The sequence below is a fragment of the Coregonus clupeaformis genome, unplaced genomic scaffold (assembly GCF_020615455.1).
Source record: "Coregonus clupeaformis isolate EN_2021a unplaced genomic scaffold, ASM2061545v1 scaf1171, whole genome shotgun sequence".
NCBI lineage: Eukaryota > Metazoa > Chordata > Actinopteri > Salmoniformes > Salmonidae > Coregonus > Coregonus clupeaformis.
Genome location: NW_025534625.1, coordinates 72232 through 144320, shown reverse-complemented (window position 1 = coordinate 144320; position 72089 = coordinate 72232). Strand labels below are relative to the sequence as shown.

The 72089-nt window shown below is 44.5% G+C and overlaps 2 protein-coding genes across 2 annotated transcripts; one reads left to right on the top strand and one right to left on the bottom strand.

Annotated features, from left to right (window-relative positions):
* The first annotated feature begins 5786 nt into the window (after positions 1-5786).
* On the top strand, positions 5787-8315 carry LOC121531519 (leucine-rich repeat-containing protein 10B-like). The gene has a single exon (XM_041836771.2). It carries the CDS (start codon positions 6287-6289, stop codon positions 7520-7522), a length of 1236 nt encoding a protein of 411 aa, XP_041692705.1. The 5' UTR covers positions 5787-6286; the 3' UTR covers positions 7523-8315.
* Positions 8316-26612: 18297 nt separating this feature from the next.
* Positions 26613-52002, bottom strand: ppp1r32 (protein phosphatase 1, regulatory subunit 32). Its single transcript, XM_041836492.2, has 12 exons — positions 51919-52002; positions 51383-51470; positions 50810-50927; positions 48774-48918; positions 48506-48566; positions 47921-48018; positions 42556-42621; positions 42282-42368; positions 29075-29146; positions 28861-28955; positions 28303-28404; positions 26613-26781 (listed from the first exon to the last, which is right to left on the bottom strand). The coding sequence occupies exons 2-12, from the start codon at positions 51468-51470 to the stop codon at positions 26763-26765; spliced, it is 951 nt and encodes a 316-aa protein (XP_041692426.1). The 5' UTR covers positions 51919-52002; the 3' UTR covers positions 26613-26762.
* Between the last annotated feature and the right edge of the window lie 20087 nt (positions 52003-72089).

The following is a 72089-nucleotide window of genomic DNA, read 5'->3' as shown; positions in this document are numbered from 1 at the left end:
GAGGCATAACGCAATCACAGGTGTTATTTGAGAGGGCTAAGACAACAACTGGTAATGGCGATGAAAGTTTGGGCTGAGGCTAAACAGATAAACAGGATGGGGTACCGTGTAAAGGAACAGTCCAGCAGGCATTAGCTGTGTAGCTGAGTGATCATAAGGTCCAGTGAACAGCACAAAGTAAATCCGGGAGCAGATCGTAGGCTGCTAAATCACAGGCGAGCAGGAGGCACGGCTGTTGATTGCGCGTGCTAACGGGCCCGGGGCTAGCAGATGGATCTTCATGGTCGTCGCGACAGGAAGCCTGTTGAAACCACATCAGACGATTACGTCAGCAGACCAGTCGTGATGGATCGGCGGGGTTGTTGTCGACACTAGGAGGTCCCGTCCGGTTGACAGAGAGGTAGATCGCCAGGAGATGGGCCTGGCTCGAGGCTAGCTCAAGGCTAACTGGTATGTCGGGAAGTGGTGATTAGCCAACAACAGCCATTCGGATGCAGCTAGCTAGTTGCGATGGTCCGGTGTTAAGGTCCAGTGATTCAGTGATTCCGGCAGAAAATCCGAAATGCTCTGGGTCGATAGCACGCTGTGCAGACTGGCCGATAATTGTCCAAGCTAGAGCTGGCTGGTAGGTAGTGCAGGCCACGGACAGTGGAGAAGACTGCTAACGGTGGCTAATAGCTAATAGCTAGTTAGCTGGCTAGTTGGCTAGTTTCAGCCGTGGGTTCTTGATAAAAGGTATGAAGAAATAATAGAATCCGTTCCACATTGGGTGAGGCGGGTTGCAGGAAAGTATATTTAGTTAAAGGATGGAAAGTGAGATAGAGAAATATATACGAATAAAAGACAAAAAAAAAAAAAAACTGGCTATTTACACGAGGACACAACACAATACACGACCGCACTGCTACGCCATCTTGGTTAGGCTAGCTATTACAACTAATAACCGATGTTAGTTAGTTAGGCTAGCTATTACAACTAATAACCGATGTTAGTTAGTTAGGCTAGATATTACAACTAATAACCGATGTTAGTTAGTTAGGCTAGCTATTACAACTAATAACCGATGTTAGTTAGTAAGCCTAGCTATTACAACTAATAACCGATGTTAGTTAGTAAGGCTAGCTATTACAACTAATAACCGATGTTAGTTAGGCTAGCTATTACAACTAATAACCGATGTTAGTTAGTAAGCCTAGCTATTACAACTAATAACCAATGTTAGTTAGTAAGGCTAGCTATTACAACTAATAACCGATGTTAGTTAGGCTAGCTATTACAACTAATAACCGATGTTAGTTAGTAAGCCTAGCTATTACAACTAATAACCGATGTTAGTTAGTAAGGCTAGCTATTACAACTAATAACCAATGTTAGTTAGGCTACCTATTACAACTAATAACCGATGTTAGTTAGTAAGCCTAGCTATTACAACTAATAACCAATGTTAGTTAGTAAGGCTAGCTATTACAACTAATAACCGATGTTAGTTAGGCTAGCTATTACAACTAATAACCGATGTTAGTTAGGCTAGCTATTACAACTAATAACCGATGTTAGTTAGTAAGGCTAGCTATTACAACTAATAACCGATGTTAGTTAGGCTAGCTATTACAACTAATAACCGATGTTAGTTAGGCTAGCTATTACAACTAATAACCGATGTTAGTTAGGCTAGCTATTACAACTAATAACCAATGTTAGTTAGGCTAGCTATTACAACTAATAACCGATGTTAGTTAGGCTAGCTATTACAACTAATAACCGATGTTAGTTAGGCTAGCTATTACAACTAATAACCGATGTTAGTTAGTAAGGCTAGCTATTACAACTAATAACCAATGTTAGTTAGTTAGGCTAGCTATTACAACTAATAACCAATGTTAGTTAGTTAGGCTAGCTATTACAACTAATAACCGATGTTAGTTAGTAAGGCTAGCTATTACAACTAATAACCGATGTTAGTTAGTTAGGCTAGCTATTACAACTAATAACCGATGTTAGTTAGTTAGGCTAGCTATTACAACTAATAACCGATGTTAGTTAGGCTAGCTATTACAACTAATAACCAATGTTAGTTAGGCTAGCTATTACAACTAATAACCGATGTTAGTTAGGCTAGCTATTACAACTAATAACCGATGTTAGTTAGTTAGGCTAGCTATTACAACTAATAACCGATGTTAGTTAGGCTAGCTATTACAACTAATAACCGATGTTAGTTAGGCTAGCTATTACAACTAATAACCGATGTTAGTTAGGCTAGCTATTACAGCTAATAACCGATGTTAGTTAGTTAGGCTAGCTATTACAACTAATAACCGATGTTAGTTAGTTAGGCTAGCTATTACAACTAATAACCGATGTTAGTTAGTTAGGCTAGCTATTACAACTAATAACCGATGTTAGTTAGTTAGGCTAGCTATTACAACTAATAACCGATGTTAGTTAGTAAGGCTAGCTATTACAACTAATAACCGATGTTAGTTAGTTAGGCTAGCTATTACAACTAATAACCGATGTTAGTTAGGCTAGCTATTACAACTAATAACCGATGTTAGTTAGGCTAGCTATTACAATGAATAATCGATGTTAGTTAGGCTAGCTATTACAACTAATAACCGATGTTAGTTAGGCTAGCTATTACAACCAATAACCGATGTTAGTTAGGCTAGCTATTACAACTAATAACCGATGTTAGTTAGGCTAGCTATTACAACTAATAACCGATGTTAGTTAGGCTAGCTATTACAACTAATAACCGATGTTAGTTAGGCTAGCTATTACAACTAATAACCGATGTTAGTTAGTTAGGCTAGCTATTACAACTAATAACCGATGTTAGTTAGTAAGGCTAGCTATTACAACTAATAACCGATGTTAGTTAGTTAGGCTAGCTATTACAACTAATAACCGATGTTAGTTAGTTAGGCTAGCTATTACAACTAATAAAATAATAATAATAATAATTGGTCATTTAGCAGACGCTCTTATCCAGAGCGACTTACAGGAGCAATTAGGGTTAAGTGCCTTGCTCAAGGGCACATCGACAGATTTTTCACCTAGTCGGCTCGGGGATTAGAACCAGCGACCTTTCGGTTACTGGCACAACGCTCTTAACCACTAAGCTACCTGCCGCCCTACCTAATAACCGATGTTAGTTAGTAAGGCTAGCTATTACAACTAATAACCGATGTTAGTTAGTTAGGCTAGCTATTACAACTAATAACCGATGTTAGTTAGTTAGGCTAGCTATTACAACTAATAACCGATGTTAGTTAGTAAGGCTAGCTATTACAACTAATAACTGATGTTAGTTAGTAAGCCTAGCTATTACAACTAATAACCGATGTTAGTTAGTTAGGCTAGCTATTACAACTAATAACCGATGTTAGTTAGTTAGGCTAGCTATTACAACTAATAACCGATGTTAGTTAGTAAGGCTAGCTATTACAACTAATAACCGATGTTAGTTAGTTAGGCTAGCTATTACAACTAATAACCGATGTTAGTTAGTTAGGCTAGCTATTACAACTAATAACCGATGTTAGTTAGTAAGGCTAGCTATTACAACTAATAACCAATGTTAGTTAGGCTAGCTATTACAACTAATAGCATATGTTAATTAGTTAGGCTAGCTATTAAAATAATATCCTATGTTAGTTAGTTAATTAGTTAGGCTAGCTATTACAACTAATAGTCTATGTTAGTTAGTTAGGCTAGCTATTACAACTAATAGCCTATGTTTGTTAGTTAGTTAGGCTAGCTATTAGTTAGGCTAGCTATTACAACTAATAGCCTATGTTAGTTAGTTAGGCTAGCTATTACAACTAATAGCCTATGTTAGTTAGTTAGGATAGCTATTACAACTAATTGCCTATTTTAGTTAGTTAGTTAGGCTAGCTATTACAACTAATAACCTATGTTAGTTAGTTAGTTAGGCTACATTAAAATGCTGAAACCTGACCGTAGCTGCTCATCTAGAATGATTCAAAGGTTTACAAAAATACCTTTGTTTGTAGATGCATTGGCTTGTATTAAATTACATCATCTCTGTGTGTGTGTCATGTGTGATGCATGCACCTAAATAAATACAGCTGGCCGTGCGCCCATGCACACAATCATATTACCAGTTTGCCATTTTGAATGCAACTCCCTATTTATAATTGGCCAGTATGAAATGTAGGCTATTATGTAAATCCTGTGCCAATTAAAGACTGTATCTAGGAATATTTTATAGCCTGCCTATGTGCCGATCTTTAACTCTTAATTCTACTAGATCACATCATGTGGTCCCTCTCTTCACTCTTTTCTCCTATTTGTCCCCTTTCTTTCTCTTCAATCACTCTCTCTGCTCCCTCGATCCCTCTTTTCCATCTCTATCCTCTCTGCTTCCCTTCCCTATTTCCTCTCCCGCTCTCTCATCCATCTCCTCTGCTCCCTCTCTCTCCCTCTCCCTCTCCCTCTCTCTCTCTCTCTCTCGTTCTCTCTCTCATCTGTCTCTCTCCGCGGCCCCCTCTTTCCCTCTCCCTCTCTAACCATGTGATTTACGTGTTTGACAATGCTCTCTCATGTCCCTCTGTTTCGGTTGCTAGGGAGGGGAGACAGTCCTAGGCAACGTTGTACGCAAACCTCCAGCCGAGACGCGAGAAACAGGATAACGTACACTAGTTTGAACCATCAAGAGGCGACGGTGAAGAGTGGACCGAGCGACCGCGCGCAACCGATAGTTTTCATAGTAGCCACATTGAAAATTCTCCATTTTGTATACAGGCGACGGTCTAGTGACTTTGGGAAGCAAGATGACGACATTAACGATGCCCGGAATGCGATAAGTGCGCAACCGTCATCACCAAAGTGGACTTCCCTTTTGCTCTTTCACTTTGCCGCTGGCCAGGTCAACACATCACATCACCACACAGCTGCGTAGCCGCCTGCGCGTCGAGCTGGCCTCCGACTCGCTCTCTCGACGGACTGACCAGACAGTCAAACCACCGCGAAGACTCCAAGAGAGGATCCACTGGTTTTTTGGGGGGTGATTGTTGTTCTGCGGAACAGTGGAACAGGTGACACTGACATCTGCTCCATCTGTCGAGCTGAATTCAAGCTCATATGGAAACTAATATGAAATGTCTAGAGCCCTGAGGTAGTCGTCTGTTAACACACGGCAGAGAACATATCTGCTGAAAACTTCCATGGAGTAAAGTAGCCGACAGTAAGACGCGGACAGCATCCAACTGAATATATGATACCCAAATGGCAAGTCTGCGTCGGTTGGAAGTTTGTGGAGCCATTTTATCTGTTCTGGGAAGACATTTATACTCCTATTCACATTGGTCGACTGCTCGGCTGACTCCAAACAGACACGAAGGGACTATGTTTTATCATAAAAATTCAGCTTTATATTGTTGAGTTAAATTATTATTATTATTATTATTATTATTATTATTATTATTATTATTATTATTATTATTATTATTATTATTATTATTATTATCACCACTACTCAGCTGCTTTTGGTTGTTGATAATAATAAGCTTCCAATTGGCTTATTCATCCCCTCCTCTCCCCTTGAACTATTCCCCAGGTCGTTGCTGTAAATGAGAATGTGTTCTCAGTCAACTTACCTGGTAAAATAAGTGTAAAAATTAAAAAATTAAAATGACAAATCCGTCAATATTATTGTAATGTATAGATGTCAGTTGACACCTCATCTAATGTGGGGCGGTCAGACAGGGCCACTCCTAGTACCATGTGTGGGTCTGTGGCTGCTGAGCTAGCAGAGAGAAATCACTGGCCTATTAGGGTACACAATGCCCCCTGTTGCTGCGGGTCCTGCCACTGGCTCCTTTCTCCACCACTTCAGAGAAGTATCCTCCGACCGGGCTGACCAGCACCAGCCTCAGTTCAGAGTAGTATCCTCCGACCGGGCTGACCAGCACCAGAACCAGCGACAGCCTCAAACCCAGCCTCAGCCTCAGCCTCAGCCCCAGCCCCAGCCTCAGCCTCAGCCCCAGCCTCAGCCCCAACCCCAGCCTCAGTTCAGAGTAGTATCCTCCGACCGGGCTGACCAGCACCAAACCCAGCCTCAGCCTCAGCCTCAGCCTCAGCCCCAGCCCCAGACTCAGCCTCAGCCTCAGCCCCAGCCAGACCAGCCCCAGCCTCAGCCCCAACCCCAGTCTCAGACAAGGCTTCAGCCTCATCGCCTGATTCCATCCTGACTCAGGCAGTATCCAACGGCAGGCTGCCGGGCCACGGGCGTAGCAACGGGCGTAGCAACGGACACGGCATGGGCAACTCCTCCAGAAAGGAGGAGGAGGACGAGGAAGAGGAGGAGAAGGATGGGGAGAAGGAGAAAGTAATGGCGGAGGAGAAGAGGAGGAGGAGGAAGAAGAAGAAAGAGGAGGAGATGGAGGACGATGAGCTGCCCTTAGGGGTGGAGGAGATGCTGGCGAGCGGAGATCCCGTCTTGGACCTGAGCTATAAGAAGTTCCGGAGGTTACCCGGTGTGGTCTGTGGGCTACGCCACCTGGAGAAGCTGTACGTGTGTGGGAACAGCCTACGGACCCTCCCGGAGAACATCGTCCAACTGAAGGGCCTCCGCATCCTGGCTCTGGACTTCAACAAGATGGAGGACGTCCCGTTGGCTATCTGTCAGCTCCGCAACCTGACGCGTCTCTACCTGGGCTCCAACCGCCTGATATCCCTCCCTCCGGAGCTACGCAACCTTCAGAGCCTCCGCTGCCTCTGGATGGAGAGCAACTACTTCACGTGCTTCCCCCGCCAGCTCTACGACTTACCCCACCTCAGGTCCCTGCAGATGGGGGACAATAGGCTACGGACCCTGCCTCCGGACCTGTGGCGCATGGAGGCCCTGCGGGGACTGTGGCTCTACGGAAACCGCTTCACCGAGTTCCCCCGGGTCTTACTCCGCATGGTGGATCTGGAGATCTTAGACCTGGACAAGAACAAGATCGAGGTGTTCCCTAACCTGAGCCGGCTCCCCGCCCTCCGCCTCTTCTCCTACGACCACAACCCCGTGGAGGGGCCTCCCGGCGTGGGAGAGGAGGTGTTGCTGGTTGGGGAGGGGGCCCAGGAAGAGCTCCAGGATCGGGCGGACAGGAAGGCTAAGAAGGAGCAGGAGGCGAGGGACGCGGAGGAGGCGGTGCTGGCCGGGGACGGGCCTGTGATCCAGGGCATTCTAAAGACGGCCAAACAGAACAGTGCGTCGCACGCCGGGCACAAGTACAATGAGGTGGTAACCGTGGCGATGCCCCTAACCGAGGAGGAGAGGAGGAAGAAGGAGATGGAGGCGGAGTTAGAGAGGGCGTTGAACGATTACGGGGCGGGGCTTGAGTATGACCTAGAGGGGATAGAATATGAGAAGGAGGAGCTTATATGCGAGGGGGAAGGGTTTGAGGGGTATGATGGTGGGGATTTGGAGTACGAACGAGGAGATATGGACTATGAGTATGAGGAGGGGGAGGAGCTAGAGGAACCAGGAAGACAAGGGGGCCGGCATTGATGACTGACTGATTGACTCCTCCTCCTGCAAAGGCTCAGACTCCTCCCCTCCTAAATCTAGACTTGTTTGACATTGCGGCAGACATTGCAGGCGACTGACTGATCTACAAGTCACCTTGCATCATAAATAACTACTTAGAATTATTTGTAGATCAGTCAGTCACAATTGACCTTCAATGCATCACGGATTTGATGCTCTCGGACACAGCCTCTCACTCCTCCCTTCTTAAGACGTTGACCCTTCCTCTTCCTCTTCCGAAGACTCTGAATACTTGACAGCTTCCTGATTTGCACTAGGTGGGGAATTTGAGAACTAAGTGGACAAGATATGGGCAAAATGCCCAGGAATTAGCTATCAAGTGAATTAAAATATTTTTCTTCTGCCTTCCTTGGCTAGGCTAGACATTTTTATGAGAACGCTCCAGCTGTCATGACAACGCCCAACCAGAAGGTTGTTTAAACTTTAGTAAATCCTGTGTGAAATGAATGAATGAGTGAATGAATGAATGAATGACTAGCCTCCTGAACCTGTTACTTTGTCTTTCTCTCTGTAGTTAGCAGTAGGACAGGGCTGAGACACTAAATGACTCATTAGATGTTTTTCTAACTGACCTGAAGATAGATTCATGCACTGGCACATTGCGGAGATGATGGATGGATGGCAGGCAGCGGCGTCTTTGCCAACTCGGCAAATTGGCAAGTCAGAGCAGGACTCAGGTGATGCTGTGTGTGTGTGTGTCAATGTGTGTGGTGTGTGTGTGCTTGGAGTGTGTGTGTGTGTGTGTGTATTTGAGTGTTTGTGTGTGAATGCGGACACGCAAGTGTGTGTATATGTGTGCGTGTGTGAACGTGTACACGTTTGAGTGTGTGTGTGCTTGGAGTGTGTGTGTGTGTGTGTGAACGCGTACACGTTTGAGTGTGTGTTTTGAAGTGGGGGTATACATGTACCTATTACCTTGTAATGTGATACAGTTTGTTTTGTCAATTCCATTATGTGTGCAAAGGAAATCTAATCTTGCCTCATTAAATAATGATTGAGTTTATCAGGTTGGAGTGAATCATTCATACACAGGGAGACCAGGGCCGTATCCACTAAGCTTCTCAGGAATCTGTTACAACTCCCAGCTCAGAGGGGGTTTTAGGATGATGTTCAGACAATATCTGAGCCAAGAGGTAAATCTACTGTGCATCAAATGTTGCAATGATAAAACGTTTGATATAATATTCCCCTGACACGATCACCTCTCTTATATTATTGCCTAATATGTCGAGGACCGAGTTTGGGAAACACTGATGTAGGTCATTAAATAATCTAAAGAAAAATGGGTTTATTTATTAGCCTAGTGGTTATTAGTATTTAGGCATGTCATGTGAAATAGGCCTCATTGTCAAAAGCGCAAAGAGATACTGTTGCTATTAGGTCTAGAATATTAATGGATTGATCATATCAAAACAGAAATATGAAAACATTATTTTATTTCCAAAGCAATTTCATGTGGCACAGGAACCCCTGACTTGCTGCATTTTTCTATTATCAAGACACCTGCTGGTAACTGGGCCCGCATTCACACAGTCTGAGAGTAGTGATCTAGGATCAGTTTAGCCTTTTAGATCATAATTAATACGATAAAATGGACGGGGGGGGACCTGATCCTAGATCAACATGCCTTTTGAAAAGAGATCTAGGGTGTCACGCGAAGGGTAACATCAATAATTAAGCCGTTCAAAATTGCACTAGTTAGAAGCAAATATTAAGCTTAATTGGTGTAATATACAAGACAGTAAAAATGTATTGAAGACCACTAACTTTTCCCTCATTGTCTTTGTAAATGTGTCCATTACTTGTTGATGTTTCTCATCCATTTTGTCTTGTTTGCGGACAGTGGCTGTGTTCTTTGTAAGTACACAATCCAACAGCATCATTTGTACAGTATTCATTACCCAATCCTTAACAAGACCTTCACCTCCCTCCTTCCCTCTGCCAGTGGCGGGGAGTGTTATCAGTACTCTCCTGAGCATGTTTGTGCCAAGAGGGAGAGAGAGAGTTGGAGAGAGAGAGAGATAGATGTGAGGGGGATAGAGGGAAGAGAGAAAGAGTGAGAGAGAGAGGGGTGGGGGATAGAGGGAAGAGAGAAGAGAGAGAGAGAGAGAGAGAGAGAGAGAAGTGGAGAGAGGGGGAGAGAAAGAGAGAGAGGAGAAAGAGAGAGAGCGGGAGAGGAGGGGGGTGGGGAGAGCGAGAGAAAGGGAGAGCGAGGAGGAGAGGAGAGAGGGGTGAATAGTTGCCTGGGGTACTTCTCCATAAAAGGCATGTGGAGGAGAGACGTTTTAAACACGAGATGGAATGTCACCAAGAAAACAAGGGAGAGAAGAGAGAGAGAGACCACTATGCAGGTACAGTTAGGATGCGTCACAAATGGCATCCTGTCATGCCTTATGGGCGCTGGTCTAAAGTAGTGCACTATCTAGGGAATAGGATGCCATTTGGGAAGCAGTTAGAGAAAACACAACTCTACACTCAGAGGAGAGGGTCATAGGTCAGCTGGCATCAGAGAGGAGAGGGTCATAGGTCAGCTGGCATCAGAGAGGAGAGGGTCATAGGTCAGCTGATATCAGAGAGGAGAGAGGAGAGGGTCATAGGTCAGCTGGCATCAGAGATGAGAGGGTCATAGGTCAGCTGGCATCAGAGAGGAGAGGGTCATAGGTCAGCTGGCATCAGAGATGAGAGGGTCATAGGTCAGCTGGCATCAGAGAGGAGAGGGTCATAGGTTAGCTGGCATCAGAGATGAGAGGGTCATAGGTCAGCTGGCATCAGAGAGGAGAGGGTCATAGGTCAGCTGATATCAGAGAGGAGAGAGGAGAGGGTCATAGGTCAGCTGGCATCAGAGAGGAGAGGGTTATAGGTCAGCTGGCATCAGAGAGGAGAGAGGAGAGGGTCATTGGCCATCTGGCATCAGAGATGAGAGGGTCATAGGCCAGCTGACATCAAAGAGGAGAGGGTCATAGGTCAGCTGGCATCAGAGAGGAGAGAGGGTCATAGGTCAGCTGGCATCAGAGATGAGAGGGTCATAGGTCAGCTGGCATCAGAGAGGAGAGGGTCATAGGTCAGCTGATATCAGAGAGGAGAGAGGAGAGGGTCATAGGTCAGCTGGCATCAGAGAGGAGAGGGTTATAGGTCAGCTGGCATCAGAGAGGAGAGGGTCATAGGTCAGCTGGCATCAGAGAGGAGAGGGTCATAGGTCAGCTGGCATCAGAGAGGAGAGGGTCATAGGTCAGCTGGCATCAGAGATGAGAGGGTCATAGGTCAGCTGGCATCAGAGAGGAGAGGGTAATAGGTCAGATGGCATCAGAGAGGAGAGAGGAGAGGGTCATTGGCCAGCTGGCATCAGAGATGAGAGGGTCATAGGCCAGCTGACATCAAAGAGGAGAGGGTCATAGGTCAGCTGGCATCAGAGAGGCGAGGGTCATAGGTCAGCTGGCATCAGAGAGGAGAGGGTCATAGGTCAGCTGGCATCAGAGAGGAGAGGGGTCATAGGTCAGCTGGCATCAGAGAGGAGAGGTTCATAAGTCAGCTGCCATCAGAGAGGAGAGAGGCGAGGGTCATTGGCCAGCTGGCATCAGAGATGAGAGGGTCATAGGCCAGCTGACATCAAAGAGGAGAGGGTCATAGGTCAGCTGGCATCAGAGAGGAGAGAGGAGAGGGTCATATGTCAGCTGGCATCAGAGAGAGTAGAGGGTCATATGTCAGCTGGCATCAGAGAGGAGAGAGGGTCATTGGTCAGCTGGCATCAGAGAGGAGAGGGTCATAAGTCAGCTGGCATCAGAGAGGAGAGAGGGTCATAGGTCAGCTGGCATCAGAGAGGAGAGAGGGTCATAGGTCAGCTGGCATCAGAGAGGAGAGAGGGTCATTGGTCAGCTGGCATCAGAGAGGAGAGGGTCATAGGTCAGCTGACATCAGAGACGAGAGGGTCATAGGTCAGCTGACATCAGAGACGAGAGGGTCATAGGTCAGCTGGCATCAGAGAGGAGAGGGTCATAGGTCAGCTGGCATCAGAGAGGAGAGGGTCATAGGTAAGCTGGCACCAGAGAGGAATGGGTCATAGGTCAGCTGGCATCAGAGAGGAGAGGGTCATAGGTCAGCTGGCATCAGAGAGAGAGGGTCATAGGTCAGCTGGCATCAGAGGAGAGAGGAGAGGGCCATAGGTCAGCTGGCATCAGAGAGAGAAGGTCATAGGTCAGCTGGCATCAAATGACATTATGAAGGGCAGCTCAGAACAGCTGAAGATGGATTTTAAAGAACTGATTGGGTCTCTACTTGACACCAACAAACTGGCCCTCTGCCCTCCCTAAATCGTGGCATTGAACGGTCCAGCAGACTTTTAGCCCTCCATAACTGGCTACGAGACTATTGCAGCTCTGTGGGTGTAACATTTATTGACAATTTTGATACCTTCTGTCAACAAAGCTCGTATTATAAGGAGGATGGGATCCACCCAAATCATTTGGGTTCCTGGATCCTTTCACAGCATTATAAGGCTGTGTTGAGACAATGACTTATCAATGACCCAAGTCCAGCTAATTTAATCCCTACCATTGTGTCTCTGAGTTGTCATAATGATTCAGCAAATGTACATTATCCTAGGGGCGTTGGAAGACACAATGTAAATAACCTAATTTATGTCCCTCTTACTGCCCGGAATGCCTCTGCTGATCCTACAGCTATTGTATGCAGTACTCATATGCCTATGAACCAGAGTAATACTGTTAGCACTGAGGTGGTGTGCCCTAGTAGGAAGTCCACTGTGTGCAGCTCACCCTGCAGTAACATAAATAACATGAGTATGTCTACCTCTGCTAAGCATCTCAGTAAAGCAAGAAAAATGATCAAGCATCCCAGAAAAGTGTTAAAAATAGCCCATGTTAACATAAGTAGCTTAAGAAGGAAGGTTCATGAAATCAATAATTTGCTAGTAACAGATGACATTCATATTCTGACTATCTCTGAAACTCACCTAGATAATACCTTTGATGATACAGTGGTAGCAATACAAGGTTATAACATTTACAGAAAATACAGAAATGCCAACGGGGGCAGTGTTGCGGTCTATATTCCGAACCACATTCCTGTAAAGCTTAGAGAGGATCTCATATTAAATACTGTTGAAGTAATATGGCTACAGGTTCATCTGCCTTACCTAAAGCCCATTCTGGTGGGAAGCTGCTGTAGACCAGCAAGTGCTAACAGTCAGTATCTGGATAATATGTGTGAAATGCTTGATAATATATGTTATATCAATAGAGAGGTATACTTTCTTGGTGATTTAAATATTGACTGGCTTTCATCAGGCTGCCCACTCAAGAGAAAGCTTAAAACTGTAACCAGTGCCTGCAACCTGGTTCAGGTTATCAGTCAACCTACCAGGGTAGTTAGAAACAGTACAGGAATTAAATCATCAACATGTATTGATCATATCTTAACTAATGCTGCAGAGATTTGTTTGAAAACAGTATCCAAATCCATTGGATGTAGTGATCACAATATAGTAGCCATATCTAGGAAAACCAAAGTTCCAAAGGCTGGGCCTAATATAGTGTATAAGAGGTCATACAATAAGTTTTGTAGTGATTCCTATGTTGTTGATGTGAATAATATTTGTTGGTCTGTGGTGTGTAATGACGAGCAACCAGACGCTGCACTTGTCACATTTATGAAATTGCTTATCCCAGTTACTAATAAGCATGCACCCATTAAGAAAATGACTGAAAAAACAGTTAAATCCCCATGGATTGATGAGGAATTGATAAATTGTATGGTTGACAGGGATGAGGCAAAAGAGATGGCAAATAGGTCTGGCTGTACAACTGATTGGAAAACACATTGCAAATTGAGAAATCATGTGACTAAACTGAATAAAAAGAAGAAGAAACTACACTATGAAACAAAGATAAATGAAATAAAGAATGATAGTAAAAAGCTTTGGAGCACCTTAAATGAATATTTGGGCAAAAAGGCAAACTCAGCTCCATCATTCATTGAATCAGATGGTTAATTCATCACAAAACACACTGATATTGCCAACTACTTTCATGATTTTTTCATTGGCAAGATTAGCAAACTTAGGCATGACATGCCAGCAACAAACGCTGACACTACACATCCAAGTATATCTGACCAAATTATGAAAGACAAACATTGTAATTTTGAATTCCGTAAAGAAAGTATGGAAGCGGTGAAAAAAGTATTATTGTCGATCAACAATGACAAGCCACCGGGGTCTGACAACTTGGATGGAAAATTACTGAGGATAATAGCGGACGATATGGTCACTCCTATTTGCCATATCTTCAATTTGAGCCTACTAGAAAGTGTGTGCCCCCAGGCCTGGAGGGCCACAAATGAGACACAAATGACTGATGATTGGCTGAAAGAAATGGATGATAAAAATATTGTGGGGGCTGTTTTGTTAGACTTCAGCGCTGCTTTTGACATTATCGATCATAGTCTGTTGCTGGAAAAACGTATGTGTTATGGCTTTACACCCCCTGCTATATTGTGGATAAAGAGTTACAGTGGGGAAAAAAAGTATTTAGTCAGCCACCAATTGTGCAAGTTCTCCCACTTAAAAAGATGAGAGAGGCCTGTCATTTTCATCATAGGTACACGTCGACTATGACAGACAAATTGAAAAAAAAAATCTCAGAAAATCACATTGTAGGATTTGTAATGAATTTATTTGCAAATTATGGTGGAAAATAAGTATTTGGTCACCTACAAACAAGCAAGATTTCTGGCTCTCACAGACCTGTAACTTCTTCTTTAAGAGGCTCCTCTGTCCTCCACTCGTTACCTGTATTAATGGCACCTGTTTGAACTTGTTATCAGTATAAAAGACACCTGTCCACAACCTCAAACAGTCACACTCCAAACTCCACTATGGCCAAGACCAAAGAGCTGTCAAAGGACACCAGAAACAAAATTGTAGACCTGCACCAGGCTGGGAAGACTGAATCTGCAATAGGTAAGCAGCTTGGTTTGAAGAAATCAACTGTGGGAGCAATTATTAGGAAATGGAAGACATACAAGACCACTGATAATCTCCCTCGATCTGGGGCTCCACGCAAGATCTCACCCCGTGGGGTCAAAATGATCACAAGAACAGTGAGCAAAAATCCCAGAACCACACGGGGGGACCTAGTGAATGACCTGCAGAGAGCTGGGACCAAAGTAACAAAGCCTACCATCAGTAACACACTACGCCGCCAGGGACTCAAATCCTGCAGTGCCAGACGTGTCCCCCCTGCTTAAGCCAGTACATGTCCAGGCCCGTCTGAAGTTTGCTAGAGTGCATTTGGATGATCCAGAAGAGGATTGGGAGACTGTCATATGGTCAGATGAAACCAAAATAGAACTTTTTGGTAAAAACTCAACTCGTCGTGTTTGGAGGACAAAGAATGCTGAGTTGCATCCAAAGAACACCATACCTACTGTGAAGCATGGGGGTGGAAACATCATGCTTTGGGGCTGTTTTTCTGCAAAGGGACCAGGACGACTGATCCGTGTAAAGGAAAGAATGAATGGGGCCATGTATCGTGTGATTTTGAGTGAAAACCTCCTTCCATCAGCAAGGGCATTGAAGATGAAACGTGGCTGGGTCTTTCAGCATGACAATGATCCCAAACACACCGCCCGGGCAATGAAGGAGTGGCTTTGTAAGAAGCATTTCAAGGTCCTGGAGTTGCCTAGCCAGTCTCCAGATCTCAACCCCATAGAAAATCTTTGGAGGGAGTTGAAAGTCTGTGTTGCCCAGCGACAGCCCCAAAACATCACTGCTCTAGAGGAGATCTGCATGGAGGAATGGGCAAAGATACCAGCAACAGTGTGTGAAAACCTTGTGAAGACTTACAGAAAACGTTTGACCTGTGTCATTGCCAACAAAGGGTATATAACAAAGTATTGAGAAACTTTTGTTATACTTATTTTCCACCATAATTTGCAAATAAATTCATTAAAAATCCTACAATGTGATTTTCTGGATTGTCTTTTCTCATTTTGTCTGTCATAGTTGACGTGTACCTATGATGAAAATTACAGGCCTCTCTCATCTTTTTAAGTGGGAGAACTTGCACAATTGGTGGCTGACTAAATACTTTTTTTCCCTACTGTACCTGTCTAACAAAACACAGAGGGTGTTCTTTAATGGAAGCCTCTCTAACAAAATCCAGGTAGAATCAGGAATTCCCCAGGGCAGCTGTCTAGGCCACTTACTTGTTTCAATCTTTACTAATGACATGCCAATGGCTTTGAGTAAAGCCAGTGTGTCTATGTATGCGGATGACTCAACACTATACACGTCAGCTACCACAGCGACTGAAATGACTGCAACACTTAACAAAGAGCTGCAGTTAGTTTCAGAATGGGTGGCAAGGAATAAATTAGTCCTAAATATAAAAAAAACTAAAAGCATCGTATTTGGGACAAATCATTTACTAAACCCTAAACCTCAACTAAATCTTGTAATAAATAATGTGGAAATTCCAAATCAAATTAAATCAAATTTTATTGGCCACATGCGCTGAATACAACAGGTGCAGACATTACAGTGAAATGCTTACTTACAGCCCTTAACCAACAGTGCATTTATTTTTAACATGAAGTAAAAATAAAACAACAACAAAAAAGTGTTGAGAAAAAAGGAAGCTTGGCCCCAGTGATGTACTGGGCCGTACGCACTACCCTCTGTAGTGCCTTACGGTCGGAGGCCAAGCAGTTGCCATACCAGGCGGTGATGCAACCAGTCAGGATGCTCTCGATGGTGCAGCTGTAGAATTTTTTGAGGATCTGAGGACCCATGCCAAATCTTTTCAGTCTCCTGAGGGGGAATAGGCTTTGTCGTGCCCTCTTCACAACTGTCTTGGTGTGTTTGGACCATGATAGTTTGTTGGTGATGTGGACACCAAGGAACTTGAAGCTCTCAACCTGTTCCACTACAGCCCCGTCGATGAGAATGGGGGCGTGCTCAGTCCTCTTTTTTTTCCTGTAGTCCACAATCATCTCCTTTATCTTGGTCACGTTGAGGGAGAGGTTGTTATCCTGGCACCACATGGCCAGGTCTCTGACCTCCTCCCTATAGGCTGTCTCATCGTTGTCGGTGATCAGGCTTACCACTGTTGTGTCGTCTGCAAACTTAATGATGGTGTTGGAGTCGTGCCTGGCCATGCCGTCATGGGTGAACAGGGAGTACAGGAGGGGACTGAGCACGCACCCCTGAGGGGCCCCCGTGTTGAGGATCATTGTGGCAGATGTGTTGTTACCTACCCTTACCACCTGGGGGCAGCCCGTCAGGAAGTCCAGGATCCAGTTGCAGAGGGAGGTGTTTAGTCCCAGGATCCTTAGCTTAGTGATGAGCTTTGAGGGCACTATGGTGTTGAATGCTGAGCTGTAGTCAATGAATAGCATTCTCACGTAGGTGTTCCTCTTGTCCAGGTGGGAAAGGGCAGTGTGGAGTGCAATAGAGATTGCATCATCTGTGGATCTGTTGGGGCGGTATGCAAATTGGAGTGGGTCTAGGGTTTCTGGGATAATGGTGTTGATGTGAGCCATGACCAGCCTTTCAAAGCACTTCATGGCTACAGACGTCAGTGCTACGGGTCGGTAGTCATTTAGGCAGGTTATCTTAGAGTCCTTGGGCACGGGGACTATGGTGGTCTGTTTGAAACATGTTGGTATTACAAACTCAGTCAGGGACATGTTGAAAATGTCAGTGAAGACACTTGCCAGTTGGTCACCACATGCTCGGAGTACACGTCCTGGTAATCCGTCTGGCCCTGCGGCCTTGTGAATGTTGACCTGCTTAAAAGTCTTACTCACATCGGCTACGGAGAGCGTGATCACATAGTCATCCGGAACAGCTGATGCTCTCATGCATGCTTCAGTGTTGCTTGCCTCGAAGCGAGCATAGAAGTGGTTTAGCTCGTCTGGAAGTCTTGTGTCACTGGGCAGCTCGCGGCTGTGCTTCCCTTTGTAGTCTGTAATAGTTTTCAAGCCCTGCCACATCCGACGAGCGTCAGAGCCGGTGTAGTACGATTCAATCTTAGTCCTGTATTGACTCTTTGCCTGTTTGATGGTTCGTTGGAGGGCATAGCGGGATTTCTTATAAGCGTCCGGGTTAGAGTCCCGCTCCTTGAAAGCGCCAGCTCTACCCTTTAGCTCAGTGCGGATGTTGCCTGTAATCCATGGCTTCTGGTTGGGGTATGTACGTACGGTCACTGTGGGGACGACATCATCGATGCACTTATTGATGAAGCCAGTGACTGATGTGGTGTACTCCTCAATGCTATCTGAAGAATCCCGGAACATTGAGCAAGTTGAGGAGACTAAATTGTCTCTCTGTCCTGTCTCTGTACTGTCTCTCTGTCCTGTCTCTCTGTCCTGTCTCTGTGTCCTGTCTCTGTCCTGTCTCTCTGTCCTGTCTCTCTGTTCTGTCTCTGTGTCCTGTCTCTCTGTCCGGTGTCTCTGTTCTGTGTCCTGTGTCTGTGTCCTGTCTCTCTGTCCTGTGTCTGTGTCCTGTCTCTCTGTCCTGTGTCTCTGTCCTGTGTCTGTGTCCTGTGTCTGTGTCCTGTCTCACTGTCCTGTGTCTCTGTCCTGTATCTGTGTCCTGTCTCTCTGTCCCTCTGTCCTGTGTCTGTGTCCTGTGTCTGTGTCCTGTCTCTGTGTCCTGTGTCTCTGTCCTGTGTCGCTGTCCTGTCTCTCTGTCCTGTCTCTGTGTCCTGTCTCTCTATCCTGTCTCTGTGTCCTCTCTCTGTCCTGTCTCTGTGTCCTGTGTCTCTGTCCTGTGTCTCTGTCCTGTCTGCGTCCTGTCTCTCTGTCCTGTCTATCTGTCCTGTGTCTCTGTCCTGTCTCTGTGTCCTGTGTCTCTGTCCTGTGTCTCTGTCCTGTGTCTCTGTCTCTCCTAGCCTCTGTTCATGATCCTTGTATCATCTCCATGAGGCTCATGTCTGCAGTGTGCTATCCTCTGTCCTGTCTCTTCTTTCCTGCGTCTCATTGAAAGAGTCAAATAGTCATCCATCTGTTGAAATATGTATGGAGAGAATCATGTGTCAATCAGTCACTGTTGTTTCTATAGAGATGTTACTGTGACTGGCTGCATATTGCAAAGCAACATTTCTGCCTATTAGGCTGAATATCCTAATATCCATCTACTATGTCCTTGTGAAGACCTCAATATTATCTGTAAAGATTACATCTCAGATTACGTCTCAGATTACATCTCAGATGATGTCTCAGATTACGTCTCAGATTTGTAAAAATAATATCATAATAATAATATAAACCACTTAGCAGACACTGGTATCCTGAACAATGTACAGTACATTTAGCCATTTGAGTGAGATTATATGATCCTTGGCATCTTACTCAACTGAGCCACACAGGACCTTTTGAAAGACTACCTGCTGTTGGCTACCAACTGTTGTTGAAGTGTCACGGTCCTTTACAGACGGGACGGACCAAGGCGCAGCGTGATATGCGTACATGTTTATTTTTCCGAATAAACACAATGACAAAACAACAAACGACACGTGAAGTCCAAGGTACACAAAACAAACATACCTAACACGGAACAAGATCCCACAACCCACTAGTGCCAATAGGCTACCTAAGTATGGTCCCCAATCAGAGACAACGAGCGACAGCTGCCTCTGATTGGGAACCACACCGGCCAACATAGATCTAGACGATCTAGATCTAAACATAGAAAAAGCAACATAGAACATACCACACAGAAAATACACACCCTGACTCAACAAATACGAGTCCCCAGAGTCAGGGCGTGACAGTACCCCACCCCCAAAGGTGCGAACTTTGACCGCACAACATAAACATAACAGAGTAGGGGCCGGGTGGGCATTCCGCCTTGGAGGCGGATCCGGCTCAGGGCGTGACGACCACTTACTCTCCGCCTCCCTGTTGCGCCCCTGGTCTGGTCTGGACCTCGGCGCGCTGCTTCCCCTCTCCTTCCTCCCACGAAGTACCAAGCTCTGTCTGGACCCTGGTGTGGGAGACCCCGAACTTGGAGAGGGGCTGACGTCTGGGTCTGGACTGGAGCCGCTGACCGGAGCTCGACCAGGCACCGGTGGAGCGGACTGCTCTGGCTCCGGAGTGGAGCAGCTGACCGGAGCTGGATCAGGCACCGGTGGAGCGGACTGCTCTGGCTCCGGAGTGGAGCCGCTGACCGGAGCTGGACTGGACCCCGGTGAAGCGGATTGCTCTGGCTCCGGAGTGGAGGAGCTGACCGGAGCTGAACTGGGCACCGGTGGAGTGGACTGCTCTGGCTCCGGAGTGGAGCAGCTGACCGGTGCCGGACCAGGCACCGGTGGAACATGCACGGGCCGTGCCGGACTGGACACACGCACCACTGGCTTGGTGCGGGGAGCAGGAACGGACCGGACCGGGCTGGCGACGCGCACAACTGGCTTGGTGCGGGGAGCAGGAACGGGCCGTGCCGGACTGGCGACATGCACCACTGGCCTGGTGCGGGGAGCAGGAACAGGCCGGGCCGGGCTGGCGACACGCACCACTGGCTTGGTGCGAGGGGCAGGAACAGGCCGGACCGGGCTGGCGACGCGCACCACTGGCTTGGTGCGAGGGGCAGGAACAGGCCGGGCTGGGCTGGCGACGTGCACCACTAGCTTGGTGCGAGGAGCAGGAACAGGCCGGACCGGGCTGGCGACGCACACCACAGGCTTGGTGCGAGGGGCAGGAAGAGGCCGGTCCGGGCTGGCGACGTGCACCACTAGCTTGGTGCGAGGGGCAGGAACAGGCCGGACCGGGCTGGCGACGCGCACCACTGGCTTGGTGCGAGGGGCAGGAACAGGCCGGGCTGGGCTGGCGACGTGCACCACTAGCTTGGTGCGAGGAGCAGGAACAGGCCGGACCGGGCTGGCGACGCACACCACAGGCTTGGTGCGAGGGGCAGGAACAGGCCGGACCGGGCTGGCGACGCGCACCACTGGCTTGGTGTTAGGAGCAGGAACAGGCCGGGCCGGGCTGGCGACGCGCACCACTAGCTTGGTGCGAGGGGCAGGAACAGGCCGGACCGGGCTGGCGACGCGCACCACTGGCTTGGTGTTAGGAGCAGGAACAGGCCGGGCCGGGCTGGCGACGCGCACCACTAGCTTGGTGCGAGGGGCAGGAACAGGCCGGGCCGCGCTGGCGACGCGCACCACAGGCTTGGTGCGAGGGGCAGGAACAGGCCGGGCCGGGCTGGCGACGCGCACCACAGGCTTGGTGCGAGGGGTAGGAACAGGCCGGGCTGGCCTGGCGACGCGCACCACTGGCTTGGTGCGAGGGGCAGGAACAGGCCAGGCCGGGCCGGGCTGGCGACGCGCACCACTGGCTTGGTGCGAGGAGCAGGAACAGGCCGGTCCGGGCTGGCGACGCGTACCACTGGCTTGGGGCGAGGGGCAGGAACGGGTCGGGCCGTACTGGGAACACGCACCACTGGCATAGTGCGGGAAGCAGGAACGGGCCGGACCGGACTGGCGACATGCACCACTTGCTTGGTGCGAGGAGCGGGACTGGGTTCCCTTATTAACCCCCGCTCCTTCTGCTGCCTAACCAGCTCCTCTCGCCGTGCCTCTACACTTTCCTTCTCCCTTATAGCCTCCTGTAGCGCCTCCCTCTGACCGAATAACTCCTGCTCCCTCTGAACCAATAGCCCCCGTAACATGGTGGCCTCCTCTCCTAACCTGCAGATCCGCCCTGTCGCGGCCTCCTGCTGCCTCGTCGTCCACACCGTGTGCCCCCCTCCAAAATGTTGTTGGGGTTGCCTCTCGGGTCTCCGTCGTCGGCACTGTTGGCGCCATTTCTCCTCTCCTACCTGGGCATCCTCCTTCATCGCCTTCCGGTAACGGACGGCCTCCTCCTCCGTAATTCTCCCCCAACCGAGGAGGACATCTACTAATGTAACCTCCTGTTGAATTCCCAGCGTTTTCTCCTGAACACACTGCTTGGTCCTCGTTTGGTGGGATCTTCTGTCACGGTCCTTTACAGATGGGACGGACCAAGGCACAGAGTGATATGCGTACATGTTTATTTTTCCGAATAAACACAATGACAAAACAACAAACGACACGTGAAGTCCAAGGTACACAAAACAAACATACCTAACACGGAACAAGATCCCACAACCCACTAGTGCCAATAGGCTACCTAAGTATGGTCCCCAATCAGAGACAACGAGCTACAGCTGCCTCTGATTGGGAACCACACCGGCCAACATAGATCTACACGATCTAGATCTAAACATAGAAAATGCAACATAGAACATACTACACAGAAAATACACACCCTGACTCAACAAATACGAGTCCCCAGAGTCAGGGCGTGACATGAAGTTACGTTTTAGCCTCCGTAGTGTCCTAGTGTAGTGGGACTAAGCCTCCGTAGTGTCCTAGTGTAGTGGGACTAAGCCTCCGTAGTGTCCTAGTGTAGTGGGACTAAGCCTCCGTAGTGTCCTAGTGTAGAGGGACTAAGCCTCCGTAGTGTCCTAGTGTAGTGGGACTAAGCCTCCGTAGTGTCCTAGTGTAGAGGGACTAAGCCTCCGTAGTGTCCTAGTGTAGTGGGACTAAGCCTCCGTAGTGTCCTAGTGTAGTGGGACTAAGCCTCCGTAGTGTCCTAGTGTAGTGGGACTAAGCCTCCGTAGTGTCCTAGTTGCTGTGTCTGTTACTGTGTCTGTTGCTGTGTCTGTTGCTGTGTCTGTTACTGTGTCTGTTACTGTGTCTGTTACTGTGTCTGTTACTGTGTATGTTGCTGTGTCTGTCACTGTGTCTGTTACTGTGTATGTTGCTGTGTCTGTTACTGTGTATGTTACTGTGTCTGTTACTGTGTCTGTTGCTGTGTCTGTTACTGTGTATGTTGCTGTGTCTGTCACTGTGTCTGTCACTGTGTCTGTTACTGTGTATGTTGCTGTGTCTGTTACTGTGTCTGTTACTTTGTCTGTTGCTGTGTCTGTTGCTGTGTCTGTTACTGTGTCTGTTACTGTGTCTGTTAATGTGTCTGTTGCTGTGTATGTTGCTGTGTCTGTTACTGTGTCTGTTACTGTGTATGTTACTGTGTTTGTTGCTGTGTCTGTTACTGTGTCTGTTACTGTGTCTGTTACTGTGTCTGTTGCTGTGTCTGTTGCTGTGTCTGTTACTGTGTCTGTTACTGTGTCTGTTACTTTGTATGTTGCTGTGTCTATCTGTCTGTCGGTTAATGTGTCTGTTACTGTGTCTGTTGCTGTGTCTGTTACTGTGTCTGTTACTGTGGCTGTTAATGTGTCTGTTGCTGTGTATGTTGCTGTGTCTGTTACTGTGTCTGTTACTGTGTATGTTGCTGTGTCTGTTACTGTGTCTGTTACTGTGTATGTTGCTGTGTCTGTTGCTGTGTCTGTTACTGTGTCTGTTACTGTGTCTATTACTGTGTATGTTGCTGTGTCTGTTACTGTGTCTGTTGCTGTGTCTGTTACTGTGTCTGTTGCTGTGTCTATCTGTCTGTCGGTTAATGTGTATGTCACTGTGTCTGTTGCTGTGTCTGTTGCTGTGTCTGTTACTGTGTCTGTTGCTGTGTCTGTTACTGTGTCTGTTACTGTGTCTGTTACTGTGTCTGTTACTGTGTCTGTTGCTGTGTCTGTTACTGTGTCTGTCACTGTGTATGTTACTGTGTATGTTGCTGTGTCTGTTACTGTGTCTGTTACTGTGTCTGTTACTGTGTTTGTTACTGTGTCTGTTGCTGTGTCTGTTGCTGTGTATTTTACTGTGTCTGTTACTGTGTCTGTTACTGTGTATGTTGCTGTGTCTATCTGTCTGTCGGTTAATGTGTCTGTTAATGTGTCTGTTACTGTGTCTGTTACTGTGTCTGTCACTCTGTCTGTTACTGTGTATGTTGCTGTGTCTGTTACTGTGTCTGTTACTGTGTTTGTTACTGTGTCTGTTGCTGTGTCTGTTGCTGTGTCTGTTACTGTGTATGTTGCTGTGTCTGTCACTGTGTCTGTTACTGTGTCTGTCACTGTGTCTGTTACTGTGTCTGTTACTGTGTCTGTTACTGTGTCCGTTACTGTGTCTGTTGCTGTGTCTGTTGCTGTGTCTGTTGCTGTGTCTGTTACTGTGTCTGTTACTGTGTATGTTACTGTGTATGTTACTGTGTATGTTGCTGTGTCTATCTGTCTGTCGGTTAATGTGTCTGTTACTGTGTCTGTTAATGTGTCTGTTACTGTGTCTGTTACTGTGTTTGTTACTGTGTCTGTTGCTGTGTCTGTTGCTGTGTCTGTTACTGTGTATGTTGCTGTGTCTGTCACTGTGTCTGTTACTGTGTATGTTGCTGTGTCTGTTACTGTGTCTGTTACTGTGTCTGTTACTGTGTCTGTTACTGTGTCCGTTACTGTGTCTGTTGCTGTGTCTGTTGCTGTGTCTGTTACTGTGTCTGTTACTGTGTATGTTGCTGTGTCTGTTTCTGTGTCTGTTACTGTGTCTGTTACTGTGTATGTTGCTGTGTCTGTTTCTGTGTCTGTTACTGTGTCTGTTACTGTGTCTGTTAATGTGTATGTTGCTGTGTATGTTGCTGTGTCTGTTACTGTGTCTGTTACTGTGTCTGTTACTGTGTATGTTGCTGTGTCTGTTACTGTGTCTGTTGCTGTGTCTGTTGCTGTGTCTGTTGCTGTGTCTGTTACTGTGTCTGTTACTGTGTATGTTACTGTGTATGTTGCTGTGTCTATCTGTCTGTCGGTTAATGTGTCTGTTACTGTGTCTGTTGCTGTGTCTGTTACTGTGTATGTTGCTGTGTCTGTCACCGTGTCTGTTACTGTGTCTGTGTCTGTGTCTGTTGCTGTGTCTGTTACTGTGTCTGTTACTGTGTCTGTTACTATGTATGTTACTTTGTATGTTACTGTGTCTGTTATGTCGGCGAGCGACTGCATGTTGGAAACAAGTGGAAAACAACCAGACACACTGTCTCTATCCAAAACCCTGTTCCCCTTGTAGTGCCCTAACCGTTGTATCCAAAATGGCACCCTGTTCCCCTTGTAGTGCCCTAACCGTAGTATCCAAAATGGCACCCTGTTCCCCTTGTAGTGCCCTAACCGTAGTATCCAAAATGGCACCCTGTTCCCCTTGTAGTGCCCTAACCGTAGTATCCAAAATGGCACCCTGTTCCCCTTGTAGTGCCCTAACCGTAGTATCCAAAATGGCACCCTGTTTCCCTTGTAGTGCCCTAACCGTAGTATCCAAAATGGCACCCTGTTTCCCTTGTAGTGCCCTAACCGTAGTATCCAAAATGGCACCCTGTTCCCCTTGTAGTGCCCTAACCGTAGTATCCAAAATGGCTGCCTGTTATCTACAGTGCATTACTTTTAGTATGGGAAGGAGGGTGCCGTTTCCGATGCAGACGCTGAAAAAGCTGCTGCCATCTGTAGTTTATGTTAGGATTCAAGTGGCACCCTATTCCCTATGAAGGGTAGGACCCTGGTCAGCAGCAGTAGAACACCTCCTGTCATTGGACCACCACCATCAGACTGAAGTCAGATCGACACTGCATGACGCGTCAGTGCAAAGAGTACATCCCTTCTCCCTTCTCCCTGTCCTGTTTCATTCCAACGATGGCGCAGTGCGTCCATTCCTTATATAGAACCCTACAAGCCCTGGTCAAAAGTAGTGTACTTCATAGGGCATACTGTGTCATTTGGGACGAGGGCTCTCTCTTCAGAAAGGAAAAGATTGGACCACACGGGTCCACACTCGGCTATGAACCATGTCATCCAAGTCATGTTTTAGAAGTGTTACGTTTTCTGTGTTTCCCAGACTTTTATTTTCTTTATTTTTGCCATTATTTAACCAAGTGAATCATTCAGAATACAGTATATCATCTTTCACAAATAACGAGAGGAAGCCCTAGTCCCGTACACAGATCATTTTTAGTCCTGTCCTCAAAAACCTATTTCAATGGATTCCATTTCCATTGAGCATGCTTTTTAATCCAGGACTAGAGTTGAGATTAATCTGTGTCTTCCAGGGAAACAGGCCCCCATTGTGTTTTGACACAGTAAGCCTGTATTTATTTAAACTACTGTAGATTTTGAAAGGGGGAAAAAAAAAACGACTGCAATACTGTATCTAATTGTGGAGTCTTGGTTGGTGCTGTTGCCTGTAGGGAGCGAGGCTACGTCGACTGGGGGGGCAAATTATGACACATGCTGCTACACCACTGTGACGCCGATGCGGCATGACCTCACAAAGGGTCAGTGTTCTGCATACTGCCTCTCCATTCCAGGCCTGGATTCAAACAGTATTCAAATCATTCAAATACTCTCCTGGGCGTTTGCTTGAGCCTGCCCGGATTGCCGGATGGGCAGAGTTGAAGATTTTAGGACTGTTCCATTCGATTGATCATCACGGCAGGCAGGCTCAGGCTCAGGCTCAGGCTCAGGCTCAGGCTCAGGCTCAGCACAGCTGATTGAAATATTTGGAATAGTGTTTGAACCCAGGGTTGATCGTGTGAACCATCCCACAGCTCTGACTGGGTGGCTAAACACTGTGACAAACACCAGACCAGGGCCAGTATTCACACAGCATCTCCCTGTTTCATATAATCCTATGAATGATGATCTAAAAAGGGAAAACTGATCCTGGATCAGTACTCCTACTGTGCTGCAGTCCAGTCACTCTGAATGAGTCCTAAATGGCACCCTATTCCCCATATAGTGCACTACTTTACATCAGAGCCCTATACGCCCTGGTCTAAAGTAGTGCACTATGTAGGGAATAGGGTGTGATTTGGCACACACTCCTCTGTCTGAATAGTTATCTAGCTCCCCCCCTCTTCACTCCCTGACCCCCCCCTTCACTCCCTAACCCCCCTTCACTCCCTGACCCCCCTCTTCACTCCCTGACCCCCCCCACTTCACTCCCTGACCCCCCCTCTGACACCCCTCTTCACTCCCTGACCCCCCCCGCCCCCTTCACTTCCACCTCCCACTTGGTTCAGTCCAAAGAACTGTAAAAAAACAGATAACCCAGCTCCAATATGTGTGGATTTACAACAGAGGTAACAGTTGTGTGTTTTAATCCAATTGATAAAAATCAACCGTTTTATTTGGATGGAAATAGCAGCGCCCATGCCATTATCAGCTGAAAACACCATCTCTGTTAGCCAGTTGGAAATATATTAAGGGTATTTAATGGGTGATCTGATGTCTGACTTTGTACCTTGACAGTCAGTGCCTGAGGTTAAACCTGTGAAAGAGACGAAGAGAGGAAGTCAAAAGGAGGCACATTTCTGTCATAACAGAATTTCTAGAATATAGTGGTGTGTTATATACTCTACCTACCTGTCTGTCTCTACCTGTCTGTCTCTCCCTGTCTGTGTCTCTCCCTGTCTGTCTCTCTACCTGTCTGTCTCTTCCTGTCTGTCTCTCCCTGTCTGTCTCTCTACCTGTCTGTCTCTTCCTGTCTGTCTCTCTACCTGTCTGTCTCTCTACCTGTCTGTCTCTCCCTGTCTGTCTCTCTACCTGTCTGTCTCTCCCTGTCTGTCTCTATACCTGTCTGTCTCTACCTGTCTGTCTCTCTCCCTGTCTGTCTCTCTCCCTGTCTTTTGGCACACACACCTCTGTCTGAATAGTTATCTAGCTCCCCCCCTCTTCACCCCCTGACCCCCCCCTTCACTCCCTGACCCCCCCTCTGACACCCCTCTTCACTCCCTGACCCCCCCTCTTCACCCCCCCCCGTCTGTGTCTCCCTGTCTGTCTCTCTACCTGTCTGTCTCTCCCTGTCTGTCTCTCCCTGTCTGTCTCTCTACCTGTCTGTCTCTACCTGTCTGTCTCTCCCTGTCTGTCTCTCTACCTGTCTGTCTCTCTTTGTCTGTCTCTACCTGTCTGTCTCTACCTGTCTGTCTCTCTACCTGTCTGTCTCTCTACCTGTCTGTCTCTCTACCTGTCTGTCTCTACCTGTCTGTCTCTCCCTGTCTGTCTCTCTACCTGTCTGTCTCTCCCTGTCTGTCTCTCTACCTGTCTGTCTCTCTACCTGTCTGTCTCTCTCCCTGTCTGTCTCTACCTGTCTGTGTCTCTCCCTGTCTGTGTCTCTACCTGTCTGTCTCTACCTGTCTGTCTCTACCTGTCTGTCTCTACCTGTCTGTCTCTACCTGTCTGTCTCTCCCTGTCTGTCTCTCTACCTGTCTGTCTCTCTCCCTGTCTGTCTCTACCTGTCTGTCTCTCTACCTGTCTGTCTCTCTACCTGTCTGTCTCTCTACCTGTCTGTCTCTACCTGTCTGTCTCTCCCTGTCTGTCTCTCTACCTGTCTGTCTCTCTACCTGTCTGTCTCTCTCCCTGTCTGTCTCTACCTGTCTGTCTCTCCCTGTCTGTCTCTCTACCTGTCTGTCTCTCCCTGTCTGTCTCTCTCCCTGTCTGTCTCTCTACCTGTCTGCTCTCTACCTGTCTGTCTCTCTACCTGTCTGTCTCTCTCCCTGTCTGTCTCTACCTGTCTGTCTCTACCTGTCTGTCTCTACCTGTCTGTCTCTCCCTGTCTGTCTCTACATGTCTGTCTCTCTACCTGTCTATCTCTACCTGTCTGTCTCTCCCTGTCTGTCTCTCCCTGTCTGTCTCTCTACCTGTCTGTCTCTCTACCTGTCTGTCTCTACCTGTCTGTCTCTACCTGTCTGACTGTCCCTGTCTGTCTCTACCTGTCTGTGTCTCTCCCTGTCTGTCTCTCTACCTGTCTGTGTCTCTCCCTGTCTGTGTCTCTCCCTGTCTGTGTCTCTACCTGTCTGTGTCTCTCCCAGTGTAACCATTGGTCCTGTGCTTGTGGATGCCTCCTCTCGTCCAGCCTGCTCTTAGGTTCTCTAGCGCTGAAACGTCACAGAACCTGGAATATATTGTAGCGACCTCAGTACAACACCTAGGGGCGGGTTCCCGGACATAGATTAGGTCCAGTCCTGGACTAGAAACTCAATGAAGAATCTCTATTGAGCATGCTTTATAGTCCAGGATTAGGCTTAATCTGTGTCCGGGAAACTGTCCTGTAAAGACCTTGTAAAGAGGTTCGGACCTCTAGGTGTAACGGTTAACTGACAGTCACAGGGACCAAGGTGCAAGTCCCGATAAGGACTACCTCCTGAATTCACCGCAATATGAACAACTGACGTTTATCTCATTTTACATTTACATTTTAGTCATTTAGCAGACCCTCTTATCCAGAGCCACTTACAGTAGAGAGTTCATACATTATCATACTTTCTTCATCTCAAGTCCCGATCAGGACTACCTCTTGAATAATACACAATACAACGTCATGTAAATAAAAAAAGAGAAGCCTACTTACTTGGTCTGGTAGTGAGTGCGGAAGCGTGAGGGTTCGGACGGTGTGTGTGACAGGTTTTTCAGGTTTGGTGTGTTGAGGATGAATCCTGAACGCTCCTGGAAACCAAACTAATGGTAACACTTTACCCTGCCTGTATAATGCTTTAGAAAATGTTATAAGCATGTATGAGCCTTTATAATGTCTTATTAAGGCATATATGATATAGCTCTCTAACCTTCATCCCAATCAACTTCTTCTCGGCAGGTGAGCTGATCTTCTGAGTCCCAGAGCCAGGTAACAGAGAGGCCTAGAGGTAATACACAGGAAGTGACATCATACAGCATAACAGAGAGGCCTAGAGGTAATACACAGGAAGTGACATCATACAGCATAACAGAGAGGCCTAGAGGTAATACACAGGAAGTGACATCATACAGCATAACAGAGAGGCTTAGAGGTAATACACAGGAAGTGACATCATACAGTATAACAGAGAGGCCTAGAGGTAATACACAGGAAGTGACATCAGACAGTATAACAGAGAGGCCTAGAGGTAATACGCAGGAAGTGACATCATACAGGTCAGAGGAGGCTGGTGAGGGGAGGACGGCTCATAATAAAGAATGGAATGGAGTAAATGGAATAACATCCAACACATGGAAAACCAGGAGCACGATGTGTTTGATCCCATTCCATTCCAGCCAGTAATATGAGCCCGTCCTCGCCCATTTAAAGCGCCACCAGCCACCACTGATATAGGTGCTGTGACATAACGATTGTTGCTATGTGGATCCTTGGTTATGTCCCAAATGGCAGTCTGTCCCCTATATGGGTCATTATACAGATCAGGTGCACATTTGGAGTTGGAAATGTGTATCCTATCTTTTTCAAACTTTCAGCACACAGGTCTCTCCAACATGTCAGGTAGACATGTACAGTTGAAGTCGAAGGTTTACATACTCTTAGGTTGGAGTCATTAAAATTAGTTTTTCAACCACTCCACAACTTTCTTGTTAACAAACTATAGTTTTGGCAAGTCGGTTAGGACATCTACTTTGTGCATGACACAAGTAATCTTTCCAACAATTGTTCACAGACAGATTATTTCACTTATAATTCAATGTATCACAATTCCAGTGGGACAGAAGTTTACATACACTAAGTTGACTGTGCCTTTCAACAGCTTGGAAAATTCCAGAAAATTATGTCATGGCTTTAGAAGCTTCTGATAGGCTAATTGACATAATTTGAGTCAATTGGAGGTGTACCTGTGGATGTATTTCAAGGCCTACCTTCAAACTCAGTGCCTCTTTGCTTGACATCATTGGAAAATCAAAAGAAATCAGCCAAGACCTCAGAAAAAGAATTGTAGACCTCCACAAGTCTGGTTCATCCTTGGGAGAAATTTCCAAACGCCTGAAGGTACCACGTTCATCTGTACAAACAATAGTACGCAAGTATAAACACCATGGGACCACGCAGCCGTCATACCGCTCAGGAAGGAGACACGTTCTGTCTCCTAGAGATGAACGTACTTTGGTGCGAAAAGTGCAAATCAATCCCAGAACAACAGCAAAGGACCTTGTGAAGATGCTGGAGGAAACAGGTACAAAAGTATCTATATCCACAGTAAAACGAGTCCTATATTGACATAACCTGAATGGCCACTCAGCAAGGAAGAAGCCACTGCTCCAAAACCGCCATAAAAAAGCCAGACTACGGTTTGCAACTGCACATGGGGACAAAGATCGTACTTTTTAGGGGAATGTCCTCTGGTCTGATGAAACAAAAATAGAACTGTTTGGCCATAATGATCATCGTTATGTTTGGAGGAAAAAGGGGGTTGCTTGCAAGTCGAAGAACACCATCCCAACTGTGAAGCACGGGGGTGGCAGCATCATGCTGTGGGGGTGCTTTGCTGCAGGAGGGACTGGTGCACTTCACAAAATAGATGGCATCACGAGGAAGGAAAATTATGTGGATATATTGAAGCAACATCTCAAGACATCAGTCAGGAAGTTAAAGCTTGGTCGCAAATGGGTCTTCCAAATGGACAATGACCCCAAGCATACTTCCAAAGTTGTGGCAAAATGGCTTAAGGACAACAAAGTCAAGGTATTGGAGTGGCCATCACAAAGCCCTGACCTCAATCCTATAGAAAATATGTGGGCAGAACTGAAAAAGTGTGTGCGAGCAAGGAGGCCTACAAACCTGACTCAGTTACACCAGCTCTGTCAGGAGGAATGGGCCAAAATTCGCCCAACTTATTGTGGGAAGCTTGTGGAAGGCGTTTGACCCAAGTTAAACAATTTAAAGGCAATGCTACCAAATACTAATTGAGTGTATGTAAACTTCTGACCCACTGGGAATGTGATGAAATAAATACAAGCTGAAATAAATCATTCTCTCTACTATTATTCTGACATTTCACATTCTTAAAATAAAGTGGTGATCCTAACTGACCTAAGACAGGGAATTTTTACTAGGATTAAATGTCAGGAATTGTGAAAAACTGAGTTTAAATGTATTTGGCTAAGGTGTATGTAAACTTCCGACTTCAACTGTATATAATATATATACAGTATATATTTTTAAATATATTTTCCTTTATTATTTCCCCCTAACCCTCCCACCCCTCCCCTAATTGGAGTAAACTAATGGACAACAACTCTTAGGCTTCTACTTCCAGCTACATACTATATACATTTTACTGACAGAGTATAGTTTAAAATATGTATCTTTTGTTTGTTTTTAGTCCCATCCTTCAGCTCCACTCAACCCCTCCCATCTATCTCTGAACACCGTCCAGTTTTGATTTCTATTTGCCATATATTTTTCAACTGTGCTGTGATGTTTCACAAAAGTTCTGAACCTTTCTATTCTCATAGATTCTACATATTGTAAATTAAAGATAAACATTTTTGCTAAGAGTATTATTATATTATTAATCGATTGACTATGACTTTTTTAATCACCCAGCAGTGCTATTTGCAGAGTTAGCTCCAGGCAAATATTGCAATCCTTTAGCCATTCCTGAACTTGCGACCAAAAACAAGCTACATATGGACAGTACCAAAACAAATGATCTAATGATTCTGTCTCTTCGCAGCAAAATATGCAGAGCTGGGATGGTTGTATCCCCAATATATATAACATTCTATTGGTTGCAAGAATTTTGTATCATAATTTAAATTGAAAAACTCTAAGTTTTGAATCTAGCTTTGATTTGTGTATCAGTTCATAAACCATGTGCCATGGAATTGGTACATTGAAAATCTCTTCCCAACTATTTGGCAATCTATATGGCACAGCTGTCAATGTTTTAGTCTTTAAATGAAACTGGTATACTTTTTTATTTATCACAATTTTGTTTAGCCAATTTTGGTCTTTAATGCCGACAGACAAGTTCCTTACTTTCTCCCCCTTCCACTTGCCTCTTCCATTTTTGCGGTAATGCTGGATAGAGCAGACATTTCCAAATATTTTTGTTAGTTGCATGTGTGACATAACTCCACCAGTCCTATTTATGATATAATTTACAAAGATTATATATATATTTTTTAACCAATTAGTATATTTGAGTTTAACCATAATATTTGTTGTAATATTTGTTCTGTCTTTTCTGGTGGATTAAACTGAAAATGCAACCAACTTGCTATGGCTTGTTTTAAAAATAGCAATATTCTGGAGATTATATAATTTTCAAATAACCAAAAGTGAGAGGTCATGATCTGAATAAAGGGAAAAAGGCCATTCTTGAACATGGTGTGAGACATTCTTACTAATCTGCTAGAGAACCAGTTTGGATTTAAGTATAACTTTTGAAATGCTGAAGCCTTTAGCGAGAGGTCTAATGCTTTCATATTTAATAATTTCTGCCCTGCGAATTCATATTCATTATCTAAATAAACCTGTTTAAATTTGTCTTGCTTGCCGTTCCAAATTAAATTGAATATTTTTGCTCCTATAATTTAAAAAACGCTGGGCGATAAGCAAATAGGTAAACAGGGATATGACTAAAGAGATCATCAGGGTGATTTCTCACCAATAGACAGGTATTTTCCTTTCCACGGTAGCAAGATCTTATGTATTTTTGTTATTTTTCTATAAAAATGTATTGTAATGAGATAATTTCTTTCTTTCGGGATATGTATACAGAGTATTTCCACTTCACCATCAGACCGTTGTATTGGTAAACTACACAGTAATGTAAAAGTTGTATTTTTTTCTGATCCAATACGTAATATAGTACACTTATCATACTTTGGTTGTAATCCAGAGAGGTTAGAAAAAGTATCTAGATCATCTATGAGGCTGTGGAGAGACCCATTGTGGATTTAAAAGAAAACATGAATAATCAGCGTACAATGACCCCTTAGTTTTTAAGCCTTGGATTTCTAGGCCCTTGATATTATTGTTGGATCTGATTTTAATAGCTAACATTTCGCTGTCCGTAGTAAATAGATATGCCGATAGTGGACAACCTTGTTTTACTCCTTTTGACAGTTTAAAACTTTCTGAGAAATAGACATCATTTACTATTTTACACCTAGGGTTAATATACATAACTTTAACCCATTGTATAAGAGATTCTTCAAAATTGAAATATTCCAGGCATTTATATATGAATTCCAGTCGTACTTCATCAAAAACCTTTTCAATGTCAGCTATGAATACCAGGCCTGGTTTCCCAGATTTTTCATAGTGTTCTATTGTTTCCAATACTTGCCTTATATTATCTCCAATGTATCTTCCATGTAAAAAACCTGTCAGATTAGGATGAATAATATCCGACAATACCTTTTTAATTCTAAGCACTATGCACTTTGCTAGAATTTTTGCATCACAACACTGAAGTGTAAGGGGCCTCCAATTTTTTTAATGGACTGGATCTTTATATTTACCACTTGGGTCCTGTTTCATAATAATGAAATCAGACCTTCTTGTTGAGTATTTGATAATCTATCATTTTAATAGGAGTGGTTAAAACATGCTAATAACGATCCTCTGAGTACATCAACAAAGGTTTGGTATACCTCCACTGGTATGCCATCCAGCCATAGAGTTTTCCGCACTTAAAGGCTTTAATTGCATTAAGAAGTTCCTCCTCTGTAATTTGGCCTTCACATGAGTCTTTCTGTACATGCTTAAAGTACTTTGCTTCCTCTATCAAAATATAGTTTTGTGAATTATAGGTGATTCCGTCATTTGTAACAAGTTTCAGTAAATTATTTTTGGTAGCATTCCATGCAGTTTGCTTTATTTTTTATAATATATTACACTTGATCTTTCTTGAATAAGTTCCTCCATTTCTTGTTGTTTTTCCTCTAACGTATTCTGTGCCTCTAAGCCTTCTGTGGCTTCTCCTTTCCCCCTTCTGATAACCAGGTGGCGAATCGCATCTCTGCATGTCTGGCAGACATATCAGTATGGATGACGGATCACCACCTCAAGCTGAACCTTGGCAAGACGGAGCTGCTCTTCCTCCCGGGGAAGGACTGCCCGTTCCATGATCTCGCCATCACGGTTGACAACTCCGTTGTGTCCTCCTCCCAGAGTGCGAAGAGCCTTGGCGTGACCCTGGACAACACCCTGTCGTTCTCCGCTAACATCAAGGCGGTGACCCGATCCTGCAGGTTCATGCTCTACAACATTCGGAGAGTACGACCCTGCCTTACACAGGAAGCGGCACAGGTCCTAATCCAGGCACTTGTCATCTCCCGTCTGGATTACTGCAACTCGCTGTTGGCTGGCCTCCCTGCCTGTGCCATTAAACTCCTACAACTCATCCAGAATGCCGCAGCCTGTCTGGTGTTCAACCTTCCCAAGTTCTCTCACGTCAACCCCCTCCTCCGCACACTCCACTGGCTTCCAGTTGAAGCTCGCATCCGTTACAAGACCATGGTGCTTGCCTATGGAGCAGTGAGGGAACAGCACCTCCGTACCTTCGGGCTCTGATCAGTCCCTACACCCAAACGAGGGCATTGCGTTCATCCACCTCTGGCCTGCTGGCTCCCCTTCCTCTGCGGAAGCATAGTTCCCGCTCAGCCCAGTCAAAACTGTTCGCTGCTCTGGCACCCCAATGGTGGAACAAGCTCCCTCACGACGCCAGGACAGCGGAGTCACTCACCACCTTCCGGAGACATTTGAAACCCCACCTCTTTAAGGAATACCTGGGATAGGATAAAGTAATCCTTCTACCCCCCCCAAAAAATAAAAAATAAAAAAATAAAAGTGTAAAGTGGTTTTCCCACTGGCTATAGGGTGAATGCACCAATTTGTAAGTCGCTCTGGATAAGAGCGTCTGCTAAATGACGTAAATGTGCCCTTGAGCAAGGCACTTAACCCTAATTGCTCCTGTAAGTCGCTCTGGATAAGAGCGTCTGCTAAATGACTAAAATGTAATGTAAATGTAAATGTAAATGTACTGTTTTTATTGCCATCTATCTGTACTGTTAGTCCCTCTACTTCAATTCTTAATATGGATTATTTTGACTTAAATTGCTTTTGTTTTAGAGATGAGTATTGAATTGCATGGCCTCTAAAGGCACATTTAAAAGTGTATCATACAATAAGGGGATCTGCTGTTATGTAGGAAAAAGTCAGTTATAAATGATTCTGTCCTGGTTAAAAACAAGTTATCATCCAATAGGCTTTGATTACATTTCCAATATCCTCGCCCACGTGGAACTTCTTTAAGAGTAATGTATATGCCTATTATATGATGGTCCGACCGCATTCTGTCCCATATCGTCACATGTTTTACTTTTGGTGCCAACGAGTATGACATAAGAAAGAAGTCAAGACGACTAGCTTGATTGAGTCTCCGCCATGTATATCTCACTAGATCAGGATATGTAAGCCTCCATATATCCACTAGTTCTAATGTATCCATGACATTCACAATTTCCTTAAGCACATGAGGGTGATAGTTTGTAGTGTGATTTCCTTTACGGGTCCATTGAGGTATTTCAAACCGTATTATAATCACAGTCACTAGCCCATTTAAGCTTAATATCCTTGTCATCTATCGCCCTCCAGGTTCCCTTGGAGAGTTCATCAATGAGCTTGACGCCTTGATAAGTTCCTTTCCTGAGGATGGCTCACCCTTCACAGTTTTGGGGGATTTCAACCTCCCTACGTCTACATTTGACTCATTTCTCTCTGCCTCCTTCTTTCCACTCCTCTCCTCTTTTGACCTCACCCTCTCACCGTCCCCCCCTACTCACAAGGCAGGCAATACGCTTGACTTCATCTTTACTAGATGTTGCTCTTCTACTAATCTCACTGCAACTCCCCTCCATGTCTCCGACCACTACTTTGTATCCTTTTCTCTCTCGCTCTCCTCCAACACTACTCACTCTGCCCCTACACAGATGGTAACGCGCCGCCGCAACCTTCGCTCTCTCTCTCCCACTACTCTCTCCTCTTCCATCCTATCATCTCTTCCCTCTGCTCAATCCTTCTCCCTCCAATCTCCTGACTCTGCCTCCTCAACCCTCCTCTCCTCCCTTTCTGCATCCTTTGACTCCCTGTGTCCCCTATCCTCCCGGCCGGCTCGGTCCTCCCCTCCAGCTCCGTGGCTTGATGACTCATTGCGAGCTCACAGAACAGAGCTCCGGGCAGCGGAGCGGAAATGGAAGAAAACTAAACTCCCTGCCGACCTGGCATCTTTTCCTCCCTCCTCTCTACATTTTCTTCATCTGTTTCTGCTGCTAAGGCCACTTTCTACCACTCTAAATTCCAAGCATCTGCCTCTAACCCTAGGAAGCTCTTTGCCACATTCTCCTCACTGCTGAATCCTCCCCCCCACCCCCTCCTCCCTCTCTGTGGATGACTTCGTCAACCACTTTGAAAAGAAGGTTGACGACATCCGATCCTCGTTTGTTAAATCTAATGACACTGTTGGTCCTGCTCACACTGCCCTACCCTATGCTTTGACTTCTTTCTCCCCTCTCTCTCCAGATAAAATCTTGCGACTAGTGACTGCAGGCCGCCCAACAACCTGCCCGCTTGACCCCATCCCCTCCTCTCTTCTCCAGACCATCTCCGGTGACCTTCTCCCCTACCTCACCTCGCTGATCAACTCATCCTTGACTGCTGGCCATGTCCCTTCCGTCTTCAAGAGAGCGAGAGTTGCACCCCTTCTCAAAAAACAACACTCGATCCCACTGATGTCAACAACTACAGACCAGTATCCCTTCTTTCTTTTCTTTCCAAAACTATTGAGCGTGCCGTCTTTAGCCAACTCTCTTGCTATCTCTCTCAGAATGACCTTCTTGATCCAAACCAGTCAGGTTTCAGGACTGGTCATTCAACTGAGACTGCTCTTCTCTGTGTCACGGAGGCTCTCCGCACTGCTAAAGCTAACTCTCTCTCCTCTGCTCTTGTCCTTCTAGACCTGTCTGCTGCCTTTGATACTGTGAACCATCAGATCCTCCCCTCTCCACCCTCTCCGAGCTGGGCATCTCCGGCGCGGCTCACTCCTGGATTGCGTCCCTACCTGACCGGTCACTCCTACCAAGTGGCGTGGCGAGAAGCTGTCTCCGCACCACGTGCTCTCACCACTGGTGTCCCCCAGGGCTCAGTTCTAGGCCCTCTCCTTTTCTCCCTATACACCAAGTCACTTGGCTCTGTCATATCCTCACATGGCCTCTCCTATCATTGCTACGCTGACGATACACAACTAATCTTCTCCTTTCCCCCTTCTGATAACCAGGTGGCGAATCGCATCTCTGCATGTCTGGCCGACATATCAGTATGGATGACGGATCACCACCTCAAGCTGAACCCTGGCAAGACGGAGCTGCTCTTCCTCCCGGGGAAGGACTGCCCGTTCCATGATCTCGCCATCACGGTTGACAACTCCGTTGTGTCCTCCTCCCAGAGTGCGAAGAGCCTTGGCGTGACCCTGGACAACACCCTGTCGTTCTCCGCTAACATCAAGGCGGTGACCCGATCCTGCAGGTTCATGCTCTACAACATTCGGAGAGTACGACCCTGCCTTACACAGGAAGCGGCACAGGTCCTAATCCAGGCACTTGTCATCTCCCGTCTGGATTACTGCAACTCGCTGTTGGCTGGGCTCCCTGCCTGTGCCATTAAACCCCTACAACTCATCCAGAATGCCGCAGCCCGTCTGGTGTTCAACCTTCCCAAGTTCTCTCACGTCACCCCCCTCCTCCGCACACTCCACTGGCTTCCAGTTGAAGCTCGCATCCGTTACAAGACCATGGTGCTTGCCTATGGAGCAGTGAGGGGAACGGCACCTCCGTACCTTCAGGCTCTGATCAGTCCCTACACCCAAACGAGGGCATTGCGTTCATCCACCTCTGGCCTGCTGGCTCCCCTTCCTCTGCGGAAGCATAGTTCCCGCTCAGCCCAGTCAAAACTGTTCGCTGCTCTGGCACCCCAATGGTGGAACAAGCTCCCTCACGACGCCAGGACAGCGGAGTCACTCACCACCTTCCGGAGACATTTGAAACCCCACCTCTTTAAGGAATACCTGGGATAGGATGAAGTAATCCTTCTACCCCCCCCCCCCCCAAATATATATATATATATATATATATATATATTGTAAAGTGGTTAACCCACTGGCTATAGGGTGAATGCACCAATTTGTAAGTTGCTCTGGATAAGAGCGTCTGCTAAATGACTTAAATGTAAAATGTAATAATCTCCCACCATAATAATAGAGTATTGTATTGCTTGCAGAGTTGATAATTTATTATAGATGTTTTCAAAGAAGCGTTGTCATCATTATTTGGTCCGTAAAGGTTAATGAGACAAATCTTTTTATGGTCCAATAACATATTTTAAATAATCCATCTACCTTGAGGAATCTGTTTGAAAAATGTGCAAATTCGGATCAAAATAATTGTTAGTTAATATCATCACCCATTTTGAGTTTCTTTGCCCATGGGATAGGTACCATAATGAGTGTCCATATAGCTATATTTTGTATTTGCACTGCTACGGAGTAAACCTCCAATTGTTCTCCACTATTCCACCCGCTAAAACTCAACTATCCCTAGTTGGATTGTCGTTCCAGTGACTGGCAGACCACCCATGTCCACCCATGTCCACCTGTATCCCAGGGCCTTTGAGAGATTGGGACCCAACCTTTAAAAAGAGCACACAGTGCCACCCACAGAACAGAAACAGATTAACTGCCAAAAGCATTTCCAACACACTCAACTCGATTATATTGTATACAGTTATTAATATATATATATATATATATATATATATATATATATATATATATATATATATATATATAAAATTGTGCATATCTTAATTTATTTCCACAATTAACTAATAATATGCGTAATAATGTTGGCAGTTCATATGAAGGATTGTTACCTATAACCAGGACTGGCATTACAACAATTACATTTTTGGCAAACAACAATTATTGTGATTCATCCTATAGTGTCCCTAACATCATTACCCCATAGCAACAGATGTGGGATACACACTCACACACACACACACACACACACACACACACACACACACACACACAGACACACACACACACAGACACACACACACACACACACACACACACACACACACACACACACACACACACACACACACACACACACACACACACACACACACACACACACACACACACACACACACACTCCCCACCCTTACCTCACACACACACACACACACATACACACTCCCCCCCCTTACCTCACACACAACCACAAGCTCAGAGGTTTAACAGTTGTTCCATCCCTGAGCCCAACTCAAGAAAGGACTTGATGTGTGATTGCATATTCAGTTGTAGCTGTTTGAGAAGGCATGCCAAATTGAGCAAGAATGGAGAGATTTGATTAACCAATGTCAAGTCCTAGGTGATGGAGCTCAGATACACCCCCCTTCCCCTGAAACCCACACGCTGGTCCCCCGTTGTGACCATTTTCCCAAGCATCTCTGTGCAGTCAGACCTTTTGATTATTTTGTGCCGCCAGGGCCACAATAATTTACCCCTCTCTGATTGTCCGAGTGTGACCCCCTCCCCCATGGGTTACTGCTGCTAGTGTTGCCAGCACTGCCACGACCTGGGTGGGCGTACCCCACCGGAATCCCCACTGGCTAGGCACGAGGTCGTCAAGGTTCTCATTAGCAGCTTTGAGAATTTCCTTGTATATTATGCTCTCCCATCAGGGGGCTTTGGCTTTGTAGGACCAACCCTGCCAGGCAGGCTCAGACCCTTGAGGGGGTGGTGCTGCTCTAGTGGGTCTCTGGCCGCATTTATCTTTCTGTCTTGGCTGCGTATAGGCTACTTGCAGTAGGCCTATAAAACGGATAAGGACTTCTCCTTAGTGTGTGGGTCGCTCAGGTGGGTGTCTAGAGTACAGGGTTGGGGACCGCTCCATCATGATAAGACAATAAATAAATAAACTATATTTATAATCTATTTTAAAATGTATATCCCATATCTGCACAAAATTGAAAGCTATCTCTGTCACAACTCCTGCTCGCAGACACACATGGGCTCATTTGTAACCATTTCCCTTTTTCACTCACTTAACTTCAGACTTTTCCAAACACAAAAACACACAACCCACCTTCCATCACAATACACCCTAACATACCACATATACACCCTAACATACCCACATACTGAATACACCCACCCTACATGATACCCTAACATACCCACTACTGAATACACCCTCACATACCACATACTGATCCTAACATACCCATATACATAACATACCCACATACTATACACCCTAACATACCCACATACTGTATACACCCTAACATACCCACATACTGTATACACCCTAACATACCCACATACTGTATACACCCTAACATACCTACATACTGTATACACCCTCACATACCCACATACTGTATACACCCTAACATACCTACATACTGAATACACCCTAACATACCCACATACTGAATACACCCTAACATACCCACATACTGAATACACCCTCACATACCCACATACTGAATACACCCTCACATACCTACATACTGTGTCTTCTAAGTCCTCTGTTGGCTGTGTGTTTATCTCCACCATGTTGATTCCTGCCTAATTTTGGGCTTTTGAGTCCTTTAGTGTTCCAGTTCCTTATATTTGAAGATGTATTATTATTATAATTATTATTATTAGATGTGTTATTTCAATAATGATCCTTTCTTCTAATGCTGTCTTTTATCTATTTATAAATACTATAAATAGAAAGTCGAATACTAATTATTTTACAGCATTCCCTATCTTTAATGGTATAGTGTATTTGTAGTTCATTTCTTTATCAATTGTATTTGATTAATTACCAGTTTTTTTTTATTACAATCCCTACCATGGATAGTATTAGACATTATTCTCCTCTTCTATGATAACGGTGTATTATTTAGAATAGCCATGGAGTAGTCTTGGTGTCTCAGAACAGTTGGTTATCAATGTACAGCTTATCGACTACAACATTTACATTTTAGTAGACACTCTTATCCAGAGCAACTTACAGGAGCAATTAGGGTTAAGTGCCTTGCTTAAGGGCACATCGACAGATTTTTCACCTAGTCGGCTCGAGGATTAGAACCAGCGACCTCTCGGTTACTGGCACAACGCTCTTACCCACTAAGCTACCAGCCACCTTTTAGTCTCCAGAGCTTTGCGCCGTTCTGCAATTTCCTTCGGGAACTGATAATTCATTCCTATTTTCGTTCCAGCGAGTCTTTTGCCTTTTAAACATTATTTTATCTTTAAAGAATGCAAATTTGGTGGGGTTTAAGTCACATTCATTCTACAGTCTCATCACCTGGTGATATGTATAGGGGTGGGGCTTAAGTCACATTCATTCTACAGTCTTTAATGTGTGTGTTTCTGAAGTGACATCAAAAGGTGGGACAGCATTTTTTTGAGAAAGATGTTTTAAAATTAAAATAAACTACTAATTAGATCCATTTCATTCAATGTAATAATAATAACTCAAGTTGTTCTATTGAAATAATAGTGAAAATAATAGTGTAGCTTGAAGTTTAGGACTCAGGGTTTGGGACAGCCACCTCTCAATGGAAATAGGTGAATAAACAATGTTCATTCAACAATATGTTTGTTATTGCCTTGGATTGAATTAGAACATATCATGATGTAAATAAAAGTTCTAAGTTTGGAGACTTAAATTTTTTTTAAATAGGTTTTTGGAGGGTGGGACTGCAATTTGCATCACTTCTGTAGAATCACCCATGTAGTACACTACTTTTGACCAGCTGCCAATAGGGAATAGGGTGTCATTTGAGAGAGAGAGAGAGAGAGAGAGAGAGAGAGAGAGAGAGAGAGAGAGAAGAGAGAGAGAGAGACAGAGAGAGAGAGAGAGAGAGAGAGAGAGAGAGAGAGAGAGAGAGAGAGAGAGAGAGAGAGAGAGAGAGAGATTGTCTACAGTACATACTAGACAGGCCAGAGGGTCCAATGTGTCCCTGGTGAAGCCTGTTTCTCTGGGGACTCTACTGACCAGCCTGGGGAGCATCTCAGAGCCCTGGAACACACAGAATCGAACTTGATTATTTTTTTCTCTGCTTCCAAACCCACAGACAACACACAAAACACATACATTCATTCTCTAATAATACAAGAGATGGTTTGAGAGACGGACATATATTCTAATCTACTGTAACATATCGGCAGATAGAGAACAGGACAGATGAAAACATGTTAGAGCCCACCTGAAGAAAGGATATAGGCAGGAAGTCATCTCTCATCACAGAGTTCTCAGTCCTCCTAGGATCGCCCTGATAATAACACATACACACACACACACACACACACACACACACACACACACACACACACACACACACACACACACACACACACACACACACACAGCACATTTTAATAACAGGCAAACAGGAACAAAGACACAATGAAGATGAAAAATGTGGTTACATTCATATAATAATACTAATACTACACACAAGCCAAATGGAGGATGAACAATGTGCTACGTAAAGCTGTTTACATTGGATGCATCCCAAAAGGCACCCTATATTTCTCTATATAGTGCACTACTTTTGACCAAATCCCTAGGGGTCCTGGTCAAAAGTAGGGCACTAAATAGGGAACAGGGAGACATTATGTTTCCCCTTTAGTTGGATGCAGACTGCTTAGCCCTGGGGTCAAGTGACTGTTCACACTTTGCTTATTCTAAAGTGGGATAACATCAACTTTAGCTCAGACTTTTCAGGGCTTGCTAATCACAGAATTACACTGTCAATTAATTTGAATATTCTACTCCATTCCTGTTTCCGTTGGTTAACAAATTAACAATTTCTTACACACAGCAATATCGTCAGTGTTCATATCCTGGTGTAAGCAGTTTTGGTGTTAATGTGGTGTTACTATGAATGGACTGAACGCCAGCTGGTGTTGCCTTTTTAAGCTGTTGTTAAAAAAATACTGTTGTTCAATCAGGGTGTCAAATTGGACAGTGTTAGTAAGTGTTGATTTTTCAGTGTAACATTTATCGTGTTAAGTCAGGTGTTACAGATTATCTCTGTAAGTGTTAATTTAACAATAATTTGTGTAAAAGAACCCCGGTGTTGGTGTTTTTGAGAATCTCTTATAAAATGGGTTAAAATCAAAATCAAGTATTCATCCCCCTTGGCGTTTTTCCTATATTGTTGCATTACAACCTGTAATTTAAATTGATTTTTCTTCGGATTTCATGTTATGGACATACACAAAATAGTCCAAATTGGTGAAGTGAAATGAAAAAAATAACTTCTTTCAAAAAATTCTAAAAAATAAATAACGGAAAAGTGAGCCAGTGTATAGTAACCCTAGGTGTAAAATAGTAAATAATGATTACTTCTCAGAAAGTATTAAACTGTCAAGAGGAGTAAAACAAGGTTGTCCACTATCGGCATATCTATTTATTATGGCCATCGAACTGTTAGCTATTAAAATCAGACAATAATATCAAGGGAATAGAAATCCAGGGTTTAAAAACAAAGGTGTCATTGTACGCTGACGATTCATGTTTTCTTTTAAATCTGCAATTTGGATCCCTGCACAGCGTCATAGAGGATCTAGATAATTTTCCTAACCTCTCTGGATAAAAAATTTTTTACATTACATTGTAGTTGACCAATAAAATGGTCTGATGGTGAAGTGGATATACTTGGTATACATATCCCGAAAGAAAGACATTTACATTTTAGTCATTTAGCAGACGCTCTTATCCAGAGCGACTTACAGTTAGTGAATACATATTTTTTTATACTGGCCCCCCGTGGGAATCGAACCCACAACCCTGGCGTTGCAAACACCATGCTCTATCAACTGAGCTACATCCCCTGTCGGCCATTCCCTCCCCTACCCTGGACGACGCTGGGCCAATTGTGCACCGCCCATGAGTCTCCCGGTCGCGGCCGGCTGCGACAGAGCCTGGATTCAAACCAGGATGCCTTAGACCACTGCGCCACTCAGGAGTAGGAAATGATCTCACTACAATACGTTTTTAATAGAAAGTTAGCCAAATTAGATAAGATCTTGCTACCATGGAAAGGACAACAGCTGTCTATTGTGGAAAAATCACCCTGATTAACTATTTAGTCATATCACAGTTTACCTGTTTACTTACGGACCTGCCTCCGTCGAACGTCTTGCCTGCACCTAACGACTTGTTTTTTAAATTATATGCCCAAAGAATATTCAATTTTTATTTGGAATGGCAAGCCAGACAAAATGAAATGGGCCTATTTAGATAATGAATATGAATGCGGAGGGCAAATAATTATTAAATATTAAAGCATTAGACCTTTCACTAAAGGCTTCAGTCATACAAAAGTTATACTTAAATCCGAACTGGTTCTCTAGCAGATTAGTTAAGAATGTCCCACCCCATGTTCAAGAATGGCCTTTTTCCCTTTATTCAGATTGCAACCTCTCACTTTCAGTTATTTGAAAATGAAATAATCTCCAAAATATTGCTATTTTTTTAAAACAAGCCATAGAAAGTTGGTTGCAATTTCAGTTTAATCTACCAGAAAAGACAACAAATATTACAACAAATATTGTGTTAAACTCAAATATTCTAATTGGTAAAAATAAAAATAAATAGTATAATCTTTGTAAATTATATCATAAGTAGGACTGGTGGAGTTATGTCACACATGCAGCTAACAAAAATATATGGAAATGTCTGCTCTATCCAGCATTACCGCAAAAATGGAAGAGGCAAGTGGAAGGGGGAGAAAGTAAGGAACTTGTCTGTCGGCCCTGCATTAAAGACCAAAATTGGTTAAAGAAAATTGTGATAAATTAAAAAGTATACCAGTTTCATTTAAGGACCAACAAATTGACAGCTGTGCCATACAGATTGCAAAATTGTTGGGAAGAGATGTTCAATGTCCCGATTCCATGGCACATGGTTTATGAACTGATACACAAAACAGATTTTTTCCAATTTAAATTATGATACAAAACTCTGGAAATAGCAATGCTGGATGATTTATGTGCCTTTTGGCAAACTCCAAGTGGGCTGTCATGTGCCTTTTACTGAGGAGTGGCTTCCGTCTGGCCACTCTACCATAAAGGCCTGATTGGTGGAGTACTGCAGACATGGTTGTCCTTCTGGAAGGTTCTCCCATCTCCACAGAGGAACTCTGGAGCTCTGTCAGAGTGACCATCGGGTTCTTGGTCACCTTCCTGACCAAGGACCTTCTCCCCCTATTGGCCGGGCGGTCAGCTCTAGGAAGAGTCTTGGTGGTTCCAAACTTCTTCCATTTAAGAATGATGGAGGCCACTGTGTTCTTGGGGACCTTCAATGCTGCAGAAATGTTTTGGTACCCTTCCCCAGATCTGTGCCTCGACACAATCCTGTCTCTGAGCTCTACGGACAATTCCTTTGACCTCATGGCTTGGTTTTTGCGCTGACATGCACTGTCAACTGTGGGACCTTATATAGACAGGTGTGTACCTTTCCAAATCATGTCCAATCAATTGAATTTACCACAGGTGGATTCCAATCAAGTGGTAGAAACATCTCAAGGATGATCAATGGAAACAGGATGCACCTGAGCTCAATTTCGATTCTCATAGCAAAGGGTCTGAATACTTCTGTAAGTAAGGTATTTCTGTTTTTTATTTGAAATACATTTGCAAAAATGTCTAAAAACTTGTTTTCACTTTGTCATTTTGGGATTTGTGTAGATTGATGAGGAAAATGTTTTATTTAATCCAATTTAGAATAAGTTTGTAACGTAACAAAATGTGGAAAAAGTCAAGGGGTCTGAATACTTTGCTGTGAAGGTATCAATGAACACCATAACAGTGTAACTTTAACACTGAGTTAGTGTGACATTTTAATGCCACCGGTGTTGGAAAGTATCAGTGTTAAATTCAACACTTTCTGGTGGTTCTCATATAAACACTTCCAACGTTTTGAAATCGAACACCCACAGCGTTTAATTTACTGAGGGTCAAATTAGGTGAGTTCTGGGCTAAGTAAAAATGGCACCCTATTTCCTACATAGCACACTACTTTTTACTAGAGCCTATGGGCCCTGGTCAATAGTAGTGCACTATATAGGGAATATATGGGCCCTGGTCAATAGTAGTGCACTATATAGGGAATATATGGGCCCTGGTCAATAGTAGTGTACTATATAGGGAATATATGGGCCCTGGTCAATAGTAGTGCACTATATAGGGAATATATGGGCCCTGGTCAATAGTAGGGCACTATATAGGGAATATATGGGCCCTGGTCAATAGTAGGGCACTATATAGGGAATATATGGGCCCTGGTCAATAGTAGGGCACTATATAGGGAATATATGGGCCCTGGTCAATAGTAGGGCACTATATAGGGAATATATGGGCCCTGGTCAATAGTAGGGCACTATATAGGGAATATATGGGCCCTGGTCAATAGTAGTGCACTATATAGGGAATATAAGGGCCCTGGTCAATAGTAGGGCACTATATAGGGAATATATGGGCCCTGGTCAATAGTAGTGCACTATATAGGGAATATATGGGCCCTGGTCAATAGTAGGGCACTATATAGGGAATATATGGGCCCTGGTCAATAATAGGGCACTATATAGGGAATATATGGGCCCTGGTCAATAGTAGGGCACTATATAGGGAATATATGGGCCCTGGTCAATAGTAGTGCACTATATAGGGAATATATGGGCCCTGGTCAATAGTAAGGCACTATATAGGGAATATATGGGCCCTGGTCAATAATAGGGCACTATATAGGGAATATATGGGCCCTGGTCAATAGTAGTGTACTATATAGGGAATATATGGGCCCTGGTCAATAGTAGTGCACTATATAGGGAATATATGGGCCCTGGTCAATAGTAGTGTACTATATAGGGAATATATGGGCCCTGGTCAATAGTAGTGCACTATATAGGGAATATATGGGCCCTGGTCAATAGTAAGGCACTATATAGGGAATATATGGGCCCTGGTCAATAATAGGGCACTATATAGGGAATATATGGGCCCTGGTCAATAGTAGTGCACTATATAGGGAATATATGGGCCCTGGTCAATAGTAGGGCACTATATAGGGAATAGGGTGCCATTTGGCACACAGCCTAAGAGATACGACACTAACCATTTGTCTGTATTGAAGCAAAAAGCTGTTGGTATTTCTTTTACTGACATCACTAACCATGTGACCAGACCTGGGTTACTGACATCACTAACCATGTGACCAGACCTGGGTTACTGACATCACTAACCATGTGATCAGACCTGGGTTACTGACATCACTAACCATGTGACCAGACCTGGGTTACTGACATCACTAACCATGTGACCAGACCTGGGTTACTGACATCACTAACCATGTGACCAGACCTGGGTTACTGACATCACTAACCATGTGACCAGACCTGGGTTCAAATAATATCTGAAATCTTCCAAATCCTTTGAGCGGTGGCTCTATCCTGCCAGGCAATCTCAATCAAGCCAAGGTAGAGTATTTCAAATAGTATTTGAACCCAGGTCTGCTCATCACTAGCCATGTGGCACTATTGTATATTTAGAGGGAGCAACACTAACCATGTGGTACTGGGGCAGAAAGGTGTTGGGTTGCAGGGCCATCCCCTCAGGGAAACCGCTCTCTCCTTGGGCTCCCACTAACTGGTGCTTCTGTGAAACTAAAGGACAATCGTGTGTCATTTATGCGTTGCTCTCTAAACAGCCATTTCCCTGCAGTGGGCAGAGCTGGTTGAAATTACGTCATTGCAACCAGTTTTCACACAACAAACCGAGCCGTGCCAAATTGTGTTCTCCTGGTTATACATTCCCCCCGCAGCACAGAGCCAGCACATTACAGTTCTGGTCTGTTCTGGTCAGTTCTGGTCAGTTCTGGTCTGTTCTGGTCAGTTCTGGTCAGTTCTGGTCTGTTCTGGTCAGTTCTGGTCTGTTCTGGTCTGTTCTGGTCAGTTCTGGTCAGTTCTGGTCAGTTCTGGTCTGTTCTGGTCAGTTCTGGTCAGTTCTGGTCTGTTCTGGTCTGTTCTGGTCAGTTCTGGTCTGTTCTGGTCTGTAGAGTTATGTTCTGGTCAGTTCTGGTCAGTCCTGGTCTGTTCTGGTCTGTTCTGGTCAGTCCTATATCATTCAGCTCCTCAGTATATTGCACAGTACCTGGTGGTCTGGGACGATGGGGAACAAAGTGTTCCTCATACTCTGTCTGGAAAGATACATTCTAGGGGAGAGAGAGGGAGACAGAAAGACACTTACAATCAGTACATTCTCCCCCTCCTCCCTCTCTCCTCCCTCCTCCCTCCCTCCCTCTCTCCTCCCTCCCTCCTCCTCCCCCTCCCTCCCTCCCTCCCTCCCTCCCTCCCTCTCTCCTCTCTCTCCTCCTCCCTCCCTCCCTCCCTCTCTCCTCCCTCCCTCCCTCTCTCCTCACTGCTGTAGGCCGTATGTTGAGCTGTAGGTATCCACTCTCTCTGATCTGTCCACTGGGGCAGGGCAGGGTCTCTGACCCATCAGGTCTGGTCAGAGGCTGGAAGTGGCGCTTAGTCTGAGACTGGAAACTATCCAGCAGAGAACGCCTGGAGAAGACCGAAACACACGCTCCATGTCACTGTTATATACCTCTGTATATGTGATCCCTGCAGGAATTGAACCTATGACCTTGGCGTTGCTATCGCCAAGCTCCTGACAACTGAGCCATCCAGGACCACGTAATTTCATACGCTTCTGTGCTAGTGAGTATAGGTATCATTACCAGGAAGCACCTCCGGGGGGCATATCTGAAATGGCATCCTATTTAAATAATGCACTACTTTTGGCCAGAGCCCTGCGATAGACTAGCGTCCTGTCCAGGGGGTCGTTCTGGCTCGGACAAGGCTACTAGTGGACCGTATAGGGAATATGGTACAGTTTCAGTCTTCTTACCCTAGCTGTGGGTTGTCAGTGTGGTCCAGACTAGGACTGAAATATAATATAGTATAGTATAATATAGTATAGTATAGAATAATATAGTATAGTATAATATAGTATAGTATAGTATAGTATAGTATAGTATAGTATAGTATAGTATAGTATAATAAAATATAATATAGTATAGTATAATATAGTATAGTATAATATAGTATAGTATAGTATAATATAATATAGTATATTATAATATAGTATAGTATAATATAGTATAGTATAGTATAATATAGTATAGTCTTACCTAGCTGTGGGTTGTCAGTGTGGTCCAGACTGGGGATGTAGTATAATACAGTATAGTATAGTATAGTATAGTATAGTATAGTATAGTATAGTATAGTATAGTATAGTATAGTATAGTATAGTATAGTACTGTATAGTATAATATAGTATAGTATAGTATAGTATAGTATAGTATAGTATAGTATAGTATAGTATAGTATAGTATAGTATAGTATAGTATAGTATAATATAGCATAGTATAATATAATATAGTATAATATAGTATAGTATAGTATAGTATAGTATAGTATAGTATAATATAGTGTCGTATAATATAGTATAGTATAATATAGTATAGTCTTACCCTAGCTGTGGGTTGTCAGTGTGGTCCAGACTGGGCTGTAGTATAATATAGTATAGTATAATATAGTATAGTATAATATAATATAGTATAGTATAATATAGTATAGTATAATATAGCATAGTATAATATAGTATAGTATAGTATAGTATAATATAGTATAGTATAATATAGTATAGTATAATATAGTATAGTATAATATAGTATAGTATAGTATAATATAGTATAGTATAATATTATATAGTATAGTATAATATAGTATAGTATAGTATAACATAGTATAGTCTTACCTAGCTGTGGGTTGTCAGTGTGGTCCCGACTGGGGATGTAGTATAATATAGTATAATATAATATAGTATAGTCTTACCCTAGCTGTGGGTTGTCAGTGTGGTCCAGACTAGGGCTGTAGTATAGTATAGTATAGTATAGTATAGTATAGTATAGTATAGTATAGTATAGTATAGTATAATATAGTATAGTATAGTATAGTATAGTATAGTATAGTATAGTATAGTATAGTATAATATAGTATATTCTTACCCTAGCTGTGGGTTGTCAGTGTGGTACAGACTAGGGCTGTAGTATAGTATAGTATAGTATAGTATAGTATAGTATAGTATAGTATAGTATAGTATAGTATAATATAGTATAGTATAGTATAGTATAATATAGTATAGTATAGTATAGTATAGTATAGTATAGTATAGTATAGTATAATATAGTATAGTATAGTATAGTATGGTATAATATAGTATAATATAGTATAGTATAGTATAGTATAGTATAGTATAGTGTAGTATAATATAGTATAGTATAGTATAGTATAGTATAGTATAGTATAGTATAGTATAGTATAGTATAGTTTAGTATAGTATAGTATAGTATAATATAGTATAGTATAGTATAATATAGTATAGTCTTACCCTAGCTGTGGGTTGTCAGTGTGGTCCAGGCTGGGGCTGTAGTTAACAGCAGGTCTCAGGTTGGCAGAGTACCCTGTCCCGTAATGATGGCCTAGACATGGACTGAAGCCTTCCTTGCCTGGATAAGAAATGACAGTAAGTTGGGAAGGGTTGGGGTGCTTCCCAATAATATCTCCATTCTCCTGAAGTTTGCACTCATGAGAGTAAGAAACGGCTCGAGTTTCCACCATATTTGTTTATGGGAAAAACGTATACCGGTCATTTCCTTTGAAATCAGTGAAGGGAAGTGAACAAGTACACATTTTAGTGAGGTAATTGGGACCAGTGTGTGGTCATGCAAGTGAGTCATTATGGAATCAGACCTTTTTTTTTTTTTTATCAATGAAAAGAAAATCACGCAGGCGTATCATTGAGGGTGAAAGTAGAGTTTACTTGCGAATGCAGCACACTTTAGGTCAATGTAGTGGATACTATCTTACCATCAGTAGAATAAAATAAAATATAATTCAATTCAAGACAACAGAGAGTTTACATCAAGTCATTTCAATGTCATATCAGATAACTTGTTCTCACCATACGAGGACCTGTAAGAGGTGTTGGCCAGGCGGCCTCCTGGGCTTCCGGTTCCTCCTGGAGTGACCACGTCTCCCTGACTACCCATCTGTGAAGGACCAGGATAGTTACTACAGTAACAGGAAAAACCCTTGTAGGGCTGAGCTGTAACTGGGAGAGAGGACTGATTTGAGTTAGTGTTGAATGTTGATAGTCAAACTGGTTTTTGTTTAGTTTTTACACTCTTGGAAAATGTATAGCTTTTCTCACAATAGCTTACCATCATTCTACATGTGATCATGTTGAATGTTGATGTCATAATGTAAATCGTGCATTTTAATCAAGAATGAAGAGTTATGGAAAGTTATCATAGCAGAACATGTAGGAATAATACGCTAAATGCCCTTATTAAAGGCCTAGCCTACAGATTCATTAATTTGTGATGACCTGTAAATCAAAAAATCCACTGAGAACTAGTAGGACTAGTCGACATTAATTTCAATCAAATATCTGCATCACTATGATAAAAGCGACCCCCTCATGCGCTCTGCCGTTACCTGTCTCTCAAGGCGGCGTGTCTGCTTAACGGCGGCCTGGCGCTGTGGCTGCTTTTATAGCGCGGGACCCGTGCCGTCTCCACGATACCGACCGTTGCTACGGTGATTCTCCACGTGGCGCAAGCAGCACTTCACAATGTGGGCCGAATGAGGTCACAATAGAAGTCGTAGAGGGAAACGAACGGTTGCTCAGTACAAGGAGCTTGCAGTTGCACCTTAAGCTCTCTTAGCCTGGTACCAGATCTGCTTGTGCTCTTGCCAACTCCATTTGCTATTGTCATTGTCAAGTCATGTTTGGCATGACAATTAGTGACAAGGAGTTGCACGAACAGACTGACACTGAGGCTAAAGCTGGCAAGGGTAAAAGGACATTATTTTTGTATTATTTATATGACTGAGGTATCCAGTCGATCAAAGGACATTTAATTTATGAATGATAAATTAATCACGATTATAATCATGTACACCGCCAAGGTTAAGCCTAGGCTACTAATAGCTGATGTTATTGTCAGGGCCTGTAGCTACATATGAGGACACCAAGGTCCAGACCTCGGTAATATAAAAAAATATATAAAATATTGGTCATTTAGCAGACGCTCTTATCCAGAGCGACTTACAGGAGCAATTAGGGTTAAGTGCCTTGCTCAAGGGCACATCGACAGATTTTTCACCTAGTCGGCTCTGGGATTAGAACCAGCGACCTTTCGGTTACTGGCACAACGCATAAAGGGGCAGCAGGTAGCTTAGTGGTTAAGAGCGTTGTGCCAGTAACGGAAAGGTCGCTGGTTCTAATCCCAGATTTTAGATTCTTCAATGTAGCCACCCTTGATGTCAGCTTGCACACTCTTGAGATTTTGTTAGTCACTCACTCAGATAGTCATATATCAGAATTACAGGAAATTAGCTGTAAAACTGCAGGAACAAAAAAGTTATGTAAAACAAACATATTTATTTACGTTTTGTTAATAAAATAGTTTTTCTGCTAACAGATTCCTCTGTACTTATTAAATTACAGTTTTTAATCGCGGTGCTGAGTTAATGTGATTATGAATGCAACCAGTGTGATAAAAGCTTTAGGTTACTCTATGGTAAAAATGTATATACTTTTAGATCAGATTTCTCCCTTACTTGCGTCACCTCTCGTCTCTGCATAAATTAGCACACTTTTTACACCCTTGAAAAAGACCTAGTGGAAACGTTGGGTGTTTATGTGCTGGGCCTGTCTTAAATACATTAAAATACTAAGCATATAACTGTCATATCCTGGGTGTGCTTTTCCCTGTAGATATATTTGTACACCCACTTTATGACATCAATATTGTAGTCAATGATGGTGCACATGATTAGGCAACACCCAAACAGCACCTGTGCCAAGAGACCGTTGTTACATGTTATAGCCACTTGATGGAGGTGTTGCGACACAGTTCAGTTAAGCAGACCTAAACAACACCAGTCCTTTTTTTATTTTTATTTTATTTCACCTTTATTTAACCAGGTAAGCCAGTTGAGAACAAGTTCTCATTTACAACTGCGACCTGGCCAAGATAAAGCAAAACAGTGCGATAAAAACAACAACACAGAGTTACATATGGAATAAACAAAACATACAGTCAATAACACAATAGAAAATCTATATACAGTGTGTGCAAATGTAGTAAGTTAAGGAGGTAAGGCAATAAATAGGCCATAGTGCAAAATGATTACAATTTAGTATTAACACTGGAGTGATAGATGTGCAGAAGATGATGTGCAAATAGAGATACTGGGGTGCAAATTAGCAAAATAAATAACAATATAGGGATGAGGTAGTTGGGCAGGCTAATTTCAGATAGGCTGTGTACAGGTGCAGTGATCGGTAAGGTGCTCTGACAACTGATGCTTAAAGTTAGTGTGGGAGATTAGAGTCTCCAGCTTCAGAGATTTTTGCAGTTCGTTCCAGTCATTGGCAGCAGAGAACTGGAAGGAATGGCGGCCAAAGGAGGTGTTGGCTTTGGGGATGACCAGTGAGATATACCTGCTGGAGCGCATACTACGGGTGGGTGTTGCTATGGTGACCAATGAGCTAAGATAAGGCAGGGATTTGCCTAGCAGTGATTTATAGATGACCTGGAGCCAGTGGGTTTGGCGACAAATATGTAGTGAGGGCCAGCCAACGAGAGCGTACAGGTCACAATGGTGGGTAGTATATGGGGCTTTGGTGACAAAACGGATGGCACTGTGATAGACTACATCCAATTTGCTGAGTAGAGTGTTGGAGGCTATTTTGTAAATGACATCGCCAAAGTCAAGGATCGGTAGGATAGTCAGTTTTTTACGAGGGCATGTTTGGCAGCATGAGTGAAGGAGGCTTTGTTGCGAAATAGGAAGCCGATTCTAGATTTAACTTTGGATTAGAGTTGCTTAATGTGAGTCTGGAAGGAGAGTTTACAGTCTAACCAGACACCTAGGTATTTGTAGTTGTCGACATATTCTAAGTCAGAACCGCAGAGAGTAGTGATTCTAGTCGGGCGGGCGGGTGCAAGCAGCGTTCGATTGAAGAGCATGCATTTAGTTTTACTAGTGTTTAAGAGCAGTTGGAGGCTACTGAAGGAGTGTTGTATGGCATTGAAGCTCGTTTGGAGGTTTGTTAACACAGTGTCCAATGAAGGGCCAGATGTATACAAAATGGTGTCGTCCGCATAGAGGTGGATCTGAGAGTCACCAGCAGCAAGAGCGACATCATTGATATACACAGAGAAAAGAGTCGGCCCGAGAATTGAACCCTGTGGCACCCTCATAGAGACTGCCAGAGGTCCAGACAACAGGCCCTCCGATTTGACACACTGAACTCTATCTGAAAAGTAGTTTGTGAAGCAGGCGAGGCAGTCATTAGAGAAACCAAGGCTATTTAGTCTGCCAATAAGAATGTGGTGGTTGACAGAGTCAAAAGCCTTGGCCAGGTCGATGAAGACGGCTGCACAGTACTGTCTATTATCGATCGCGGTTATAATATCGTTTAGGACCTTGAGCGTGGCTGAGGTGCACCCATGACCAGTTCGGAAACCAGATTGCATAGCGGAGAAGGTACGGTGGGATTCGAAATGGTCGGTGATCTGTTTATTAACTTGGCTTTCAAATACTTTCGAAAGGCAGCGCAGGATGGATATAGGTCTGTAACAGTTTGGATCTAGAGTGTCACCCCCTTTGAAGAGGGGGATGACCGCGGCAGCTTTCCAATCTCTGGGGATCTCAGATTATACGAAAGAGAGGTTGAACAGGCTAGTAATAGGGGTTGCGACAATTTCGGCGGCACATTTTAGAAAGGAAGGGTCCAGATTGTCTAGCCCAGCTGATTTGTAGGGGTCCAGATTTTGCAGCTCTTTCAGAACATCAGCTGTCTGAATTTGGGTGAAGGAGAAGCGGGGGGGTATGGGCAAGTTGCAGCGGAGGGTGCAGAGCTGGTGGCCGGGGTAGGGGTAGCCAGGTGGAAAGCATGGCCAGCCGTAGCAAAATGCTCATTGAAATTCTCGATTATCGTAGATTTATCGGTGGTGACAGTGTTTCCTAGCCTCAGTGCAGTGGGCAGCTGGGAGGAGGTGCTCTTATTCTCCATGGACTTTACAGTGTCCCCAAACGTTTTGTAGTTAGTGCTACAGGATCCAAATCTCTGTTTGAAAAAGCTAGCCTTTGCTTTCCTAACTGATTGTGTATATTGGTTCCTGACTTCCCTGAAAAGTTGCATATCGCGGGGGCTGTTCGATGCTAATGCAGTACGCCACAGGATGTTTTTGTGCTGGTCAAGGGCAGTCAAGTCTGGGGTGAACCAGGGGCTATATCTGTTCTTGGTTCTGATTTTTTTGAATGGGGCATGCTTATTTAAGATGGAGAGGAAAGCACTTTTAAAGAACAACCAGGCATCCTCTACTGATGGAATGAGGTCAACATCCATCCAGGATACCCGAGCCAGGTCAATTAGGAAGTGTAGCTTAGTGTAGCTTCTATTCCAGCAAGGTGAGGTGGTGGCTTTCTGTTCAGATAATTAGCTAGGTAATAAATTCACTTCATCAACATTAAGTTGAGGGTTGATTACTACTGTAATGCACTCAGAGTTTGTGTACACTGTCATTATGAACATAATTAACCACAACAATGTACAGTCCGACAGCTTGGCTAAGCTACAATTCATGTCGACATGTCCAGTCATACTAAATAAAGCACGGGTCATACATTTCGTGTAGCCCAGTTCAAACATTTAAAATGAAAGACTTGTTATGACTAATGGATTTAATTACATCTCCACTAGCATTAGAGAGACAGTAACTGCAAGAGAGCAATAGAAGCGGGGGGATATGGTTTGTTTATCTTGACTAATTTTGTGCTTGTTCAAAATAGTATCATTTTCCCCTCTTTTTCACTCTGTGTGGCACATTGAGGTTTGGTTGAGACTGATGAGAGGCGACAGCTTGGAGAGGAGAGGGGAGCAGAGGACAGGAGGCTCTGCAGAAGGGATACAGTGCCCCACAGTCATCTGAGACATGGCTCCAGGAGAGGAACACATTCCCTCCCTTTGCCTCGTTACTCATCCAGCCCAGCCCACAGAGAGAGAGAGAGGCAGAGAGAGAGAGAGAGAGAGAGAGAGAGAGAGAGAGAGAGAGAGAGAGAGAGAGAGAGAGAGAGAGAGAGAGAGAGAGAGAGAGAGAGAGAGAGAGAGAGAGAGAGAGAGAGAGAGAGAGAGAGAGAGAGAGAGAGAGAGAGAGAGAGAGAGAGAGAGAGAGAGAGAGAGAGAGAGAGAGAGCGAGAGAGAGAGCGAGAGAGAGAGAGAGAGACAGAGAGAGAGAGAGAGAGAGAGAGAGAGAGAGAGAGAGAGAGCGAGAGAGCGAGCGAGAGAGAGAGAGACAGAGAGAGACAGAGAGAGAGAGAGAGAGAGAAGAGAGGCAGAGAGAGAGAGAGGCAGAGAGAGAGGCAGAGAGAGAGGCAGAGCGAGAGGCAGAGAGAGAGAGAGAGAGAGAGAGGCAGAGAGAGAGAGAGAGAGAGAGAGAGAGAGAGAGAGAGAGAGAGAGGGAGAGAGAGAGAGGGAGAGAGAGAGTGACAGAGAGAGAGAGATGACAGAGAGAGAGAGAGAGAGAGAGAGAGAGAGAGAGAGAGAGAGAGAGAGAGAGAGAGAGAGAGAGAACTGGCCTAGAGGGACACAAATCCAGGGAATATATAAACAGTGAGAGCCATGGTACCCTCAGAAACACTGCCAGTAATGTTGTATACAGACATCCAGGATTGCATGTGTCTGGATCGGTTCGAGATGCACTAGCTCCACCTCAGCTAGCCCCAGGTCAACCACCACTAGCCCCAGGTCAACCACCACTAGCCCCAGGTCAACCACCACTAGCCACAGGTCAACCACCACTAGCCACAGGTCAACCACCACTAGCCACAGGTCAACCACCACTAGCCCCAGGTCAACCACCACTAGCCACAGGTCAACCACCACTAGCCACAGGTCAACCACCACTAGCCACAGGTCAACCACCACTAGCCACAGGTCAACCACCACTAGCCCCAGGTCAACCACCACTAGCCCCAGGTCAACCACCACTAGCCCCAGGTCAACCACCACTAGCCCCAGGTCAACCACCACTAGCCCCAGGTCAACCACCACTAGCCCCAGGTCAACCACCACTAGCCCCAGGTCAACCACCACTAGCCCCAGGTCAACCACCACTAGCCCCAGGTCAACCACCACTAGCCCCAGGTCAACCACCACTAGCCCCAGGTCAACCACCACTAGCCCCAGGTCAACCACCACTAGCCCCAGGTCAACCACCACTAGCCCCAGGTCAACCACCACTAGCCCCAGGTCAACCACCACTAGCCCCAGGTCAACCACCACTAGCCCCAGGTCAACCACCACTAGCCCCAGGTCAACCACCACTAGCCCCAGGTCAACCACCACTAGCCACAGACAGGAAGGAATACAGGAACACAGACAGGAAGGAGTGCAGGAACACAGACAGGAAGGAATACAGGAACACAGACAGGAAGGAGTACATGAACACAGACAGGAAGGAGTACAGGAACACAGACAGGAAGGAGTGCAGGAACACAGACAGGTAGGAGTGCAGGAACACAGACAGGAAGGAGTGCAGGAACACAGACAGGAAGGAGTACATGAACACAGACAGGAAGGAGTGCAGGAACACAGACAGGAAGGAGTGCAGGAACACAGACAGGAAGGAGTACAGGAACACAGACAGGAAGGAGTACATGAACACAGACAGGAAGAGTACATGAACACAGACAAGAGTACAGGAGGAGTACAAGTACCTTGGAATAGACAGACCATGGCCAAATATACTGCACTATATAGGGAATAGGATACAATTTGGGATGCAACCACAGAATACAGATATATTGGAATACAAATACTATTCCTTTAAAAAAAAATGACTATTCCCATCACACAGACACCAGGCTGAACGTCTTCTGAAGACTATTCCCATCACACAGACACCTGGCTGAACGTATTCTGAAGACTATTGCCATAACACAGACACCTGGCTGAACGTCTTCTGAAGACTATTCCCATCACACAGACACCAGGCTGAACGTCTTCTGAAGACTATTCCCATCACACAGACACCTGGCTGAACGTCTTCTGAAGACTATTGCCATAACACAGACACCTGGCTGAATGTCTTCTGAAGACTATTCCCATCACACAGACACCTGGCTGAACGTCTTCTGAAGACTATTCCCATCACACAGACACCAGGCTGAACGTCTTCTGAAGACTATTCCCATCACACAGACACCAGGCTGAACGTCTTCTGAAGACTATTCCCATCACACAGACACCAGGCTGAACGTCTTCTGAAGACTATTCCCATCACACAGACACCAGGCTGAACGTATTCTGAAGACTATTCCCATCACACAGACACCAGGCTGAACGTCTTCTGAAGACTATTCCCATCACACAGACACCAGGCTGAACGTCTTCTGAAGACTATTCCCATCACACAGACACCAGGCTGAACGTCTTCTGAAGACTATTCCCATCACACAGACACCAGGCTGCACGTCTTCTGAAGACTATTCCCATCACACAGACACCTGGCTGAATGTCTTCTGAAGACTATTCCCATCACACAGACACCAGGCTGAACGTCTTCTGAAGACTATTCCCATCACACAGACACCAGGCTGAACGTATTCTGAAGACTATTCCCATCACACAGACACCTGGCTAAACGTCTTCTGAAGACTATTCCCATCACACAGACACCAGGCTGAACGTCTTCTGAAGACTATTCCCATCACACAGACACCAGGCTGAACGTATTCTGAAGACTATTCCCATCACACAGACACCTGGCTGAACGTCTTCTGAAGACTATTCCCATCACACAGACACCTGGCTGAACGTCTTCTGAAGACTATTCCCATCACACAGACACCTGGCTGAACGTCTTCTGATGTCACGACTTCGGCCGAGGCTGCCTCCCCTCCTTGTTCGGGCAGGCTTCGGCATTCGTCGTCACAGGAGTACTAACCACTGCCGCCCCAATCATCATCACAATTGTCTTGTCAATCACACACACCTGGTTCTATTCCCCTAATTAGTCTGTGTATAAGTGTTCCCTCTGCCCCCTTGCCCTTGTGGGTGATTGTTAATTGTGAGAGTATGTAGCTCGGTGGAGCTACTCATAACATTGTGTTGCCAGGGTAGATTTCCCTCCTGGGCATATGTTTATTGGATTCCGTTACAGTGTAATTGCCAGGGATGTTTGTTTCCCCTGTGCCTGTTTCGTTGATCGCTATTGGAGCACATGTGTGTGTCAACGAAGGAATAAACTCTGTATTCGGTGATTACCCTCCTGCGCCTGACTCCTTTCACCACACTCACCACATCTGAAGACTTTTCCCATCACACAGAAACCTGGCTGAACGTCTTCTGAAGACTATTCCCATCACACAGACATCAGGCTGCAAGGAGAACGTCTTCTGAAGCTTAGAGCATGAAATATAATCAAATGGAAATCATTGCAGGAAGACGCTTTGAGCAAATGACCTTCCAAATGACCTTCCAAATGACCTTCCAAATGACCTTCCAAGCTCTATTGACAACAAGATGCTGCCTTCTGGCAAACTGCTGTGTTGTCTGAAATAATATCCATAATTATTCCAAAGCATTTGCATCTACTAAACTGCACGACTCTCATCTTGTTGAAATGTTAGCCTTGGTATAAGCTAAGGGAAGGATATTATTGAACAGAATTCAAATCAAATCACATTTTAATTGTTACATGCTGACTTACAGGCCCTTCCCAACAACGCAAAGAGAAAGAAAATAGAGAAGTAATAGAAATGTAATAACACATAATAATACAAGTAATAATAAATCCACAATGAGGATCGATAACTTGGCTATATACAGGGAGTACCAGTACCGAGTCTATGATAACCTGGCTATATACAGGGGGCACCAGTACTGAGTCCATGATAACCTGGCTATATACAGGGAGTACCAGTACCGAGTCTATGATAACCTGGCTATATACAGGGAGTACCAGTACTGAGTCCATGATAACCTGGCTATATACAGGGGGTACCAGTACTGAGTCCATGATAACCTGGCTATATACAGGGGGTACCAGTACTGAGTCCATGATAACTTGGCTATATACAGGGGGTACCAGTACTGAGTCTATGATAACTTGGCTATATACAGGGAGTACCAGTACTGAGTCCATGATAACCTGGCTATATACAGGGGGTACCAGTACTGAGTCCATGATAACTAGGCTATATACAGGGGGTACCAGTACTGAGTCCATGATAACTAGGCTATATACAGGGGGTACCAGTACTGAGTCCATGATAACCTGGCTATATACAGGGAGTACCAGTACTGAGTCTATGATAACTTGGCTATATACAGGGAGTACCAGTACCGAGTCCATGATAACTAGGCTATATACAGGGGGTACCAGTACTGAGTCCATGATAACCTGGCTATATACAGGGAGTACCAGTACTGAGTCTATGATAACTTGGCTATATACAGGGGGTACCAGTACTGAGTCCATGATAACCTGGCTATATACAGGGAGTACCAGTACTGAGTCCATGATAACTAGGCTATATACAGGGGGTACCAGTACTGAGTCCATGATAACCTGGCTATATACAGGGAGTACCAGTACTGAGTCTATGATAACTTGGCTATATACAGGGGGTACCAGTACTGAGTCCATGATAACCTGGCTATATACAGGGAGTACCAGTACTGAGTCTATGATAACTTGGCTATATACAGGGAGTACCAGTACCGAGTCCATGATAACTAGGCTATATACAGGGGGTACCAGTACTGAGTCCATGATAACCTGGCTATATACAGGGAGTACCAGTACTGAGTCTATGATAACTTGGCTATATACACGGGGCACCAGTACCGAGTCTATGATAACTAGGCTATATACAGGGAGTACCAGTACTGAGTCCATGATAACCTGGCTATATACAGGGAGTACCAGTACTGAGTCTATGATAACTTGGCTATATACAGGGGGTACCAGTACTGAGTCTATGATAGCTTGGCTATATACAGGGAGTACCAGTACTGAGTCCATGATAACCTGGCTATATACAGGGGGTACCAGTACTGAGTCCATGATAACTAGGCTATATACAGGGGGTACCAGTACTGAGTCCATGATAACTTGGCTATATACAGGGAGTACCAGTACTGAGTCCATGATAACTAGGCTATATACAGGGGGTACCAGTACTGAGTCTATGATAACTTGGCTATATACAGGGAGTACCAGTACTGAGTCTATGATAACTTGGCTATATACAGGGAGTACCAGTACTGAGTCCATGATAACCTGGCTATATACAGGGGGTACCAGTACTGAGTCCATGATAACTAGGCTATATACAGGGGGTACCAGTACTGAGTCCATGATAACTTGGCTATATACAGGGAGTACCAGTACTGAGTCCATGATAACTAGGCTATATACAGGGGGTACCAGTACTGAGTCTATGATAACTTGGCTATATACAGGGAGTACCAGTACTGAGTCCATGATAACCTGGCTATATACAGGGGGTACCAGTACTGAGTCCATGATAACCTGGCTATATACAGGGAGTACCAGTACTGAGTCCATGATAACCTGGCTATATACAGGGAGTACCAGTACTGAGTCTATGATAACCTGGCTATATACAGGGAGTACCAGTACAGAGTCTATGATAACTTGGCTATATACAGGGGGTACCAGTACTGAGTCCATGATAACTAGGCTATATACAGGGGGTACCAGTACCGAGTCTATGATAACTTGGCTATATACAGGGGGTACCAGTACTGAGTCCATGATAACTAGGCTATCTACACGGGACACCAGTACTGAGTCTATGATAACTTGGCTATATACAGGGGGTACCAGTACTGAGTCCATGATAACTAGGCTATATACAGGGGGTACCAGTACTGAGTCCATGATAACTAGGCTATATACAGGGGGTACCAGTACTGAGTCCATGATAACTAGGCTATATACAGGGGGTACCAGTACTGAGTCCATGATAACTAGGCTATATACACGGGACACCAGTACTGAGTCCATGATAACTTGGCTATATACAGGGGGTACCAGTACTGAGTCCATGATAACTAGGCTATCTACACGGGACACCAGTACTGAGTCCATGATAACTAGGCTATATACAGGGGGTACCAGTACTGAGTCCATGATAACTAGGCTATCTACACGGGACACCAGTACTGAGTCTATGATAACTTGGCTATATACAGGGGGTACCAGTACTGAGTCCATGATAACTAGGCTATATACAGGGGGTACCAGTACTGAGTCCATGATAACTAGGCTATATACACGGGGTACCAGTACTGAGTCCATGATAACTTGGCTATATACACGGGGCACCAGTACCGAGTCTATGATAACTTGGCTATCTACACGGGGCACCAGTACCGAGTCTATGATAACTTGGCTATATACACGGGGCACCAGTACCGAGTCTATGATAACTTGGCTATATACAGGGAGTACCAGTACCGAGTCTATGATAACTTGGCTATCTACACGGTACCGAGTCCATGTATGGGGGAACGAGGTCATTGAGGTAGATATGTACATATAACTAGGGACAAAGGGACAGATGATAAGCAGTAGCAGCAGCGTATGTGACGAGTCAAAACAGTTAGTGCAAAAAGGGTCATTGGAGGTCAATGCAGATGGTCCGGGTAGCTATTTGGTTAACTATTTAATTAACAATGAAGGCAGTCTTATGGCTTAGGGGTAGAAGCTGTTCAGGGTCCTGTTGGTTACGGACTTGGTGCATCGGTACCGCTTGCCGTGCGGTAGCAGAGAGAACAGTCTATGACTTGGGTGGCTAGAGCCTTTGACAATTTTTAGGGCCTTCCTCTGACATGCCTGGTGTAGAGGTCCTGGATGGCAGGGAGATCAGCCCCAGTGATGTATTGGGCTGTACGCACTACCCTCTGTAGCGCCTTGCGGTCGGATGCCAAGCAGTTGCCATACCAGGCGGTGATGCAGCCAGTCAAGATGCTCTCGATGGTGCAGCTGTAGAACTTTTTGAAGATCTGAGGACCCATGCCGAATCTTTTCAGCCTCCTGAGGGGGAAGAGGCGTTGTTGTGCCCTCTTCACGACTGTGTTGGTGTGTTTGGACCATGATAGATCCTTAGTGATGTGGACACCAAGGAACTTGAAGCTCTCGACCCACTCCACTACAGCCCTGTCGATGAGAATGGGGGCGTGCTCGGCCCTCCGTTTCCTGTAGTCCACGATCAGCTCCGTTGTCTTGCTGATGTTGAGGGAGAGGTTGTTGTCCTGGCACCACACTGCCAGGTCAAATCAAATCAAATTGTATTTGTCACATACACGTGTTTAGCAGATGTTATTGCGGGTGTAGCGAAATGCTTGTGCTTCTAGCTCCGACAGTGCAGTAATATCTAACAAGTAATATCTAACAATTTCACAACCCAATACACACAAATCTAGTAAGGAATGGAATTTAAGAATATATACATATACAGTGGGGGAAAAAAGTATTTAGTCAGTCACCAATTGTGCAAGTTCTCCCACTTAAAAAGATGAGAGAGGCCTGTAATTTTCATCATAGGTACACGTCAACTATGACAGACAAATTGAGAAAAAGAAATCCAGAAAATCACATTGTAGGATTTTTAATGAATTTATTTGCAAATTATGGTGGAAAATAAGTATTTGGTCACCTACAAACAAGCAAGATTTCTGGCTCTCACAGACCTGTAACTTCTTCTTTAAGAGGCTCCTCTGTCCTCCACTCGTTACCTGTATTAATGGCACCTGTTTGAACTTGTTATCAGTATAAAAAGACACCTGTCCACAACCTCAAACAGTCACACTCCAAACTCTACTATGGCCAAGACCAAAGAGCTGTCAAAGGACACCAGAAACAAAATTGTAGACCTGCACCAGGCTGGGAAGACTGAATCTGCAATAGGTAAGCAGCTTGGTTTGAAGAAATCAACTGTGGGAGCAATTATTAGGAAATGGAAGACATACAAGACCACAGATAATCTCCCCTCGATCTGGGGCTCCACGCAAGATCTCACCCCGTGGGGTCAAAATGATCACAAGAACGGTGAGCAAAAATCCCAGAACCACACGGGGGGACCTAGTGAATGACCTGCAGAGAGCTGGGACCAAAGTAACAAAGCCTACCATCAGTAACACACTACGCCGCCAGGGAGTCAAATCCTGCAGTGCCAGACGTGTCCCCCTGCTTAAGCCAGTACATGTCCAGGCCCGTCTGAAGTTTGCTAGAGTGCATTTGGATGATCCAGAAGAGGATTGGGAGAATGTCATATGGTCAGATGAAACCAAAATATAACTTTTTGGTAAAAACTAAACTCGTCGTGTTTGGAGGACAAAGAATGCTGAGTTGCATCCAAAGAACACCATACCTACTGTGAAGCATGGGGGTGGAAACATCATGCTTTGGGGCTGTTTTTCTGCAAAGGGACCAGGACGACTGATCCGTGTAAAGGAAAGAATGAATGGGGCCATGTATCGTGAGATTTTGAGTGAAAACCTCCTTCCATCAGCAAGGGCATTGAAGATGAAACGTGGCTGGGTCTTTCAGTATGACAATGATCCCAAACACACTGCCCAGGCAACGAAGGAGTGGCTTCGTAAGAAGCATTTCAAGGTCCTGGAGTGGCCTAGCCAGTCTCCAGATCTCAACCCCAGATCCCTCACCTCCTCCCTGTAGGTGGTCTCGTCATTATTGGTAATCAAGCCTACTACTGTTGTGTCGTCTGCAAACTTGATGATTGAGTTGGAGGCGTGCTTGGCCACGCAGTCATGGGTGAACAGGGAGTACAGGAGGGGGCTGAGCACGCACCCTTGTGGGGCCCCAGTGTTGAGGATCAGCGAAGTGGAGATGTTGTTTCCTGCCTTCACCACCTGGGGTGGCCCGTCAGGAAGTCCAGGACCCAGTTGCACAGGGCGGGGTTCAGACCCAGGGCCTCGAGCTTAATGATGAGCTTGGAGGGTACTATGGTGTTGAATGCTGAGCTATAGTCAATGAACAGCATTCTTACATAGGTATTCCTCTTGTCCAGATGGGATAGGGCAGTGTGCAGTGTGATGGCAATTGCATCTTCTGTGGATCTATTGGGGCGTTAAGCAAATTGAAGTGGGTCTAGGGTGACAGGTAAGGTAGAGGTGATATGATCCTTGACTAGTCTCTCAAAGCATGATGACAGAGGTGAGTGCTACGGGGCGATAGTCATTTAGTTCAGTTACCTTTGCTTTCTTGGGTACAGGAACAATGGTGGCCATCTTGAAACATGTGGGAACAGCAGACTGGGAAAGGGAGAGATTGAATATGTCCATGAACACACATGCCAGCTGGTCTGCACATGCTCTAAGGACGCGGCTAGGGATGCCGTCTGGGCTGGCAGCCTTGCGGGGGTTAACATGCTTAAATGTCTTAATCACATTGGCCATGGAGAAGGAGAGGCCACAGTCCTTGGTAGTGGGCCTCATCGGTGGCACTGTGTTATCCTCAAAGCGGGTAAAGAAGGTGTTTAGCTTGTCTCGAAGCGAGACGTCGGTGTCGGCAACGTGGCTGGTTTTCCTTTTGTAGTCCGTGATTGTCTGTAGACCCTGCCACATACGTCTCGTGTCTGAGCCGTTGAATTGCGACTCCACTTTGTCTCTATACTGATGTTTTGCCAGTTTAATTGCCTTGCGGAGTGAGTAGCTACACTGTTTGTATTCTGCCATATTCCCAGTCACCTTGCCATGGTTAAATGCGGTGGTTTGCACTTTCAGTTTTGCGTGAATGCTGCCATCAATCCACGGTTTCTGGTTAGGGTAGGTTTTAATAGTCACAGTGGGCACAACATCACCTATACACTTCCTGATAAACTCAGTCACCGTTTCAGTGTATTCGTCTAAATTATTTTCGCAAGCTACCCGGAACATATCCCAGTCCACGTGATCAAAACAATCTTGAAGTGTGGATTCCGATTGGTCAGACCAGCGTTGAATAGCACGGATACTTCCTGTTTGAGTTTCTGCCTATAGGAAGGAATGAGCAAAATGGAGTCGTGGTCAGATTTGCCGAAAGGAGGGCGGGGGAGGGCCTTATAACCATCCCGGAAGTTCGAATAGCAATTGTCGAGGATTTTAGCAGCGAGTGCCTCTCCTCCGCCGGCGATGTTTTGGGTCAGCCGCTGGAATCAGTTCAGTTGCCCTGGGGAGAGCAAACAAAGGATCTGCTTCGGGAAAGTCGTATTCCTGTTCGTAATTCTGGTGAGTTACCCCCTCTCTGATATCCAATAGTTTTTCCCGGCTGTATGTAATGATACAAAACACTTTCTGAGCTAATAATGTAAAAAAAGAATACATTTAAAAAAAGAATACCGCAAAGTTTCCTAAGAGCTAGTCACGAGGCCGCCATCCTCGTTGGTGCCAGGTACATTTTCTCTGACCTCCTCCCTATAGGCTGTCTCATCTTTGTCAGTGATCAGGCCTAGTACTGTTGTGTCGTTAGCAAACTTAATGACGATGTTGGAGTCATGCGCGGCCACACAGTCGTGGGTGAACAGGGAGTACAGGAGGGGACTAAGCACGCACCCGTGAGGGGCCCCAGTGTTGAGGATCAGCGTGGAGGATGTGTTGTTGCCTACCCTTACCACCTGGGGGCGGCCCGTCAGGAAGTCCATGATCCAGTTGCAGAGGGAGGTGTTCAGTTCCAGGGTCCTTAGCTTAGTGATGAGCTTTGAGGGCACTATGGTGTTGAACGCTGAGCTGTAGTCAATGAACAGCATTCACCCGTAGGTGTTCCTTTTCTCCAAGTCGGAAAGGGCAGTGTAGAGTGCAATAGAAATTGCATCATCTGTGGATCTTTTGGGGCGGTATGTGAATTGGAGTGGGTCCAGGGTGTCTGGGATGATAGTGTCGATGTGAGCCTTTCAGCCTTTCCTTTCAAAGCATTTCATGGCTACAGATGTGATACAGGGCGATAGTCATTTACACAGGCTACCTTGGTGTTCTTGGGCACAGGGACTATGGTGATATAGAGACAGAACATAATGGACAGCAACAACATAAATACAGCAACAAGTTACATTGATACTATCATATGCAACAGCTGTTGGACAAAAATAAAATAAAATAATAATAATAATAAAAAACATATATATATATGTAGATATACAAAAATAATATACTATACAGTGCCTTGCAAAAGTATTCGTCCCCCTTTGCGTTTTTCCTATTTTGTTGCATTACAACTTGTAATTTAAATAGATTTTTATTTGAATTTCATGTAATGGACATACACAAAACAGTCCAAATTGGTGAGATTTTTTTTTGACTTGTTTCAAAAAATTCAAAAAAATAAATAACGGAAAATTGGTGCGTGCATATGTATTCAATCCCTTTCCTATGTAGTATTGACTTTGGGGGGAATAGTTCTCCGTTTTTTTTGTCTTATTTCTTGTTTGTTTCACAATAAAAATTATTTTGCATCTTCAAGTGGTAGGCATGTTGTGTAAATCAAATGATACAAACCCCCCAAAAAAGCAATTTTAATTCCAGGTTGTAAGGCAACAAAATAGGAAAATTGCCAAGGGGAGTGAATTTCTGTGCAAGGCAGAGCTTACACATAGAGCCACACACCACCAGTCCAAGTAAAGGGTTAAACCTGTTTATTATGATCAAGCTTTGGCATCGTTCTTGATATATATAACCCAAAACAAACAAAGGAAACACTTCGCCCCCAGTGGAAGGTCCTCCAAGCTTTGGGGGTTCAATCCTTGTTGTAATCACATTTTCCTTTCTTCTTTACATTTACGTCATTTAGCAGACGCTCTTATCCAGAGCGATTTACAAATTGGTGCATTCACCTTATGATAGCCAGTGGGACAACCACTTTTTTTTTAAATATTTTTGGGGGGGTGGGGTAAGGGGGGGTAGAAGGATTACTTTATCCTATCCCAGGTATTCCTTAAAGAGGTGGGGTTTCAAGTGTCTCCGGAAGGTGGTGAGTGACTCCGCTGTCCTGGCGTCGTGAGGGAGCTTGTTCCACCATTGGGGTGCCAGAGCAGCGAACAGTTTTGACTGTGCTTCCGCAGAGGTAGAGGGGCCAGCAGGCCAGAGGTGGATGAACGCTTTAAACCCTCCTTCTCCACCGTACGCTCTGTCTCTCCAATAACCTCCTACTCCTTCACCTGCCGGGGTCAAAGAAAGAAACCCAAGGCTCGGTTAAATAGAGAAACTGATTGGTTTCACCTGTCTGCAGTTTGGCTCTGATTACAACTGGAGACAGGTGTGGCTGTTCTGCTGCGGTCTAGAAGTTTCCACTGAGCTGTCCGTGGTCCTGCCTCTGGGGAATTACTTCGCATTACTTTCCGTGGTCCTGGCAACCAAAAAACAAAGAAACTTCATAGGCACATAACGTCCATCCACAACACAACCCCTGAAACCACTACAATACATAGGCACATAACGTCCATCCACAACACAACCCCTGAAACCACTACAATACATACACACATGCAGCGATCGGTAACTTCCTTGCCATATAGCATGACATACAACCTTTCAATGTACATTTTTATGGAACTTATAGTATCAGAGCCTGAGAGTAAACATCTCAGTGTGGTTAACCCTGTGACTTTTGTGTTCTGTAACACTTCAATAATGTTTATTAATTTACCTCAAATGATTCAGTCAGCAGGCTATTAAAAGGAGAGGAAACAAAACTCCCTTAAAAATAACAATAACGAACTGATTTTTTTGTGCATAGTGTAATGTCACCCAGATCAACCCCCTCTTATTGGTAAGAAAGCAGGGCTAGGCAGGTCAATAATCATACTGTTACCTTGTATGCACTCTAGTGGCTGTAGTTGGTATGACATGTACTGACGTATATTTTTATAAACGTCCCATGGCTACACGGAGCTGTATAATAACAGAGGGGAATTACGAAGGCGAACTAAACCAATGAAAGTAGAGATCCCACGATCTGCAACGATAGTTTAGATGTATAACTCCAAACTATGGTGGAGAGATATAACAGCTATGGCTGCATTGAACTTCTACAATCGATTTACGACATGGGTTAGCTACAAGGTTAGCTAAAACAGAAGCAAAAAAACTAGCATTAAACCAAAACAGGGAAACCCTTTGCTGTAAATTGTAAGTAAACTAATGGTTGCCTCAAAAAAATGAGAGCTAAACAAAATAGTGAAATCCTTTAGATCATTAGATGTACATAATGTGCAATACCCACTCTACTAGGTAGCCATCTATGTAAAATAACAAGATTACGAAATTATTATTTTACTTTTGGTCTAAGCATGAATAGTGCAGATCCCCTCTAGTCAGAATTAGCTGAGATTGTGAACAAGTGATATCAGCTAACGTTAGCTAAAGAGGTCCCATCTGTAACGTAAGTGTTAGCTAACTAGCTAGTCTGGCAATAACATGGTCCATAATTAAAAATGCTGTTTACTGGAAAAATTCACATTACTTTATAGCTAGTTACCCATCTTCTCCAGGTGGATTTACAGTCCCTTGCAGCAAAAGTAACATCCATGCAGCTGGATCATGTTAACCTCTTAGAGTCTATGGGGATGATACTGGCTTTCATTATCATATTAACCTCTAGAGTCTATGGGGATGATACTGGCTTTCATTATCATGTTAACTACAGTCTATGGGGAAGATACTGGCTTTCATTATCATATTAACCTCTAGAGTCTATGGGGATGATACTGGCTTTCATTATCATGTTAACCTCTAGAGTCTATGGGGATGATACTGGCTTTCATTATCATATTAACCTCTAGAGTCTATGGGGATGATACTGGCTTTCATTATCATGTTAACCTCTAGAGTCTATGGGGATGATACTGGCTTTCATTATCATGTTAACCTCTAGAGTCTATGGGGATGATACTGGCTTTCATTATCATGTTAACCTCTAGAGTCTATGGGGATGATACTGGCTTTCATTATCATGTTAACCTCTAGAGTCTATGGGGATGATACTGGCTTTCATTATCATGTTAACCTCTAGAGTCTATGGGGATGATACTGGCTTTCATTATCATGTTAACCTCTTAGAGTCTATGGGGATGATACTGGCTTTCATTATCATGTTAACCTCTAGAGTCTATGGGGATGATACTGGCTTTCATTATCATGTTAACCTCTAGAGTCTATGGGGATGATACTGGCTTTCATTATCATGTTAACCTCTTAGAGTCTATGGGGAAGATACTGGCTTTCATTATCATGTTAACCTCTAGAGTCTATGGGGATGATACTGGCTTTCATTATCATGTTAACCTCTAGAGTCTATGGGGATGATACTGGCTTTCATTATCATGTTAACCACAGTCTATGGGGAAGATACTGGCTTTCATTATCATGTTAACCTCTAGAGTCTATGGGGAAGATACTGGCTTTCATTATCATATTAACCTCTAGAGTCTATGGGGATGATACTGGCTTTCATTATCATATTAACCTCTAGAGTCTATGGGGATGATACTGGCTTTCATTATCATGTTAACCTCTAGAGTCTATGGGGATGATACTGGCTTTCATTATCATGTTAACCTCTTAGAGTCTATGGGGAAGATACTGGCTTTCATTATCATGTTAACCTCTAGAGTCTATGGGGATGATACTGGCTTTCATTATCATGTTAACCTCTAGAGTCTATGGGGATGATACTGGCTTTCATTATCATGTTAACCTCTTAGAGTCTATGGGGAAGATACTGGCTTTCATTATCATGTTAACCTCTAGAGTCTATGGGGATGATACTGGCTTTCATTATCATGTTAACCTCTAGAGTCTATGGGGATGATACTGGCTTTCATTATCATGTTAACCTCTAGAGTCTATGGGGATGATACTGGCTTTCATTATCATGTTAACCTCTAGAGTCTATGGGGAAGATACTGGCTTTCATTATCATGTTAACCTCTAGAGTCTATGGGGATGATACTGGCTTTCATTATCATGTTAACCTCTAGAGTCTATGGGGATGATACTGGCTTTCATTATCATGTTAACCACAGTCTATGGGGAAGATACTGGCTTTCATTATCATGTTAACCTCTAGAGTCTATGGGGATGATACTGGCTTTCATTATCATGTTAACCTCTAGAGTCTATGGGGATGATACTGGCTTTCATTATCATGTTAACCTCTAGAGTCTATGGGGATGATACTGGCTTTCATTATCATGTTAACCACAGTCTATGGGGAAGATACTGGCTTTCATTATCATGTTAACCTCTAGAGTCTATGGGGATGATACTGGCTTTCATTATCATGTTAACCACAGTCTATGGGGAAGATACTGGCTTTCATTATCATGTTAACCTCTAGAGTCTATGGGGATGATACTGGCTTTCATTATCATGTTAACCTCTAGAGTCTATGGGGATGATACTGGCTTTCATTATCATGTTAACCTCTAGAGTCTATGGGGATGATACTGGCTTTCATTATCATGTTAACCACAGTCTATGGGGAAGATACTGGCTTTCATTATCATGTTAACCTCTAGAGTCTATGGGGATGATACTGGCTTTCATTATCATGTTAACCTCTAGA

Bases quoted from the DNA above. Each gene is read 5' to 3' on its own strand.
- LOC121531519 (XM_041836771.2), top strand. From the start codon at position 6,287: ATGGGCAACTCCTCCAGAAAGGAGGAGGAGGACGAGGAAGAGGAGGAG.
- ppp1r32 (XM_041836492.2), bottom strand. From the start codon at position 51,470: ATGGGTAGTCAGGGAGACGTGGTCACTCCAGGAGGAACCGGAAGCCCA. The intron at 42,622-47,920 runs GTTAGTGTTGCT...TGTTATTATCAG, and splicing joins TTCTGCCCCAGTACCACATG to GGCGATCCTAGGAGGACTGA. The intron at 29,147-42,281 runs GTATGTACTGTA...TATTACCTCTAG, and splicing joins TGGACCCTCTGGCCTGTCTA to GCCTCTCTGTTACCTGGCTC.